Source organism: Cibotium barometz, unplaced genomic scaffold (assembly GCF_041138505.1).
Source record: "Cibotium barometz isolate CiBa-2024 unplaced genomic scaffold, ASM4113850v1 ctg255, whole genome shotgun sequence".
Taxonomy (NCBI): domain Eukaryota; kingdom Viridiplantae; phylum Streptophyta; class Polypodiopsida; order Cyatheales; family Cibotiaceae; genus Cibotium; species Cibotium barometz.
The window spans coordinates 243,459-315,547 of record NW_028229433.1 but is presented as its reverse complement, the minus strand read 5'-3'; the positions used below and the strand labels follow the sequence as shown (position 1 = coordinate 315,547).

General features: G+C 38.9%; 1 protein-coding gene across 1 annotated transcript; it reads right to left on the bottom strand.

The window, feature by feature from the left end:
• Positions 1–22,998: 22,998 nt before the first annotated feature.
• Positions 22,999–25,370, bottom strand: LOC147602629 (uncharacterized). The gene is made up of 8 exons (XM_086797799.1): positions 25,041–25,370; positions 24,680–24,959; positions 24,537–24,579; positions 24,357–24,490; positions 24,082–24,264; positions 23,830–23,955; positions 23,601–23,735; positions 22,999–23,393 (listed from the first exon to the last, which is right to left on the bottom strand). The coding sequence occupies exons 1-8, from the start codon at positions 25,368–25,370 to the stop codon at positions 22,999–23,001; spliced, it is 1,626 nt and encodes a 541-aa protein (XP_086653925.1).
• Between the last annotated feature and the right edge of the window lie 46,719 nt (positions 25,371–72,089).

Genomic DNA, 72,089 nt, shown 5'->3' with positions numbered 1-72,089 from the left:
ACGCATCTATTTATGCATAAAAATCAACGTCAGTGGGAATAAAACTTTTATAAAAATCCTTTTATGCATCTATTTATGCATATTTCAAATTTAAGGAAAATAACACTTTTGAAATTAATTTAAATCCTTTATGCATCTTTCTAGGCATAAAATCAATTTTAATGAGAATAGCACTTTTGAAATAAAAATAAATCTTTTATGCATCTTTCTATGCATAAATTCAATTTTAATGAGAATAACACTTTTGAAATAAAAATAAATCTTTTATGCATCTTTCGATGCATAAATTCAATTTTAATGAGAATAACACTTTTAAAATAAAAATAAATCTTTTATGCATAAATTTAAATTTAATTAGAATAACACTTTTGAAATAAAATTAAATCTTTTATGCATCTTTCTAGGCATAAATTCAATTTTAATGAGAATAACACTTTTGAAATAAAAATAAATCTTTTATGCATCTTTCTATACATAAATTCAATTTTAATGAGAATAACACTTTTGAAATAAAAATAAATCTTTTATGCATCTTTCTATGCATAAATTCAATTTTAATGAGAATAACACTTTTGAAATAAGAATAAATCTTTTATGCATCTTTATATGCATGAAAATTAAATTGAATGAAAACAACACTTTTATGATAAAAATTTTCATAATGCATCTTTCTATGCATAGAATTTAAATCCAATGAGAACAACACTTTTATAATAAAAATTTCCATTATGCATATTTGTATGCATAGAATTTAAATTCAATGAAAACAACACTTTTATAATTAAAATATTTCCAATATGCATCTTTCTATGCATAGAATTTAAATTCAATGTAAATAACACTTTTATAATAAAAAGATTTCCAATATGCATCTTTCTATGCATAGAAATTAATTTCAATACTTAATATCAATGATATCCATGCATATTCATAGGTGAATATGTACATGGAGTAAATAAAAATATTTCTTTTAGAATGCACAAACGGTGGGAATTAATCTTTTTTAATAGCATAAAAATAACTTTATTTTCCACAAAATTTAAGAAAATTTTTTCATAACCTCTTTTGTATGGCTGACCATTTCTCAATTTTTACATTCTAATATCAATTTAGAATTAATCCCAATTCAAAGTAAAGTACTCTAATCTACTCAATTTTCACTTTCTAAAGAGTAAACAATAAGAAAAGTTTAAATCAATTTATTTGTTACTCTTTTTAGAATAAAGAAAGGCGAAATTCTTAAGAAAGAGAAGGGGGTGGCCTTTTCATCAAGGCATAACATCAAGATTCACTTTAATCAACAAAAAAAAAATCAAAGAAATCAGAAAACCATAGATTAGAAATTAAAAGTTACAATTTTTAGCTTACATGGAGTTTTATGAGCTTTCCTTTGGCTTGAGGGATTGAGGGTTCTACTCTTGTTGGGATCAAGAGTGGCCACCAATTCTTTTGAAGAGGATTTAGTCAAAAACAATTGAATTATCAAATGAATTCAATGTAATTGGCTCTGGGAAGGAGTAGAGTAAAAGTGCATAAACACTATTAACCTTTTACAAAGGGGGAGGCTTCTATTTATAGGAAAAAATGAGCCTCTAACCAAGCAAACTGATTCTAGAATTTTCCAGATCGGTTTGGTCAATTTTTGACCATTTTTGGGTCAGTTTAGCTTACGTTTTGGATCTAGTTGAAACAGGAGAGAGGAGAGATAAAAATATCTCATTTTTTATGAGTTTAAAACTCATCCACACATGTGAATTAGGCACCTCCTTCATGAGGGGAGATCCCCACACTGAGATGTCAAAAATGCATCATTTCCTTTAAAATCTCTTCTTTTTTAACTAATAAACCTTGTCCTTAGTCAACTCTTCATCTTATTTGAGCATTTACTCATTTTTGGGGGATTTTATTTTATTCTTCAATTTATCTCCTTCCTAAATTTGGATTAATCTTATTGGTCCATAGGAACCTTAATTGGATCATAATTCAAAATTTTTTGAAAATATGGACCCTTAGGCTAAGGTCCTTTATACCTATTTTTATTTAATTCCAATTGCACATTGGAAAGTTCTTTTTGAATTTCTATTTCACTTCAGGGGAAACCATTTTAGACACTAGGAGTTCCAAAAATATCTCAATTTTGAATTACCTCCCTCTAGACATTTTCTCTCTCTAGGCCAATACAGGGTAAAACAGGATCTTTCTTTTATTTCACATTAGACCCCATCCTTTCACATTAGACCCCATCTTTTTTTTAAAATCTCGTTAATCCGCATCCTTTCACATTAGACCCCATTTTTTTAAAAAATCTTACCACAATTTTATTTTCATCGTCGATCTCTATCAAATCACATCATTCCTACATCAATTCACATCCAATTGCATCATCCACACATCAATCCACCCATCCACATCAATCGACATCATTCAAACATCCATGCACATCAATCCACATTATCCACACCTCAATCCACCTCATCCATGCATCCATCCATATCATCCACATCATTCACTCATCATACACACACCAATCCACATCAATCCACATTATCCACACATCCATCCATATCTTCCATACATCCATCCACATCAATCCATATCATTCAAACATTCATGCACATCAATCCACATTATTTCATAAGCATTCCCATTCTCATCTAATCATATCTTTTTCTATCTCATCACTTATTTTCTTCATTTTCCTCATCAAATCTCACCCACTTGCATCTACCCATGTATCTCATCACTTCACATACATTAACATCTATCTAGTTTACATCGCATCTTATCACATTCATTTCACATCATATCTCATTCATTCACATCCTGATTCACATGCTAACACATTCATTCATGTCCCTTATCATTCATTCACATTCCAATTAACATCACATCACATCCATTCACATCCCTTATCATTTATTCACATCCCGATTCACATCACATCACATCCATTCACATCCCTTATCATTCATTCACATCCTATATCATTCATTCACATCCCTATTCATAGCACATCACATCCATTCACATCCCTTAACATTCATTCACATCCTATATCATTCATTCACATCCCTTATCATCTCGGGGGGTAGAATACCCCTATCGCATGTGTTCAAGGCCTATATTTTAAATCCCTTATCTGTGAATTTTTTATCTATATAATATCTCCTTTTCTTTATGAATATGTAAAAAAAAATTAAAAAAATTTAAATCATACCCTTATGTAAATATATTTCTGTAAGTTTCATAAATTAAAAATATGCTTCTGTTGAACGCACGTGATATTCACATTTTTTTGTGAGTGACCCCCTCGAGCTTATCATTTATATCTATCCAATTTACTTCACATCTCATCGCTTCAATTCACGTTCATATCCATCATCACATCTACATCCACATATATTCTCCCACATACATCCACATCCATACACATCCACATCTATCCTTTCACATACATCCACATCCATATTTATCACATACATATCCACATCCATTCTTTAACATACATCCACTTCTATTCTTCACATACATCCACATCCATACTTATCACATACACATCCACATCTATCCTTTCACATACATCCACATCCATATTCATTACATACACATCCACATCTATCCTTTCACATACATCCACATACATACTTATCACATACACATCCACATCTATCCTTTCACATACATCCACATCCATATTTATCACAAACACATCCACATCTATCCTTTCACATACACTCATCCACATACATTCTTTAATATACATCCACTTCTATTCTTCACATACATCCACATCCATACTTATCACATACACATCCACATCTATCCTTTCACATACATCTACATCCATATTTATCACATACACATCCACATCTATCCTTTCACATACATCCACATCCATACTTATCACATACACATCCACATCTATCCTTTCACATACACTCATCCACGTCCATTCTTTAACATACATCCACTTCTATTCTTCACATACATCCTCATCCATCCATCCATTCATTCCCATCTATGTGATTTGCATCCCATCTCATCACATCTATTTACCTCTCATTCTCATCACATCTATCCATCCTTTCAATCTCATCTATTTTATTCATATCACATATCATCACATCTATCTACCTCTCATTCTCATTACTTCAATTTTCATCACATCTATTCTCTGTTCATTCTCATCTATCTCATTCACATCCCATCTCATCACATCCATTCTTAGAATGGAAGAGAATCCTTTTTTTTATATAAAGATTCTTTACACATCTATTTATGCATAATTTCAATTTTAAGGAGAATAACACTTTCGAAATATAAATAAATCTTTATGCATCTTTCTATGAATAAATTCAATTTTAATGAGAATATCTCTTTTGAAATTTAAAAAAATTCTTTATGCATTTATTTATGTATAAAATCAAAATTACAATTTTAGAATACACAAGTGATGGGGATTACTCTTTTTGGATGATAAAAGATAAAACTTATTTCACCAAATTTTAGAAAAAATTTACCATAACCTCCTTTGTATGGCTGATCATTTTTTAATTTTTCCTAACTTAAAAATTATCTGCAATTGGTTTTAAGCGCTCTAAACTAATCAAACTCACTTTTAAAAGAGAAACAATATGAAAGTTTTATTTCCCACTATTAGATCACTTAACTAGGATAAAAAAGGGCTGATTTTAAGAATGAGAGAGGGGGAAAGCCTTTCCAACAAGGCATAGCATCAAAGTTTTCAATTTAAACAAAACAAGATTAGAAAAACCATTAAATAAATAAATAAAAGGCAAAATTACTAACAAGAATTCTGGGAGCTTTCCTTTGGCTTGATGGTTTGAGGGATCTACTCTTGTTTGCAACAAGAGTGTCCACCAATTCTTTAGAAGAGGGAATGGTCAAAACTTAATGAATTATTAAGAAATCCATAGTTCTTGACTCTGGGGTGGTGGAGTAGAGTAACAGTGTGCATAAAACACTATTAAGCTTCAACAAAGGGGGAGGCTTCTATTTGTAGGAAAAAGTGAGCTCCTAACCAAGCAAACTGATTCTAGAATTTTCCAGATTAGTTTGGTCAGTTTTTGACCATTTTTAGGTCAGTTTAGCTTACTTTTTGGAACTAGACTTGAATTAGGAGAGAGGAGAGATGAAATATCTCAATTTTTGATGATTTAAAACTCCATTACACATGTGAATTAGGCGCCTCATTCATGAGGGGGGGAATTCCCATTTTGAGGTATCAAAAATCCATTTTTTCAGAATTCCTTTGGTCCTTAGTCCACTCTTCCTCTTTTTTTTTTTTGAGGAAACACAGAGCTATATTACTGAGTATGAAAAATTCCCCAAAGTGCCAGTGGTGGCCTACTGAGGGGGCATACAAACTGTGCAATGAGAGGCCTGTAGCCTGTGAGCAGTCAGTGCTACATCACGGTGGATGATGTGATGTGTGCAATATGAACCACTGTGGGGGAGTGTACTCCCATCTAGCATGTCCTCCAACAATCTTAAAGAAGAGACCCGTGCGCCCCCATCGTCGAATGAAGGCCTGGTGTTCCTGAGCTGTCTATGAGAAGGCTGACAGGAATCATCATACATGGAGCGCAGTGCACGGATAAGATCGAGCCAAATCAGGACTAGAGTATCACGTGTCGATTGCCGCGTGTGACTAAGGACAAGGAGACAACGAGCTCTCCAAATGTTCCACATCGCAATTGTTGAGATTCAAGCTCGATGTCAGTGTGAGCCAGCTATGCTATGTGCTGGCAGATTAGGTAGGAACATGTGTGAGACATAAATGACCGCGTGTCCAGCTGGTCATAGTGTGTGGACATTAGCTAGGGTTAGTAGAGTGTGGACACAACTCATTGTGTGTTGTGTGGATTATGGATTAGTGCATTATGCTTTGTGTGAGAGTGGACATGGCTTCCCTCTATGGTTAGGGTTTGCAATATATATTAGGGTTTGCTCCTGTGTGTGTGTCTCCTCCCCCTCTACCGTTCTTTTAACATGGTATCAGAGCCTTGTGCTGTTTATTAGGGTTTATGAGTGAGTGAGTGAAGAGGGAAAAGAAGCTGTGAAAAGAAGCTGTGAAGCTTGCCATTGGAGCTGTGAAGCTTGGAGCACACCAAATACTATCAGATCTGAAAGCTTGGCCTACCGGGTAAGGTCTTCTAAACATCCTTGAGCGGATTGCAGGTGAAACAGGCAAAAGCAAAGCATTTTAGAGCAAATCAAAGCAAAGCAAAATTCTGGTTTTTGAAGCTTTCCATTAAAGCTTGGGAACATTGATGTATGGTGGAAATACGTGTGATTCTGGCAAAAGACATATGCATGTGTCAAAGAGGGATGTATTGGCAACCCATGTGCAAGCCTTGAACAAAGTTTGGAGCAATTTGGATGTATTTGATTGAGTGAAAATTTTGGTTTTTTGAGCTCTCACAAAACAGTGAAAAAGAAGCCCAAAATTGAAGCATTTGGAGCATGTATTTGGCAAAAATCCAATCATTGGTGGATTACACACCTACCTAGGAGTGTTGGGCACTCAATACCATCATCAAATAGCAAGTTAATCACTCCCAAAGAGCCCTACAGCAGGCGGCGTAGCCAGCAACAGAGAAACAGAGCATATTTCTGGTTTTTTCACTACGAGGAGGTCAATTTCTCATTGGGTACTTGATATATTCCACAAATTTCTTAGCAATTGGATGATTTACATCTTGGAGAAGAGGGCTATGTGATTTGTTTGGTCAATGATGCCTAATTGAGCTGGGAATGAGCTGATTAAAACAGGCTGTCCACCACTGGTAAACAGAGCATTTTAATTGAGCAATTAATCTTTGGTGTTTTACAATTGGACAAATTCCTCTTACATGGAGTTGATGGACACTATTGCTAAGCCAATGAATGCCTGGTTGCTGAATTTGGTGAAATATTGGAGAAATTAGAGCCAAATCATTACTGGTTTTTCTGGTTTTTCTGGTTTTTTCAAAATCAGAGAAAGGGGTTTTCAAAAATTGATATGTACACATGTCAGATGGTGTTGATACTCAACATTGAGGTTCATTAGGTGTCAATGCAAGTTGCCCATACTTGATTGCACCATTACATTGCGATTTGGAGCCTTGGAAGGCGTGTCGATTCAGGGTATCCCGCACTGCGTGAGTCAGTTCATCTTGGATCATTACAGGTTGATTTTCTACATCAATTTTGGAGTTTGTTGGCTATCTTGGAGTATCTGGAACATTAATTGGAGTGTGGTTGAGCTGAGGAAGGCTCATTTACAGATTTGAAGTGTGCGGAAGGTATACGCATTGAGCAACATGTCGGACAATCCAGTTCAGATTGTTGGTGAAAAGCTGGATAGGAAGAACTTCCAGGCATGGAAGTATAGGATAAAGAGTTTCTTGAAAGGAAAAGGATTTTGGAATCTCATTATAGGTGCTGAGCTAGAGCCTGAGCTACCTCGGCAACCTACACAGCAGCAGCTTATTGCTCATAAGCAATGGTCAGAGAGAGCATTCAAAGTGCTGCATTATTTGTCTATATGCATTTCTGATGCTATGCTCATACACATTCAGGATGCTGAGAATCCCAAAGATGCATGGGATACTTTGGTCAAGATGTTTGATACAGATACGAGTGCTCGCAAGTCTCAATTGCGATAGCAGATACACAATGTAAAAAGGAATAAAAGGAGCATACATGATTATGTGCAAGAAATCAAGAAGTTTGCAGATGCATTGGCAACAATAAATGCCCCCATGCCTGATGATGATTTGGTGGATATTAACTTGCGTGGTCTTGGCAAGGAATACAAATCTTTTGATACATCTATCTCAGTGAGGAGTACAGGTCTACCCGACTTCGATGAGTTGGTTTCCCTCTTGCTGGTTGAGGAAATCAAACTCAGTGATTCATTTTTGGATGCATCTACTAGCCATGATGATGGCAGAAATCAGGCCTTCTACTCGCAGAGAGGCTTTAGAGGCAGGGGGAGATTCGCATCACGTGGACGTGGTGGTAATGGTCGTGGATGGCAGGATAGGCCTCCACAACAGAATTTTCAGCCTTCATATGGTGCTCGAGGTGGTCGTGGTTATACCCCTCAAAGAGGCAGAGGTAACCCCCGTGGAAGAGGACGTTGGCAAGGCCAACAAAATTCTATGCAAGATGTTGAATGCCATTTTTGTGGGAAATATGGACATATGGCGAGAGATTGTTTCCGCAAACAGAATGATTTGAGAGGGGGAAGAGCACAACGTGGTGGTCATTATGGTGGAAACTATGCACAACATGGTGGTAACTATGCATCAAGTAGCAATGATGGAACTGCAAATCATTTGTTTGCCATGAAGCATGTTGTGGGTTCTATGACAACAAATGCTGAGAATGATGATACATGGTATATGGACTCAGGAGCATCAAATCATATGACATGCCATGGTGAATGGTTTGAGCACATGAAGCCTATGGATGTAAAAGGCTATGTGGAAACAGGTGATGATACCCAGCATGTCATTACACATGTTGGAAGTGTACCATTGGTCATGCATAATGGTCAGACAAAGTCTATGTTAGATGTGCTGTATGTGCCTTCGATCACTAAAAGCTTGGCCTCAGTTGGTCAGATGGTGGAACAGGGATTACAGGTTAGATTCAATGAGCATGGATGCTTCGTTGAAGATTTAAACATGGATGTAGAGTGATTGCTAAAGGCAAGAAAGAAGGAAGATTGTTTAAGCTGGATGCTGGAATTCCTGAGCTAAAATCAGCCATGTTCTCAAAGAGCAGGAATGTGGTACAGGATATTGATATGTGGCATAAGAGGATTGGACATGTCAATATACAGAGATTAAAGAACATGCAAACAAGAGGCATAGTCAATGGATTGCCTAGGTTCAAATATGATGGACATATGCATGTTTGTGAAGCCTGTCAGTTTGGGAAGCAGGCAAGGTTGAGATTTCCTAGAGAAGGAAATATGAGTAACAGGCCACTTGAGATCGTACACAATGATGTATGGGGTCCTGCACAAAACCCATCTATCAAAGGCAGTTTATACTATGTTACATTCATAGATGATTTCAGCAGGATGACATGGATATACTTTCTGAAAGAGAAGAGTGAAGTGTTGGAAAAATTCATGGATTTCAAGGAGTATGGCTGTTGGATTAAATGTCTGAGGACAGATGGAGGTGGTGAATACACCTCAAAGGCTTTTGAGCATTTCTTGAGGAAACATGGAATAAGAAGACAGTTGACATGCAGGTATACACCTCAGCAGAATGGTGTGGCTGAGAGGAAGAATAGAGTCATATGTGAAGTGGCAAGGGCAATGCTTAATGAAAAGAGCATGCCAGATTACTATTGGGCAGAAGCATGTGCTACTGCAGTTTATATATTGAACAAAACACCTACAGCAGCCATTCATGGAAGCATGCCAGAGATGCGGCTCACAGGTTACAGGCCAGATGTAAGATTCCTCCCCCACCCCCTTTTTGATGTCTAGTATCTTTCCCTGTAATCAATCCCTCTTCAGAAATATAAAGACCTTGTTTCTATCTGTTTTAGCCTAGAGAGAGAAAAATATTCTAGAGAGAGAATATTCAGATTTTGAATATTTTTGGATAGAAAAATATCTCTTCTAATTCAGATGAGTTCCCTTGAAACAGAAATTCAAAAAGAATTTTCCAATGTGCAATTGGAATTAATTGAAAATAGCTATAAAGAACCTTAGCCTAAGGGTCTAGATTTTCAGAAATCTTTAGACTATGGTCCAATTAAGGTTCCTATGGACCAATAGCATCAATCCATGTGTAGGGAGGAGATAAATCCAACTTGTAAAAAGAAAATACCCAAAAATGAGTAAATGCTCACATGAGGTGAAGAGTTGAAAATGTACAAGGTTTATTAGTAAAAAACTATGAGCAATATTAAAAATATGACATATGTAAGGAAGGGGAATTCTTTAAAGGAGGTGCATATTTCACATAAGATGAAGAGTTGAAAATGTACAAGGTTTATTAGTAAAAAATTATGAGCAATATTAAAAGTATGACATATGTAAGGAAGAGGAGTTCTTTAAAGGAGGTGCATATTTCACATAAGATGAAGAGTTGAAAATGTACAAGGTTTATTAGTAAAAAAAATTATGAGCAATATTAAAAGTATGACATATGTAAGGAAGGGGAGTTCTTTAAAGGAGGTGCATATTTCACATGAGATGAAGAGTTGAAAATGTACAAGGTTTATTAGTAAAAAACTATGAGCAATATTAAAAATATGACATATGTAAGGAAGGGGAGTTCTTTAAAGGAGGTGCATATTTCACATGCTTGAATGAGTTTTAAACTCATAAAAATTGAGATATTTCATCTCTCCTCTCTCCTCATTCAAGTCTAGTTCCAAAAAGTTAGCTTAACTGATCTAAAAATGGTCAAATATTGACCAAACTGATTTAGAAAATTCTAGAATCAGTTTGTTTGGTTAGGAGCTCAATTTTTCCTATAAATAGAAGCCTCCCCCTTGTTGAAAAATATATAGTGTTTATGCATCGTTACTCTACTCCACCTAAGCCAGAAACTATGAATTCATTTAATAATTCACTAGTTTTTGGAGCTTCCCTCTTTCTTCAATCCCCATTAGTGGCTCCATCAACATACTTAACCAATTGATTGGTTGGGGGCCTCTACCGTGAACAAAGAATCAAGCAAGTTGTAAGGTAATTAGTGAATATTGATCTTTCTATAATTTCTCAATGTTTCTCTCTTCTCAACCCCTCTCAAGCTTGAGAAGTTTAATTGGTATGGTTTTTTTTAATGCTATTGAAGTTTGAATAGTAGTGAAGAGTTACATAATGCTAATGAAGTTAATTTTCATTTATGTTTAAATTCTAATGATTTTTATGTAAATTCTCTCTCTCATGCAAGAAATGGTCATACTCATGAACCGTTCTCAATCCAAATCAAGCTTTTCATAAAGCTTTTCCTTAACCCAAGATTAAGCTATGCTTGAGGCCAAATTAATTGCTTTTTCTTATGCTTTTAGTTTATGTATATTAATGATTCAATCCATTATGGATTGATAATCCAATTAGAGATTATTTTAATTATTTTCTTAATGATAAGCATTATCCCTTAGAAAAATTGAGATTTATCAGTCATAGCAGCGGAGCTATGGCAAAATTTTTATAAAAATTATGCATAAAATAATCTCATTCAAAGCATAAAAAGAGGACTTCCTACCATATTCTAGGAATCATCATCCTAGATTAATTGAAAGAATTTCATTATAATCATGGAGAAATTGAATTTTAATATTATGCATAAAGGATAAATTTTTATATCAAAAGTGTTATTTTTACCATTTTTATTTTCATGCATAGAAGTATGCATAATGGATAAATTTTTATATCAAAAGTGTTATTTTTACCATTTTTATTTTCATGCATAGAAGTATGCATAATGGATAAATTTTTATATCAAAAGTGTTACTTTTATCATTTTTATTTCATACATAAAAGTATGCATAAAAGAAAATTTTTATATCAAAAGTGTTACTTTTATCATTTTTAATTTTCATGCATAGAAGTATGCATAAAGGAAAATTTTTATATCAAAAGTGTTACTTTTATCATTTTTAATTTTCATGCATAGAAGTATGCATAAAGGAAAATTTTTATATCAAAAGTGTTACTTTTATCATTTTTAATTTTCATGCATAGAAGTATGCATAAAGGAAAAAATTTTATATCAAAAGTATTACTTTTATCATATTGGATTTCATGCATATAGGTATGCATAAAAGATATTCTTTTTATACTAAAAGTATGATTTTTCTCATAAATGGATTTTATGCTTAACTTAGATGCATAAGAGAAATTCTTTTATTCTAAAAGTATAATTCCCTACCGAATTGAAATCATGCATAAGAAGATGCATAAAAGATTGATTTTAATTTCGAAAGTGTTAGTCTCCTTAAATGGAATTTATGTATAAATAAATGTGTATAGAAATCTTATATCAAATAAAAGAATTCTCTTTTTAAAAAAAAAAAGATATGAAATGTGATAAGATGTGATAAGAGGTGTATGAGATGTGATAAGAATCGATAAGATGCGTAGGGAAAGTGATAGGATGTGATAAGAGGTGTGATAAGAGGTGATAAGATGCTTATGAAATAAGTTAGGATGTGATAAGATGAATTAAGATGTGTATGGGGGGATGAGGTAAGAAGTGTATGTGATAGGATAAGATGTATATGGGTTGTGATAGGGCGAGAATGGATGTGATGTAAAAGATTAGATGTGAAGGTATATGGGGTTATATAAATGGGAATGTGAAAATGGATGTTTGTATGTGGATGTGTGGATATGGAGATGGGAGTGTGGATGTATGAACATGAAAATGGATATATGCATGAAGATGTATATGCATAGATGTAAATGTGGATGTAGATGTGGATGTATAGATGTGAATGGATGTGGATGTATAGATGTGAATGGAAATGTGGATGTGGATGTATGTGAATGTGGATGTAGATGTGGATGTATAGATGTGAATGTGGAATGTGGATGTGGATGTATGTATGTATGTGGATGTAGATGTGGATGTATAGATGTGAATGGGAATGGGGATGTGGATGTATGTGAATGTGAATGTAGATGTGGATGTATGTGAATGTGAATGTAGATGTGGATGTATGTGAATGTGAATGTAGATGTGAATGTGGAATGTGGATGTATAGATGTGGATGTATGGGAATGTGGATGTGGATGTATGTGAACGTGAATGTAGATGTGGATGTATAGATGTGAATGTGGAATGTGGATGTGGATGTATGTGAATGTGAATGTAGATGTGGATGTATAGATGTGAATGTGGAATGTGGATGTGGATGTATGTATGTATGTGGATGTAGATGTGGATGTATGGATGTGTATGTATGAATGTGGATATGGGAGGTGGATGTATAAATGAGGATGTGAAAATGGAGGTAAGCATGTAGATGTGGATGCATGGATGTGAATGTGGATGTGGATGTGGATGTGGATATGGATGTGTATGTATGAATGTGGATATGGGATGTGGATGTATAAATGAGGATGTGAAAATGGAGATAAGCATGTAGATGTGGATGTATGGATGTGAATGTGGATGTGGATGTGGATGTATACCGCAATTATATAGAATCCTTGGCTTGCTTGAGGCCTAGACATGATGGTATTTACCTTATAATTCCAAGGGCCGTGACTATCCGTATATACCGAGAGTATAACTGCAGCTCTTTACTGACAGTATATACGAGTAAATCTAAGACTTGAAATTATAAGCGTTAATGCTATCCAGATGATGAATTTGAATGTGGTTGATATGATTTTTAATTCTGTTTGGGAACTGATGAATTGATTGGGATTCTGATTGAAAAATGATGATTTTTGAAATTTAGTTGAAATATAATAACTTGAGCAAAACCGCAATGAGGATGAATGGGACGAGTCCCTGTAATGATAAATGATGATAATGATTTCAGCAAATCACTATGAGATTAGTGGATTGTGCTGTCAGATTGCTATTATTAATACTTGACCGTTAGATCAAGTTAAGAGATGACAAATTGAGAACTTACTTGACTGAAATTCCCGTGGAGGAATGTTCAGAAGGAAATTTTTCGGTTTAATGGACCATTATCATGTTAAAGATATGAATGATATGATCTGAAATGAATTTATTTAATGATGAGTTCTATATAAGGGATATTTATCCCCGTATTCTGTTGGGTTGACCAGAATATAAGGAACCCTAGAATAAATTGGATCTTAAGAAAAAGAGTTGTCCTCTACTTGGCGAGATGAGGACATCTCGCACTTTTTTTAAGTGGGGTAGAATGTAAGATTCCTCCCCACCAGCCTTCGAGGCATACAGGAGTAAGAATCTCCCTTTTTGATCTTAAAATTATTCCCTCTCAAAAATAAAAGAAAGATTCTGTTTAAAAAAAAAAAAGAAGACCCTTTCCCTAGAATACTTCTCAGGAGTCACGCTGTTTTAAGGATTCAGAACAATGAGTTCAGAAGTGAAAATCGGTGTTTTGGATACCAAGGTTTAGGTCTTCATTCGAGTACGGCACAAAAGAAGTTCTTTATCTATTGGGGAGTTTAAGAAGTTATCCCCCAGATATTGTGAGCCTTATCCGACTTCAAAGAAAGTAACTGACTTAGCTTACGAACTTCTTTTATCTCCTCATCTCAAAGTTCTTAATGCCTTCTATAGAAAATTGTGCCAAACCCAAATCATGGAAAGACGGTAAAACTTCAGTGGCAAGCTACCGTTGGCTTCTAAGTTACGCTAGCTCCTTCCTTTATATAAGTCGTAACTTTTACTTGTCGTTCACAGTAATCTTACTCCCATCGATCTCCTTTCTTCCTAATCTTCTTCATGGCTTGGCAACAAGAATTAGTTTTATCCATAATGATTCCTCACCTTCAAGACGCAAGTGAGTCTGTGAAGAAGGATTTTATAGAACAGTATGAGCGCTCACTTTTCCCTCACTTGGGAACTTCTGTAGCGCAGACAAAATGGCGGACCTATCAAGACATAACTAGGGTAACACCCTGGGGTCAGCAGCACTTTCGTAACAATGTCCGCTTGGCCATGGTTATTGAAGCTTTGGGTTTGGTCCCCGATACTACTGCGTCATGAGATCAAGGCATCCTGGGTTTTCTGAGCGGGTCTTCTTATTGGCGTGTTTTCTTCCTCATGAGAAGATATGCCTTTACCCCGTTTTTGGCTTGCCTCTCAGAGGTCCTTTTCTTAGAACACCTCATACCACTGAGATAGGCGCAGCAATAACCCACAGAATCATTCCCATAGATGAGTTACCTTATACTTGTGCAGCTTGTAAGGACTGCTTTTGTGACCATATGATGGACGGGCTTATGGAAGTGTAAAGAGTTCCTCTATCTTTACTGTATAAGTTCCGAGAATGAATAAAGTTTAAATCTTGTTCGTATTTTGAATCTTGCTCTCTTTAAGAATTATCTTGGTGGTTAATCTTGATTAAAATTTTTCTCTAAGTCTCATATTCGTGCATCTTGCGAAATTATCCCAGTTTGCGAGATGAGGACATCTCGCATTTTTTTAAGTGGGGTAGAATGTAAGATTCCTCCCCCACCCCCTTTTTGATGTCTAGTATCTTTCCCTGTAATCAATCCCTCTTCAGAAATATAAAGACCTTGTTTCTATCTGTTTTAGCCTAGAGAGAGAAAAATATTCTAGAGAGAGAATATTTAGATTTTGAATATTTTTGGATAGAAAAATATCTCTTCTAATTCAGATGAGTTCCCTTGAAACAGAAATTCAAAAAGAATTTTCCAATGTGCAATTGGAATTAATTGAAAATAGCTATAAAGAACCTTAGCCTAAGGGTCTAGATTTTCAGAAATCTTTAGACTATGGTCCAATTAAGGTTCCTATGGACCAATAGCATCAATCCATGTGTAGGGAGGAGATAAATCCAACTTGTAAAAAGAAAATACCCAAAAATGAGTAAATGCTCACATGAGGTGAAGAGTTGAAAATGTACAAGGTTTATTAGTAAAAAACTATGAGCAATATTAAAAATATGACATATGTAAGGAAGGGGAATTCTTTAAAGGAGGTGCATATTTCACATAAGATGAAGAGTTGAAAATGTACAAGGTTTATTAGTAAAAAATTATGAGCAATATTAAAAGTATGACATATGTAAGGAAGAGGAGTTCTTTAAAGGAGGTGCATATTTCACATAAGATGAAGAGTTAAAAATGTACAAGGTTTATTAGTAAAAAAATTATGAGCAATATTAAAAGTATGACATATGTAAGGAAGGGGAGTTCTTTAAAGGAGGTGCATATTTCACATAAGATGAAGAGTTGAAAATGTACAAGGTTTATTAGTAAAAAACTATGAGCAATATTAAAAATATGACATATGTAAGGAAGGGGAGTTCTTTAAAGGAGGTGCATATTTCACATGCTTGAATGAGTTTTAAACTCATAAAAATTGAGATATTTCATCTCTCCTCTCTCCTCATTCAAGTCTAGTTCCAAAAAGTTAGCTTAACTGATCTAAAAATGGTCAAATATTGACCAAACTGATTTAGAAAATTCTAGAATCAGTTTGTTTGGTTAGGAGCTCAATTTTTCCTATAAATAGAAGCCTCCCCCTTGTTGAAAAATATATAGTGTTTATGCATCGTTACTCTACTCCACCTAAGCCAGAAACTATGAATTCATTTAATAATTCACTAGTTTTTGGAGCTTCCCTCTTTCTTCAATCCCCATTAGTGGCTCCATCAACATACTTAACCAATTGATTGGTTGGGGGCCTCTACCGTGAACAAAGAATCAAGCAAGTTGTAAGGTAATTAGTGAATATTGATCTTTCTATAATTTCTCAATGTTTCTCTCTTCTCAACCCCTCTCAAGCTTGAGAAGTTTAATTGGTATGGTTTTTTTTAATGCTATTGAAGTTTGAATAGTAGTGAAGAGTTACATAATGCTAATGAAGTTAATTTTCATTTATGTTTAAATTCTAATGATTTTTATGTAAATTCTCTCTCTCACTCAAGAAATGGTCATACTCATGAACCGTTCTCAATCCAAATCAAGCTTTTCATAAAGCTTTTCCTTAACCCAAGATTAAGCTATGCTTGAGGCCAAATTAATTGCTTTTTCTTATGCTTTTAGTTTATGTATATTAATGATTCAATCCATTATGGATTGATAATCCAATTAGAGATTATTTTAATTATTTTCTTAATGATAAGCATTATCCCTTAGAAAAATTGAGATTTATCAGTCATAGCAGCGGAGCTATGGCAAAATTTTTATAAAAATTATGCATAAAATAATCTCATTCAAAGCATAAAAAGAGGACTTCCTACCATATTCTAGGAATCATCATCCTAGATTAATTGAAAGAATTTCATTATAATCATGGAGAAATTGAATTTTAATATTATGCATAAAGGATAAATTTTTATATCAAAAGTGTTATTTTTACCATTTTTATTTTCATGCATAGAAGTATGCATAATGGATAAATTTTTATATCAAAAGTGTTATTTTTACCATTTTTATTTTCATGCATAGAAGTATGCATAATGGATAAATTTTTATATCAAAAGTGTTACTTTTATCATTTTTATTTCATACATAAAAGTATGCATAAAAGAAAATTTTTATATCAAAAGTGTTACTTTTATCATTTTTAATTTTCATGCATAGAAGTATGCATAAAGGAAAATTTTTATATCAAAAGTGTTACTTTTATCATTTTTAATTTTCATGCATAGAAGTATGCATAAAGGAAAATTTTTATATCAAAAGTGTTACTTTTATCATTTTTAATTTTCATGCATAGAAGTATGCATAAAGGAAAAAATTTTATATCAAAAGTATTACTTTTATCATATTGGATTTCATGCATATAGGTATGCATAAAAGATATTCTTTTTATACTAAAAGTATGATTTTTCTCATAAATGGATTTTATGCTTAACTTAGATGCATAAGAGAAATTCTTTTATTCTAAAAGTATAATTCCCTACCGAATTGAAATCATGCATAAGAAGATGCATAAAAGATTGATTTTAATTTCGAAAGTGTTAGTCTCCTTAAATGGAATTTATGTATAAATAAATGTGTATAGAAATCTTATATCAAATAAAAGAATTCTCTTTTTAAAAAAAAAAAGATATGAAATGTGATAAGATGTGATAAGAGGTGTATGAGATGTGATAAGAATCGATAAGATGCGTAGGGAAAGTGATAGGATGTGATAAGAGGTGTGATAAGAGGTGATAAGATGCTTATGAAATAAGTTAGGATGTGATAAGATGAATTAAGATGTGTATGGGGGGATGAGGTAAGAAGTGTATGTGATAGGATAAGATGTATATGGGTTGTGATAGGGCGAGAATGGATGTGATGTAAAAGATTAGATGTGAAGGTATATGGGGTTATATAAATGGGAATGTGAAAATGGATGTATGTATGTGGATGTGTGGATATGGAGATGGGAGTGTGGATGTATGAACATGAAAATGGATATATGCATGAAGATGTATATGCATAGATGTAAATGTGGATGTAGATGTGGATGTATAGATGTGAATGGATGTGGATGTATAGATGTGAATGGAAATGTGGATGTGGATGTATGTGAATGTGGATGTAGATGTGGATGTATAGATGTGAATGTGGAATGTGGATGTGGATGTATGTATGTATGTGGATGTAGATGTGGATGTATAGATGTGAATGGGAATGGGGATGTGGATGTATGTGAATGTGAATGTAGATGTGGATGTATGTGAATGTGAATGTAGATGTGGATGTATGTGAATGTGAATGTAGATGTGAATGTGGAATGTGGATGTATAGATGTGGATGTATGGGAATGTGGATGTGGATGTATGTGAACGTGAATGTAGATGTGGATGTATAGATGTGAATGTGGAATGTGGATGTGGATGTATGTGAATGTGAATGTAGATGTGGATGTATAGATGTGAATGTGGAATGTGGATGTGGATGTATGTATGTATGTGGATGTAGATGTGGATGTATGGATGTGTATGTATGAATGTGGATATGGGAGGTGGATGTATAAATGAGGATGTGAAAATGGAGGTAAGCATGTAGATGTGGATGCATGGATGTGAATGTGGATGTGGATGTGGATGTGGATATGGATGTGTATGTATGAATGTGGATATGGGATGTGGATGTATAAATGAGGATGTGAAAATGGAGATAAGCATGTAGATGTGGATGTATGGATGTGAATGTGGATGTGGATGTGGATGTATGGATGTGGATATGGATGTGAATATATGATATGTGATGTGAAGGAATCTGAAGTGAAGAGATGGAAAAGGAGGTGATTGGATGAGTACACATATACATGGAATGTGGAATAAGTAATGTGGATTAATGAGGGATAATGTGGAAAAATAGAGTTAATATAGAAACTGTATTTGTAAACTGTTTGTAAAAGCTGTTTGTAAATGGCTGTTTTATGTCAAGAATGCTGGGGAAGCATTTTGACCGTCTTGTGATTAAGGTCGTGGAGACCTAACTGATAAAGTTGCAACTGCTGACGGAGAGTCAATGGAGGACGTCTCGCGTAGTAAGGTCGACCGAGGTCTTGACCAGCCTCGGTTCGATTAAAATGGTGAGCTTCCGGTACGGTGGATGAGGGACCAAGGAAGCGGCCTATGAGTGAAGCGCTAGGTCACCTGCGAAGGATCCTAGAGGGTGCTGACCATACGGTGCTCGGGCTCTGGGTCGCCTAGGATACCCACGCGTGCGTCGAGGAAGATATTGGAACAAGGAGTAAGAGTTGTTTTGTGAAACCGGGCATGGATCTGGTTGACTGACCTTGCTGGTCCTCAACGGATGAGTCCATGGCTCTTTTATATGGATCTCTTGGTTGATCTTGCTGATCTTCAACGAGAGTCCATCTTGATAAGTGATTATATTGCCGAGTATTATGGGCTAGGAACTATGGAAACGGCCTCTGTGTGGACAGGTGGTGAGCGTTCTAGTTGCCAATGATGCCATAGATACTCTGATGAAGGAATGATGGGAAATTATGAATCAACTGGATAAATTGGGAGATTGTGATCAGTGGTACTATGGTTTCATTAATGGATTGTTTTAAAGTTAGCTGATGTTAAGAAAAAGGCAATTTTCATATTGGGTGTGTAAGTGGTGTGGCTAGTTTTATGTTTGCATGAAATTCCGGCTAGGGGACCTTGGAACTCTTTTCCTTGGTACCCGGGACAAAACCTAACCAAATTCCAAATTGGATCCCATCATTACAGTGGTTGGGCGGTTGGCTAACCCATGGGATCGGATGGGGTTAGGCTGGACTGATGGATCCGTAAATCGAGATTTAAATTCTATTATTACGATAGATGAAGTAAATCCCGGATAGAAATTGTTCTATGGATAGGAATCAACGGCTGTGCCTCTTGATGGGGAAAAAAGCGTTGATCCCAATGATCCAAGTGCAAGTTTCTTCCTTGATTTGACCAAGTACCGTTAAAGGTGCAGTCAGATCAGTTGATCCGTAATGATCTTGACTACGTTAGAGTAAAGAGTTATCCTGGTGGAATCGCCCATGCTTTCCGGGTAAAGGAAGTTTTTCCGATTTCGGTTTTGGACAAACCGACGGATTAGTCTCTTGTCCGGATATCCGTGGGTGAGGCCCCGAGTGTGAGACCCCTACCCACGCATGATGTGCTACTTCCGCTGCTAGTACCCCGAATCCGTTGCTCGGTGGGAACAGGGGGATCTCACACCAGACATTGGACATCTTAAAGTTTTTGGATGCATAGCTTATGTGCATGTGCCTGATGAAAGAAGAAGGAAGTTGGATCCTAAGGCAGAGAAATGTATATTTGTTGGATATGCACAGGATCGAAAGGCCTACAAGTGTTATAATCCACAAACTAGACAAGTGGTCATCTCACGTGATGTGGTGTTTGATGAGCTTGCTAGTTGGTATAAAGCAAAAGATGAGGGTGTTATTGAGTCACTTGAGGCTGATGTTCATGTGAACTTGCCATCACAAGCAAGTTCTAGTTCTACTACTATGTCTGGGCCAGCAGCAGAAGCTGAGAGTAGTAGTGTACGTCCATGGTCAAGACGTTTGAAGCATGAGAGTGTAAGCACTGGGAGTAGTGCTATGGACAAAGGCAAAAAGAAAGTCGAAGGAATTGGAATCACAGGATATGAGTCATCTAGTTCTGAGAGTTTGGATGAGGAGCTTGGCATACCTGTTTTACGCACACCTGGTGCTAGACAGGACAGATATGTGCCACCACATGCTAGAGTTACAGGTGTACAGAGTGACCCGCATGCATTGCGGAGATCCCAGAGAGTCTGATATCCTGTTGACAGATTGACATATAGAGATTTTGCTATGCACTATGCATACATGACATCTATGGTGAAGCATGTGGAACCTACATGCTATATAGAGGCTATTGTGGAGAGCATGTATGGGAGAAAGCAATGGATGTAGAGATGGATGCATTGGTCCATAATGATACATGGGACTTGGTTGCATTACCAAAGGATAAGAATGTTATTGGATGTAAATGGGTTTACAAAGTGAAGTGCAAATCTGATGGTTCTATTGAGAGACATAAAGCTAGATTGGTAGCAAAGGGTTATGCACAGACCCAAGGATTGGATTATGATGAGACGTTTAGTCCAGTGGCTAAGATGGGCACAGTGAGAGCAGTCATTGCTATGGCTGCAGCTAATGGCTGGGAAATGCATCAGATGGATGTTAAGAATGCATTTCTGAATGGAGATCTACAAGAGGAAGTATACATGGCACAGCCAGAAGGGTATGTACACCCTAGATATCCCACTCACATATGCAGGTTGAAAAAGGCATTGTATGGTCTAAAGCAAGCACCACGTGCTTGGAGTGATAAGATGAGCAGATATCTTATCTCACTTGGTTTTCAGACTTCTACAGCAGATTCTTCACTCTATGTGAAGAAGACAGAGCATGGGATTGTTTTACTAGTCATCTATGTGGATGATTTGATTATCACAGGTGATCATGGTGCAGATGTGATGCATGTCAAGAAAGCTTTAAGTGGGAAATTTGACATGAAAGATCTTGGTGAGTTGAGATATTTCCTTGGCATTGAAGTGGTGAAAGATCATGCAGGTACTTGGTTAGTACAGTGCCAATATGCATTGGATATGTTGGCAAAGTATGGCATGACAGGGTGTAAGCCTATGAGTACACCATTGGAGCAAAATGTGAAGTTGCGGGCTGATTATGGCGAGGAATTGGATGATCCTTCTATGTATATGAAGATGGTTGGTAGTCTCATATACATGACTATCACACGCCCGGATTTGAGTTATGCGGTGGGGCTAGTCAGTCAGTTTATGCAGAGCCCCAGGAAACCACATTTGGATGCAGTGAGACGCATCATGAGATATGTGAAGACCACAGCACATTATGGTTTATTTTATGAGAGTGGTAAAAGCTTGGACATACATGGCTACACAGATGCTGATTGGGCAGGTAGCGCATATGACAGGAGGTCTACTAGTGGATATGCTTTTACACTTGGAAGTGCCGTGGTGAGTTGGAGTAGCAAGAAGCAACCTACAGTTGCTTTATCCAGTACAGAGGCTGAGTACAGAGGTGCAGCCATTGCTACTTGCGAGGCTATATGGTTAAAGAGTCTCTTGGCAGATTTATGTGAGCCTATTGATGGCAAAGTTGTCATTCATTGTGACAACATGAGCAGTATACAGTTGGCAAAGAATCCAGTGTTTCATGCGAGGACCAAACACATAGAGGTCCATTATCACTTTGTCAGAGAGAAGGTGCTGGATGGTACAGTTGATCTTCACTATGTGAAGATCGACTGATGAGCAAGTGGCAGACATCTTTAGGAAGCCACTTCGCAGGGAGAAGTTTGAGTACTTCCGGACTATGTTGGGAGTACATGGGATGAGCTTGAGGGGGAGTGTTGAGAGTCTTGATATCCCAAGCTCATCTACATCTTCATCGGCAGTACATCATGAGCTTGAGAGGGGCTGTTGAGATTCAAGCTCGATGTCAGTGTGAGCCAGCTATGCCATGTGCTGGTAGATTAGGTAGGAACATGTGTGAGACATAAATGACCGCGTGTCCAGCTGGTCATAGTGTGTGGACATTAGCTAGGGTTAGTAGAGTGTGGACACAACTCATTGTGTGTTGTGTGGATTATGGATTAGTGCATTATGCTTTGTGTGAGAGTGGACATGGCTTCCCTCTATGGTTAGGGTTTGCAATATACATTAGGGTTTGCTCCTGTGTGTGTGTCTCCTCCCCCTCTACCGTTCTTTTAACAGCAATCGCAGCAATCACCAAAAAAACATCATCCCTATGCCAATGCTCCATCTGCAAGGCGTCTGGTGGAATCATACTAAGGTACCCCCGCCGATACCTCGTCGCCCGTAAGCATGAGCACAGCATCGGTGCCCTCACCCTCAAAGAACACATGTGGTCCCGGCCAAGGAAGGAGCCATAACACAGATCCCCAACTGAGGAAACCTGCATGCTGACCAGCTCTGCTGAGTAGTAGAGCCACTGCTCGCCAAACAGAGGAAGCCACTGGACATGACCAGAGGCAGTGGGCCTGAGACTCCTGAACCTGATGATCACAGCATATACATATAGGATCATGGTCCATCAAGGCACCCCAAGTGCCGACGGCAAGACCAGCATGAGCAGTCAACCAAAAAAAGAGAGTGATCCGCCGAGCAATCCTCAGCCTCCAAATAAATGCCCAGTACTGTGTCAGGAAAGCATGAGAGAGACCTGCATGTAGCCAAGTGCCGAAACGCGTAGGTCTATGTAACTGTCGTCAAAGCAAGCAGTGTCTCCCAATCCGAACAGTATACCCGAAAAAGGAAGTATGCCTAGCGCCGGTCTCCACAGCAGGCCACTCCCATTCCCCGGGGTCCCAAGTGAGCTGCGAAAGAGGCCGTCCCTCCCAGATCCATAATCACCAATGGGCAGCCATACCAATGTGAAAAGACGGGTCCACCTCCCGTCTTTTCCTGTAAGAGCCTACAACACGGATGGGAGTCCAGTCGGACTGTCGCAACTCCTCTAGGCAACCCAAACCATGAAACTCTAATCTGACGTGGCCGAAAGCATCTGGCATGCCCATAGGGATAAAAAGCACAGGCCAATAACAATGGGAGCTCCAAACAAGAGAGGGTGTACCCTCAGCACACCAAACATGCATAACCATCCCGAGTGCTCAGGCATCTCATGTAAACCCCGAATGGCACGATCCCAAAGCTCTGGAATAGCTGCATCAATCTCTGCCTATGGAGAACTCCTCCCCAATAAAATCTGCCGGAAGCTGTCGTGTCTGTGACCAAGCATGCATCGAAGCAGCCGGGTCGCTATCCCATGACACCCAGTCTATGTGTGTCCTCTGGCCAAGCTGGGCGACCCTTAGTATCCAACACATGGGGATTCCAGATCAAGGGCTGACGCTCAATCTCTGGCAGAGAGGCAGGAGGACGTCTATGCATGCCCTGTCTCATGGAGATCCATATCTGTAAAATGGAGCGCATGAAGGGTGACAAATGAGCTGTATGCAGAGGAGAATCTGAAAAAATATAGCGTATACTCGGAGCCCAAGTATGACCATCGCGAGTTCCCAACTGCGGGGTCACTGTGTGCAAAACCGATCTGAAAAGTAGCTTCCAAGTTTCATTGCTCGGAAAAACAAGGCACGGACAATGAACTTGGTAAGCAAAGCACAACATTGCATCTCTGGATCAATAATGCCAAGGCCCTCCTCTGCAATGGGCCGGATAATCGTCTCCCAACGGACTCTAGCTCTAGTGTCAACAATGCCATTGTGGCCACTCGACAGGAAGTTGAATAAGGCGGCAAACCTGTCGCATCACTCCCGTATGAAGCATCCAGCAGGAAGCAATGTACCAAACAGATGCCAACAGTACCTGATTGGCCACAAGGACCCGCCCTGCAAGAGACAAGTGCTGGGAAGACTAGTGGCAGAGCTTCTTGCGAAGCGACTGCAAAACCGGCACAAACTGCTGCTGGGGAGTGATATCTAGCCCAACCTGAAAACCCAGATAGCGACAAGACTGACCTCGCTGTAACCATGTAAACCCCTCTGCCACACCCGAAATTCAGAACATCCTCTGAGCCAACCAGCATACCATATGACTTGTGCCAGTTAATGCGAGCACCATTGGCCAAGCAATAAACATCGAGAACTGAACGCATCACATCAAGGACTGCAATGGCATAACGAACCATAAGCAAAGTATCATCAGCATACTCCTGATCATTCAGGTCTCGCTCACCTGTAAGTGGCAAGGTGACTCCCTGTATATCTCTCTGCCGGGCATGAAGAAAGTCAGAAAGTGCCTCTCCCACAAATAAGTACAAAAAGACTGCAAGGGGGCATCCCTATCTCACAGAGCGAGAGATGTCAAAAGATCGGCCAACAAAACCCCCAATAGTCACTGCACTGGCTACTGATTTGTAAAGTGCGGATACACCAGTGATCCACTGCTGCGGAAACCCCATGCGAGGAAGGGTACCCTCTAGGAAGGACCAATCCACCCTATTGTATGCTTTCTCAAAATCAAGAAAAAGCAATGCTAGGGGAGTGCCAGTAGACCGAGCCCACTCCACCGCCTGATGGTAGCAAAAGATATTATCCAAGATACATCTGTCCTGGATAAAAGCAGTCTGTGATCCATGAATGATGTCTCGAAGAAAGGGCCTCACTCGCACTGCCAGCATGGTAGCTAATATCTTATATACCGTAGGAAGGAGAGTAATGGGGAGCCACTATCGCAGCAGCGTGCCATCCCCCCTTAGGTATAAGAGATATGAGCCCAAAGCAAAGAGACTGAGGCATGGTCCCAGAATCATAAATCTCCTGAAGCCCTCTCAGCAAGGGCCCTGAAACTGCATCCCAATGAGTAATGAAGAACTGTCTAGTGAGACCATCATCCCCCGGGCAAGAAGCAGGGTCTAGAGCCTCTATTGCCTCACGTAACTCTTGGACTGTGAACAAAGAGAAAAGGGAACGAGCCATGTCAGCAATGACTGAGCGTCGCGTGTGGGACCATACTGTAGCTCTGGCCGCCTGAATGTCATCTGTCAACGGATCAGCACTGAATAGATCTGCATAATAAACTATAGCAATCTCCAGGACTCTATCTGGTTGAGTCTGTAAATGCCCATGGTCATCCAAAACTACACGTAGAGCAGTCCCACAAGGTCTCTCTCTATGTGTTGCAAAGAAGTCTTTGTTTATTCGGTCACCGAGCGCTACCCAACGAGCCGCAGTCGCGTGACCAGAGAACTCAGATCTCCTCTCTTGAATCGTCCGGATCTCATCAAGCAACTGTGCATGTATACCAGCATAATGTGCATCTCCTGGATGGGACTGCAAGAGACGCTGCACCGATGCTAATGGGGCAAGCAAAGATTGCTCACGCTGGGCCGCCTCACGAACGACAAGCGGAGGTGGTCTCCCGGCAAGAAAAATTGGACTCCCTGATACAAGTGGCAAGGAACTCAGCATGTAGGTACTGCACTACTGCAGTGGACTGCGAAGTGGGATCGGCTCCCCAGATCTGAGTAATCGAAGCAGATAGATCGCTACCAGAGAGTAGCCTGTCCAGAATGCGAGACCCCCGGCGTACTGCATGAGGCCGCTCAAAAGTAATAGTCAATGAGACAGGGCTATGATCCGACATCGAGGTGCCAGGCTAGATCCAAGTGGAACCGCCCAGGAAGGAGGCTCAATCGCCAACATAAAATCTATCCAGTCTCTCCAATAATCGGCCCTGCTGATGGCGTAGACCCCAAGAAAAGGCCAAGGAGCAGAGGCAGGTGGGCAAAAGAAGGCATATACCACGCGTCAACAGCTCGAATGCATAGTAGAAACCTCTCCCAAGCATCCTGCTCTGAAGGTGTGATAGAGGTCAACACAGGGGGCGACCTCTGCCTGGTAGTCGCGCGGGTAGACTCAATGTTGTTAAAGTCACCTCCAACAACCCATGAATCTACCAAGGAAAGCAGAGGACACAATGCATCCACTAAGAGGCTCTAGAAAGCTGAACGAGCTCTGGCAAGAGTCGGGGCATAAATCGACAAGAAGCCAATCCGAGTATCTGCAATCCTCACAATCACATACATCACCCTACCAGGTACCAGAATACCATGCCGAAGTACCGAAGCCACAAAGGATGAGCTAACAGAAATGCAAACACCACAACTGTGACCGGAGTCCCCAATGGACGGCGACCAGTAAGAGTGGGACCCAGAGCCCAAGAGGTGACCAAAGGGATGCGCCAGCTTATGCTCCTGTAGCAGCAAGATGTCTACAGATGGCAAAGTGGCGCTAGCAATCTCTCGCTTTAGTCGGGAAGCTCTGTTCCCAACTATCCTCGAAGTACATAAACCATTAACATTCCAAGAGAGGATATGCATAGCACCAAGGTGGAGGAAAAAAGCTGTATATCCAAATCAAACACCCACGAGCAAGGAACCGGCGGAGGACCCCAAACCATAGGTATAAGGCAACCACAATAGTGTACAACCAACAAGTCGACCGAAGCAATACATCCCATGAAAGAGCATGTACATCTGTAAACATAGCATCAGAAAGCATCATGTAGTATAGCCAGCAGAAACGGCTGCATCACAATCTCTGCCTCTTGGAAGAGGCTGTCTTCTCCAAAGCATCATCTTGTGGAGGTAGACAAGGAATCCTCATCCCCTCTGCAAAGAAGCGTACAACCACAGTCTGCGTACATCGCAAGGCTGAAGCCACCCTCTTGATGCCCCAAATCTGCATAGAGGATGGCATTGAGAAGGAGTCCTGTAAACATATAACCACCGGCAAGCAGAAGCAGGACTCGGCATCCAACCACTCTAACGCACCACAGCAGTGTGGGAACAGAGAAGTGAGCCAGTCAGCATCAAGACGGGCACCAAGCCAACCCTACAACTGGGACAAAGTATGGGAGCGAACAAACTGTAACACACTCTCTTCTGACCAAACCTCAGAGCCTCCGAAGGGTAAGACAAAAGAGTGCATCGGACCTGAAGTGCCCCCAACAAACTGCATGCCAGCACTTGCTCTCGCTGATGGCTGTAAGACATAGAGTCTGATCAAGAAAGGGCCTAAGCCATGGCCGCTGCATTCTGCACGCGGTGCACCCCAAGCTTGGCGGACTGAAGTCTAGAAATGCTCGAGACACTCTAGAAGGTAGTGGAGGAGGCGGTGGAGGTGGAAGAGGAAGCGATGGGGGCAGAATGGAAACCGAGGGCGCACGAAGAGCCAGAGGAGCAGGGGGTGGGGCATCAACCTGCATGGCAGCCGGCTGGGCCCACCGCTGGTGGGAAGCCCGTGGTGGCAAAGGTAGCGGAGGGAAGTGAGAGGTCTGAAGACCTGCAGGTGGAGTCTACTGACCCTGCTCTACAGAAAACTGAGTGCCCTGGACTGAAGAGAGTGCCGGTGAAAGAGGTCTAGCCGGAGGGATCTGCCGAGCAAGCGGAACTGGAGGAACACGCCGCTCCCTCTGCTCGAAACTATGACGGCGCTGAACGGGCCTCCACTCCTCAACTGGAGGAGCAGGAGCAGAAAGGGGTGGTGGACGACTCGATGAAGGAGCATCTGGCTGCACTGGAGTCTTCCCCTTATGCTCCGGCTAGGCATGATGCTGATCAGTGGTAGGACGCTGCTGACATGGCGACGGGAGAGTGGGACACTGCCTAGCCAGATGCCCCATCTCATGGCACCAAAGACACTGACCAGGTTTGCCAGTGAGACGAGGAGGCGCTCTGTAAAACGACAAGATCCTCTGCCTGTAACAAGTATAGAGTCCGGAATGTCAGAAGAAGCAAAAAGCTGTACTCGAGGAGGACCTGCTGATAAATGGACGGAACCAGGTACAACTATCCCCAAGTCAGAGGCTAAGGCAATGACAAAGTCCTCCTGTACGAACTGACGGGGCAAAGAAGGTAGAGAGAGTGTGAGCGGAAAGCGAGAATGTAAGATTCCTCTCCAAACCCCTTTTTGATGTCTAGTATCTTCCCCTATAATCAATCCCTCTTCAAAAATATAAAGACATTGTTTCTAACTATTTTAGCCTAGAGAGAGAAAATATTCTAGAGAGAGAATATTCAGATTTTGAATATTTTTGGATAGAAAAATATCTCTTATAATTCAGATGAGTTCCCCTGAAACAGAAATTCAAAAAGAATTTTCCAATGTGCAATTGGAATTAATTGGAAATAGGTATAAAGAACCTTAGTCTAAGGGTCTAGATTTTCAGAAATCTTTAGACTATGGTCCAATTAAGGTTCCTATGGGCCAATAGCATCAATCCATGTGTAGGGAAGAGATAAATCCAAATTTGTAAAAAGAAGATACCCAAAAATGAGTAAATGCTCACATAAGGTGAAGAGTTGAAAATGTACAAGGTTTATTAGTAAAAAAACTATGAGCAATATTAAAATGATGCCATTATGACACATATGTAAGGAAGGGGAATTCTTTAAAGGAGGTGCATATTTCACATAAGATGAACAGTTGAAAATGTACAAGGTTTATTAGTAAAAAAACTATGAGCAATATTAAAATGATTCCATTATGACACATATGTAAGAAAGGGGAATTCTTTAAAGGAGGTGCATATTTCACATAAGATGAAGAGTTGAAAATGTACAAGGTTTATTAGTAAAAAACTATGAGCAATATTAAAATGATTCCATTATGACACATATGTAAGGAAGGGGAATTCTTTAAAGGAGGTGCATATTTCACATAAGATGAAGAGTTGAAAATGTACAAGGTTTATTAGTAAAAAAAACTATGAGCAATATTAAAATGATTCCATTATGACACATATGTAAGGAAGGGGAGTTCTTTAAAGGAGGTGCATATTTCACATGCTTGAATGAGTTTTAAACTCATAAAAATTGAGATATTTCATCTCTCCTCTCTCCTCATTCAAGTCTAGTTCCAAAAAGTTAGCTTAACTGACCTAAAAATGGTCAAATATTGACCAAACTGATTTAGAAAATTCTAGAATCAGTTTGTTTGGTTAGGAGCTCAATTTTTCCTATAAATAGAAGCCTTCCCCTTGTTGAAAAATAGATAGTGTTTATGCATCGTTACTCTACTCCACCTAAGCCAAGAACTGTGAATTCATTTAATAATTCACTAGTTTTTGGAGCTTCCCTCTTTCTTCAATCCCCATTAGTGGCTCCATCAACATACTTAACCAATTGATTGGTTGGGGGCCTCTACCGTGAACAAAGAATCAAGCAAGTTGTAAGGTAATTAGTGAATATTGATCTTTCTATAATTTCTCAATGTTTCTCTCTTCTCAACCCCTCTCAAGCTTGAGAAGTTTAATTGGTATGGTTTTTTTTAAATGCTATTGAAGTTTGAATAGTAGTGAAGAGTTACATAATTTAATAAATGCTATTAAAGTTAATTTTCATTTATGTTTAAATTCTAATGATTTTTATGTAAATTCTCTCTCTCACTCAAGAAAAGGTCATACTCATGACCCGTTCTCAATCCAAATCAAGCTTTTCATAAAGCTTTTCCTTAACCCAAGACTAAGCTATGCTTGAGGTCAAATTAATGGCTTTTTTCTATGCTTTTAGTTTATGTATATTGATGATTCAATCCATTATGGATTGATAATCCAATTAGAGATCATTTTAATTATTTCCTTAATGATAAGCATTATCCCTTAGAAAAATTGAGATTTATCAGTCATAGCAGCGGAGCTATGGCAAAATTTTTATAAAAATTATGCATAAAACAAATTCTTTCAAAGCATAAAAAGAGGACTTCCTACCATATTCTAGGAATTATCATCCTAGATTAATTGAAAGAATTTCATTACAATCATGGAGAAATTGAATTTTAATATCATGCATAAAGGATAAGTTTTTATATCAAAAGTGTTATTTTTACCATTTTTATTTCATGCACAGAAGTATGCATAGTGGATAAATTTTTATATCAAAAGTGTTATTTTTATCATTTTTAATTTTCATGCATAGAAGTATGCATAAAGGAAAAATTTTTATATCAAAAGTGTTATTTTTATCATTTTAAATTTTCATGCATAAAAGTATGCATAAAAGAAAAATTTTTATATCAAAAGTGTTACTTTTATCATTTTAATTTTCATGCATAGAAGTATGCATAAAAGAAAATTTTTATATCAGAAGTGTTACTTTTATCATTTTTAATTTTCATGCATAAAAGTATGCATAAAAGAAAATTTTTATATCAAAAGTGTTACTTTTATCATTTTTAATTTTCATGCATAGAAGTATGCATAAAGGAAAAATTTTTATATCAAAAGTGTTACTTTTATCATATTGGATTTCATGCATATAGGTATACATAAAAGATATTCTTTTTATACTAAAAGTGTGATTTTTCTCATAAATGGATTTTATGCTTAACTTAGATGCATAAGAGAAATTCTTTTATTCTAAAAGTATAATTCCCTACCAAATTGAAATTATGCATAAGAAGATGCATAAAAGATTGATTTTAATTTTGAAAGTGTTAGTCTCCTTAAATGGAATTTATGTATAAATAAATGTGTAGAGAAATCTTATATCAAATATAAGAATTCTCTTTTAAAAAAAAAGATATGAAATGTGATAAGATGTGATAAGAGGTGTATGAGATGTGATAAGAATTGATAAGATGCGTATGGGAAGTGATAGGATGTGATAAGAGGTGTATGAGATGTGATAAGATTTGATAAGATGCGTATGGAATGTGATAGGATGTGGTAAGAGGTGTATAAGAGGTGATAAGAGGTGATAAGATGAATTAAGATGTGATAAGATGTGTATGGGATGAGGTAAGAAGTGTATGTGATAGGATAAGATGTATATGGGTTGTGATAGGGCAAGAATGGATGTGATGTAAAAGATTAGATGTGAAGGCATATGGGGTTATATGAATGGGAATGTGAAAATGGATGTATGTATGTGGATGTGTGGATGTGGAGATGGGAGTATGGATGTATGAATGTGAAAATGGATGTATGCATGAAGATGTATATGCATAGATGTGAATGTGGATGTAGATGTGGATGTATAGATGTGAATGGGAATGTGGATGTGAATGTGGATGTAGATGTGGATGTATAGATGTGAACGGGAATGTGGATGTGGATGTATGTATGTATGTATGTGGATGTATGTATGTATGTGGATGTAGATGTGGATGTATAGATGTGAATGGGAACGTGGATGTGGATGTATAGATGTGAATGGGAACGTGGAACGTGGATGTGGATGTATAGATGTGAATGGGAACGTGGATGTGGATGTATGTGAATGTGGATGTAGATATGGATGTATAGATGTGAATGGGAATGTGGATGTGGATGTATGGATGTATGAATGTGGATGTATGGATGTATGAATGTGGATGTATGGATGTGAATGAGGATGTAGATGTGGATGTGGATGTATGGATGTATGCATGTAGATGTGGATACATGAATGTGGATGTATGGATGTGAATGAGCATATAGATGTGGATGTATGGATGTGAATGTGCATGTAGATATGGATGTATATATGTGAATGGAAATGTGGATGTGGATGTATGTATGCATGTGGATGTGGATATGGATGTGTATGTATGAATGTGGATATGGGATGTGGATGTATAAATGAGGATGTGAAAATGGAGATAAGCATGTAGATGTGGATGTATGGATGTGAATGTGGATGTGGATGTGGATGTATGAATGTGGATGTATGGATGTGAATGAGGATGTGGATGTGGATGCATGGATGTAAATGTGGATGTGTATGTATGGATGTATGCATGTAGATGTGGATGCATGAATGTGGATGTATGGATGTGAATGAGGATATAGATGTGGAAGTATGGATGTGAATGTGCATGTAGATATGGATGTATATATGTGAATGGAAATGTGGATGTGGATGTATGTATGCATGTGGATGTGGATATGGATGTGTATGTATGAATGTGGATATGGGATGTGGATGTATAAATGAGGATGTGAAAATGGAGATAAGCATGTAGATGTGGATGTATGGATGTGAATGTGGATGTGGATGTATAAATGAGGATGTGAAAATGGAGATAAGCATGTAGATGTGGATGTATGGATGTGAAAATGGAGATAAGCATGTAGATGTGGATGTATAAATGAGGATGTGAAAATGGAGATAAGCATGTAGATGTGGATGTATGGATGTGAATGTGGATGTGGATGTGGATGTATGAATGTGGATGTATGGATGTGAATGAGGATGTGGATGTGGATGTATGGATGTGAATGAGGATATAGATGTGGAAGTATGGATGTGAATGTGCATGTAGATAGGGATGTATAGATGTGAATGGGAATGTGGATGTGGATGTATGTATGTATGTGGATGTGGATGTATAAATGAGGATGTGAAAATGGAGATAAGCATGTAGATGTGGATGTATGGATGTGAATGTGGATGTGGATGTGGATGTATGGATGTGAATATGGATGTGAATATATGATATGTGATGTGAAGGAATCTGAAGTGAAGAGATGGAAAATGATATGATTGGATGAGTACACATATAAATGAAATGTGGAATAAGTAATGTGGATTGTGTGAGGGATAATGTGGAAAAATGAGAGTTAATATAGAAATTGTATTTGTAAACTGTTTGTAAATGCTGTTTGTAAATGGCTGTTTTATGTCAAGAATGCTGGGAAAGCATTTTGACCGTCTTGTGATTAAGGTCGTGGAGACCTAACTGATAAAGTTGCAACTGCTGACGGAGAGTCAATGGAGGACGTCTCGCGTAGCAAGGTCGGCCGAGGTCTTGACCAGCCTCGGTTCGATTAAAATGGTGAGCTTCCGGTACGGTGGATGAGGGACCAAGGAAGCGGCCTATGAGTGAAGCGCTAGGTCACCTGCGAAGGATCCTAGAGGGTGCTGACCATACGGTGCTCGGGCTCTGGGTCGCCCAGGATACCCACGCGTGCGTCGAGGAAGATATTGGAACAAGGAGTAAGAGTTGTTTTTGTGAAACCGGGCATGGATCTGGTTGATCGACCTTGCTGGTCTTCAATGGATGAGTCCATGGCTCTTTATATGGATCTGTTGGTTGATCTTGCTGATCTTCAACGAGAGTCCATCTTGAATTTTTATAAGTGATTATTTTGCCGAGTATTATGGGCTAGGAACTATTGAAAAGGCCCCTGTGTGGACAGGTGGTGAGCGTTCTAGTTGCCAATGATGCCATAGATACTCTGATGAAGGAATGCTGGGAAATTATGAATCAACCGGATAAATTGGAAGATTGTGATCAGTGGTACTATGGTTTCATTAAAGGATTGTTTTAAAGTTAGTTGATGCTAAGAAAAAGGCAATTTCATATTGGGTGTGTAAGTGGTGTGGCTAGTTTTATGTTTGCATGAACTTCCGGCTAGGGGGCCTTGGAACTCTTTTCCTTGGTACCCGGGACAAAACCTAACCAAATTCCAAATTGGATCCCATCACTACAGTGGTTGGGCGGTTGGCTAACCCATGGGATCGGATGGGGTTAGGCTGGACTGATGGATCCGTAAATCGAGATTTAACTTCTATTATTACGATAGATGAAGTAAATCCCGGATAGAAATTGTTCTATGGATAGGAATCAACGGCTGTGCCTCTTGATGGGGAAAAAAGCGTTGATCCCAATGATCCAAGTGCAAGTTTCTTCTTTGATTTGACCAAGTACCGTTAAAGGTGCAGTCAGATCAGTTGATCCGTAATGATCTTGACTACGTTAGAGTAAAGAGTTATCCTGGTGGAATCGCCCATGCTTTCCGGGTAAAGGAAGTTTTTCCGGTTTCGGTTTTGGACAAACCGACGGATTAGTCTCTTGTCCGGATATCCGTGGGCGAGGCTCCGAGTGTGGGACCCCTGTCCCGCGCGAGAAGTGCTACTTCCGCTGCTAGTACCCCGAATCCGTTGCTTGGTGGGAACAGGGATCTCACAGTTGGTATCAGAGCAGCTTTTGAAAGCTAATAAAGATAATTAAATCCTTATCTGAAATTGGTAATAAGAATTCAGAAACAGCATTTTCATAATGTATTTTCATCCCGTAAGCTTCTTTAATGAAGAAATTTTAATCAAAGAAATTGTTTTTATAGATGGAAGTTCCACATTTATCTGGTATTTCCGACCTCACCCAGTCTCAAGATATGATTGCATTTGCCTTCGAGCATCTCATCTCTTCCGCTTCAACTCAAACAAGCCGAGCAAGACTCGCACGCCATTTCGCGGATTTATATTTTCCTACCCCAGCGGAGAGAATACAACATAAGTGGTTTGCAGGGCAATATGTCCACGCCCATTGCAACCGCCGTACAATGCCGTGGCAGAATCTCTCATTGACTATGATCCTGTTAAAGCTGAAAATGGTGCGTGGTGTCATTCTATATCATTCGACACCTCGAAATTTCAGACTTTCATGTCGAATTTATAGACTCCTTAGTCGATTTATCCCTAAGGAGAAAATAATAACTCCCTTCGCAGTTAGAGAACTTATGTAACAGGGCATGACTATGGCCCAGTACCGTCGTCTTATGCGTCTCTCGAAGAGATTTTGAATTTTGGAGCCGAGCCACTCTATGTAATTATTGCAACTTGTATATAAATATACAAATGTTTTTTTTAACGGACGATCGGATAAAGAAAAATCTATTTATCAGACTTAAGTCATAGATCTCCAATAAGATCAACTGAGGAGCAAATTATGTCAAATGTTTATCAAGACGCACAAAAAGGTTGTAATTGTTTGATATAATTCATACAAATTGTTAATTCAAATTGAAATTCGTAAATTAGTAATTGGGTCTTCAATTGGAAGTACCGCAATTGTATGGAACCCTGACTTGCTTGAGACCTAGACATGATGGTATTTACCTTATAGTTTCGAGTATCATGACTATCCGTATATACCGAGGGTATAACTGCAGCTCTTTACCGACAGTATATACGAGTAAATCTAAGACTTGAAATTATAAGCGTCAATGCTATCCAGATGATGAATTCGAATGTGGTTGATATGATTTTTAATTCTGTTTGAGAATTGATGAATTGATTTGGATTCTGATTGAAAAATGATGATCCCTCAAAATTGGTTGAAGTGTAATAAGCTGAGCGAAACCTCAATGAGGATGAATGGGACGAGTCCCTGTGATGATATTCATAACTGGAATGATGATAGTGATTTCAGCAAATCACTATGAGATTAGTGGATTGTGCTGTCAAAGTGCTACTGTTAACACTTGACTTGGTATATCAAGTTTGTTGAGATATCGAGCTCTAGTGAGGCGGTGGACACTGATGACCCGCCTGGGGGATAGGCCCCGCACTTACACCACTGGCATGGTTGGTGAGATCTTGGGTGATATGCGGCCAGTGGGATGACAGGCTGTGTGACAGCCACTCTAGAGACTGGCATAGTTATAGCGCCAGCTCATTTAGTCGGGTTCACACTATAGAGAACCCGTGTATGTATTTGGTTGAGTACCTTTCATATTGTGTGTACTCTTATTCTTGTATATGGTGTGTTGAGTGTTGAGTAGAGAAGAAGAAGATTTTCAGCCTCTCACCTTGTGTGTTCTCTATTAGGGTTTTGTGAGTGTGTGTGTGTGCTTGCAAGAGCTCAAGCTCTCTTCCCCCCTGCATCTTTTCATGGTATCAGAGCTTGGTTCGTGCTAAGGGCTGAGCTGCAAGCAAGAGAACCACAGGAAGCGGTACGAGGGTAAGAGCTGCAACTACTCTTCCCTATTGTGTTGGTGACTACACCCTTGTCGGGAGCTCTACGGGAGGCACCGGCAAACGATCTCCGATTGAGGAGCTTTCTTCGCGGGAGTGAAGCTACAGGGCAACTATATAGTCCTTTGGACTGAAATTTTCGGGCCGAAAACGCGTTTCGGGGGCCTCTGGACCTCCGTTTTTCAGAAAGCAGGCGATTTCGAGCACTGCGGGTAAGTCATCGATTCTCTGCAGAACTCTGTTTTACGAACTGCAGGAAGACAGATTGACTGTGCAGACACTATGGGTGCTGCAAAGAGGTCTACAGTTGCCATTGGGTGTATGTATGCACATTGAAGTCACTGATTGTGACATTTGAGTACTCCAGTACCGCTGTGCAGAAAATACTGCTAGTTGTGCAGAAAAACCAGAGTGCAGTTTCTGGTAAAATTGTGTGTTTGGCAAGATGTCTAATGATGGCATAACACAGATTGTGGCTGAGAAGCTGGACAAGAATAACTTCCATGCTTGGAGGTTCAGGTTAACGAATTTCCTGATGGGAAAAGGTTATTGGGACTACATAGAAGGTGAGCATGAAGAGGCACCGGAGATACCGGATATAAATCCGACTGCTGCAGATGTGAAAGAGTTTAAAGATTGGAACCAAGGAGCCAGGAAAGTAATGTATTGGCTTTCCATTAGTATACAGGACACCATGATTGGGCACATTCAGGATGCCAAGTCCCCCAAGGAGGCGTGGGACACCTTGGTAAAGCTTTATGAAACAAATACCAAGGCACGTAAGATACAGTTGAAGAATGAACTTCATACTGTGGAGAAAAAGAGCATGTCTGTGAATGACTATGCGTTGAAGATAAAGGGCATTGTGGAATCCCTTGCATCTATTGGTGTGTCAGTAGATGATGATGACAAGGTGGAAGTCTGTTTACGTGGTCTCGGGCCACAATACAAGGCGTTTAAGACGTCTATTCAGACTCGGGAAAACATTCCCAACTTTACAGATTTGGTGTCTATGCTGATTATCGAAGAGAAGAGCTTGGGTGAAGACCAACAGTCTTCACAAAGCAAGAACAGTTCAGAGCAACAGGCCTTCTACACGAGTTCAGGAAGAGGACGAGGTAGAGGAGGCCGTGGACGCGGTCAAGGAGGTGGCCGAACAGGTAATCAGAATTATGGTCAGCAGCAGCAGCAACAACAACAGTCCCAGAATCAACAACAACAACAACAACACGCAGGTGGAAGAGGCAAATTCAGAGGCAGGGGGAGTCAAAGAGGCCGTGGAAATTGGCAAAGGCAATATAATGATGCACGTGAATGCTACTATTGTGGTAAGCCAGGACATGTGCAGTCAGAATGTTATAAGAAGCAGGCTGACATGCAAAATGGGAAAGTACAGCAAAACAACTATGCATCCTCAAGCAGAAATAATGAGGACAATGAAAGGTTGTTTGTTATGCAGCATGTTGTGAATGCCATGTCTGAAAATGCTGATGCAGCACAAAAAGATAATGTATGGTATGTGGATTCAGGCGCTTCGAACCACATGACGAGTCATGGGGAGTGGTTCAAGGAGATGAAGAACCCGGAAAGACCAGGTTTTGTGGAAACAGGGGATGACACTGCTCATCCGATTGCCCACGTTGGAGATGTGCCATTATCTATGCAGGATGGCAAAGTGAAGTACCTTGCAGATGTACTTCATGTACCGAACATAACAAAGAATCTGGTTTCAGTTGGCCAGATGATTGAGCAGGGGTTGCAGGTTCGGTTTAACCCTGATGGGTGTTATGTTGAAGATTTCAAAGACAAGTGCAGGTTGGTTGCAAAAGGCAACAGAGTGGGCAGAATGTTTACGTTGGATGTAGACATGCCTGAAATGAGTGCTGCGATGTTTGCAAATGGTTCAGGAGTTGTTGCAGACACAGACATATGGCATAAAAGAATTGGACATGTAAATGTGCAGAGATTGAAGTCTATGCAGACAAAAGGAATTGTGACAGGGCTGCCAAAATTTAAAGTGGAAGGTATGCAGAAAATATGTGAAGCATGCCAATTTGGGAAGCAAACAAAGCATGTGTTTCCACGTAATAGATATGTGAGCAGAAATGCACTAGATGTTGTGCATTCAGATGTATGGGGTCCTACGAAGACCGTGTCTATGGGAGGCTGCAGGTACTATGTCACTTTCATTGATGACCACACAAGGAAAGTGTGGGTATATTTCATGAAGGAGAAGAGTGAGGTTTTCACTCACTTTCAGAATTTCAGAGTTTTGGTTGAAAAGCAAATAGGAAAATATGTCAAGTGCCTAAGGTCAGATGGAGGGGGAGAATACTTCTCCAATGAGTTCTCTGAATTTCTGAAGAAGAATGGAATTCGGAGACAGTATACATGCAGATACACTCCGCAGCAAAATGGAGTTGCTGAGCGGAAAAACAGGCACATTGCTGAGATTGCGCGGGCATTGATGGAAGAGAAAAATATGCCGCATTGCTATTGGGCTGAGGCTGTTTCTACAGCAGTATACATCATGAACAGGACTCCAACTGCAGCCATACATGATGTAACTCCAGAGGAGAGGTTTATTGGCAGAAAACCAGATTTATCTCATCTGAAAGTTTTTGGATGCATTGCATATGTGCATGTGCCAGATGAGTTGAGAACCAAGCTGGATCCGAAAGCTGAAAAATGTGTGTTTATTGGATATTCCCTTGAGCAAAAGGGATACAGGTGTTATAACCCTGCTACACGTGAGTTGAGGGTAAGCAGGGATGTTGTCTTTGATGAGATGAGCAGCTGGTATGCTGCTGAAAAAGAAGCTGTTGGGGCTGATTTGAGTGGAAGTGTGGTTGCACAGAATGCAGGTCAGCAATCACAGTCTTTGAGTGGACCAGGAGAGTCCTCATCTAGTGGGTCTGTTGATAGACCATGGAGTGGCAGGCTGCGTCATAATACCAGCCCTGCAAATGTGATTAGTACATCACGTAAAGGAAAAGAGAAAGTGGTTGAGCCCCTTGGTATGCCTGACATTTCTGCAGGGCATTCTCATGTTGATGGAGAGTCCAGTGGCTCAGATATGAGCCTTGATGAGGAGCTTGGGATCCCAGCTATGAGAACACCTGGTGTAAAGAAGGCTATGGAAGCCATGAATGAAAAGCTGCAAAGATCAGGGAGAGTGAAGAACCCTGTGCAGAGATTTACATATGATGGTTATGTGGCACATCACTATGCATATATGGCAAAGGTTGTGCAGGTTGTTGAGCCCACATGCATTGATGAGGCTGTTGGAAATGTGCATTGGGAGAAAGCTATGGATGAGGAGATGGATGCACTATATGGAAATGAAACTTGGGATTTAGTGCAATTGCCTGAAGGCAAGAAAGCCATTGGATGCAAGTGGGTGTACAAAGTCAAACATAACAGTGATGGAAGCATAAACAGGTACAAGGCTAGATTGGTAGCCAAAGGATATGCGCAGACATATGGCATTGATTATGAAGAAACTTTCAGCCCAGTTGCCAAGATGGCAACGGTGAGAGTTGTGATAGCAGTGGCTGCGTCAAAGCAATGGTCTTTACATCAGATGGATGTAAAGAATGCATTCTTGCATGGGGATTTGCAAGAAGAGGTGTATATGTTGCAGCCACCTGGTTATGAGGATGTGGGTCACCCCGAGCATGTTTGCAGGTTGAAGAAAGCCTTGTATGGCTTAAAGCAAGCACCAAGAGCATGGTCTGACAAGATTTCTGAATATCTTGTCACTATTGGCTTTCATGTAGCCAATGCAGATTTCTCATTGTACGTGAGACATGGTGATAGAGGAGTTGTGCTTGTTGTCATCTATGTAGATGACTTGATCATTACGGGGGACCATGATGCAGAGATCTTTGATGTAAAGATTCTGCTAAGACAGAAGTTTGAGATGAAGGATCTGGGGGAGCTCAGATATTTCTTGGGCATTGAGGTGATTAAGTCACCACATGGTATTGGATTACTGCAGAGACAGTATGGCTTGGACATGTTGTCCAAGTATGGTATGACAGGCTGTAAGCCTATTTCTGTGCCATTGGATCAGAATGGCAAGTTGAGTGCAGATTCAGGAGAGATCTTGGAGGATCCTACTATGTACAGGAGCATAGTAGGAAGTTTGATCTACATGACGATCACCAGACCAGATTTGAGCTATGCTGTTGGGTTGGTGAGTCAGTTTATGCAGGTTCCACGGAAACCGCATTTGGATGCAGTGAGACGCATACTGAGGTATGTGAGGTCTACTTTGCATTGTGGACTATTTTATGAGACTGGGACAGAGATATGTGTACATGGGTACACAGATGCTGATTGGGCTGGTAGTATCTCAGATAGAAGATCTACCAGTGGATTCATGTTTTCTTTGGGGAGTGCTGCTGTGACTTGGAGCAGCAAGAAGCAACCTACGGTTGCTCTATCGAGTACAGAGGCCGAGTACAGAGGAGCTGCTATGGCAGCATGTGAGGTAGCTTGGTTGAGAAAGCTACTTGCAGATTTGGGTCTATCAGTGGATAGACAAGTTGTCATTTTCTGTGACAACATTAGTAGTATACAGTTGGCCAGGAACCCAGTCTTTCATGCTCGTACGAAGCACATAGAGGTCCACTACCACTTCGTCAGAGAGAAGGTCTTGGCAGGAGACCTTGACCTTGTTTATGTCAGCACAGAGGATCAGGTAGCTGACATCTTCACCAAAGCATTGGGTACAGAGAAGCTCCGCAGATTCAGGGCTTCACTTGGTGTACATGAGATGGAGTTGAGCTCGAGGGGGAGTGTTGAGATATCGAGCTCTAGTGAGGCGGTGGACACTGATGACCCGCCTGGGGGATAGGCCCCGCACTTACACCACTGGCATGGTTGGTGAGATCTTGGGTGATATGCGGCCAGTGGGATGACAGGCTGTGTGACAGCCACTCTAGAGACTGGCATAGTTATAGCGCCAGCTCATTTAGTCGGGTTCACACTATAGAGAACCCGTGTGTGTATTTGGTTGAGTACCTTTCATATTGTGTGTACTCTTATTCTTGTATATGGTGTGTTGAGTGTTGAGTAGAGAAGAAGAAGATTTTCAGCCTCTCACCTTGTGTGTTCTCTATTAGGGTTTTGTGAGTGTGTGTGTGTGCTTGCAAGAGCTCAAGCTCTCTTCCCCCCTGCATCTTTTCAAAGTTAAGGGATGACAAATTGAAAACTTGCTTGACTGAAATTCCCGTGGAGGAATGTTCAGAAAGAAAAATTTTCGATCTGATGGACCATTATGGTGTTAAAGATATGAATGATATGATCTGAAATGAATTGTTATTTAATGATGAGTTCTATATAAGGGATATTTATCCCCGTATTCTGTTGGGTTGACCAGAATATAAGGAACCCTAGAATAAATTGGATCTTAAGAAAAAGAGTTGTCCTCTACTTGGCGAGATGAGGACATCTCGCACTTTTTTAAGCGGGGTAGAATGTAAGATTCCTCCCCTGCCTTTGAGGTATACAGGAGTAAGAATCTCCCTTTTTGATCTTATAATTATTCCCTCTCTAAAATAAAAGAAAGATTCTGTTTTAAAAAAAAGGAAGACCCTTTTCCTGAATTCTACTCAAGAGCCCCACCTGTTTTAAGGATTCAGAACAACGAGTTCAGAAGTGAGAATCGATGTTTTGGATATCAAGGTTTTGGTCTCGAGTACGGCCCAAAAGAAGTTCCTTATCTCTTGGGAAGTATAAGAAGTTATCTCCCAGATATTGTGGACCAAAGAAAGTAGGTGATTTAGTTTACGAACTTCTTTTATCTCCTCATCTCAAAGTTCTAAATGCCTTCTATAGAAAAATATGCCAAACCCAAATCATGGAAAGACGGTAAAACTTCAGTGGCAAGTTACCGTTGGCTTCTAAGTTACGCTAGCTCCTTCCTTTATATAAGTCGTAACTTTTACTTGTCGTTCACAGTAATCTTACTCCCATCGATCTCCTTTCTTTCTTAATCTCCTTCATGGCTTGGCAACAAGAATTAGTTTTATCCATAATGATTCCTCACCTTCAAGACGCAAGTGAGTCTGTGAAGAAGGATTTTATAGAACAGTATGAGCGCTCACTTTTTCCTCACCTAGGAACTTCTGTAGCGCAGACCAAATGGCGGACCTATCAAGACATAACTAGGGTAACACCCTGGGGTCAGCAGCACTTTCGTAACAATGTCCGTTTGGCCATGGTTATCGAAGCCTTGGGTTTGGGTCCTCGATACTACTGCGTCATGAGATCAAGACATCTTGGGTTTTCTGAGCGGGTCTTCTTACTGGCGTGTTTTCTTCCTCATGAGAAGATATGCCTTTACCCCGTTTTTGGCTTGCCTCTCAGAGGTCCTTTTGTTAGAACACCTCATACCACTGAGATAGGCGCAGCAATAACCCACAGAATCATTCCCATAGATGAGTTGCCTTATACTTGTGCAGCTTGTGAGGACTGCTTTTGTGACCATATGATGGACGGGCTTATGGAAGTGTAAAGAGTTCCTCTATCTTTACTGTATAAGTTCCGAGAATGAATAAAGTTTAAATCTTGTTCGTATTTTGAATCTTGCTCTCTTTAAGACTTATCTTGGTGGTTAATCTTGATTAAAATTTTTCTCTAAGTCTCATATTCGTGAATCTTGCGAAATTACCCCCAGTTTGCGAGATGAGGGCATCTCGCGTTTTTTAAGTGGGGTAGAATGTAAGATTCCTCTCCCAACCCCTTTTTGATGTCTAGTATCTTCCCCTGTAATCAATCCCTCTTCAAAAATATAAAGACATTGTTTCTAACTATTTTAGCCTAGAGAGAGAAAATATTCTAGAGAGAGAATATTCAGATTTTGAATATTTTTGGATAGAAAAATATCTCTTATAATTCAGATGAGTTCCCCTGAAACAGAAATTCAAAAAGAATTTTCCAATGTGCAATTGGAATTAATTGGAAATAGGTATAAAGAACCTTAGTCTAAGGGTCTAGATTTTCAGAAATCTTTAGACTATGGTCCAATTAAGGTTCCTATGGGCCAATAGCATCAATCCATGTGTAGGGAAGAGATAAATCCAAATTTGTAAAAAGAAGATACCCAAAAATGAGTAAATGCTCACATAAGGTGAAGAGTTGAAAATGTACAAGGTTTATTAGTAAAAAAACTATGAGCAATATTAAAATGATGCCATTATGACACATATGTAAGGAAGGGGAATTCTTTAAAGGAGGTGCATATTTCACATAAGATGAAGAGTTGAAAATGTACAAGGTTTATTAGTAAAAAAACTATGAGCAATATTAAAATGATTCCATTATGACACATATGTAAGAAAGGGGAATTCTTTAAAGGAGGTGCATATTTCACATAAGATGAAGAGTTGAAAATGTACAAGGTTTATTAGTAAAAAACTATGAGCAATATTAAAATGATTCCATTATGACACATATGTAAGGAAGGGGAATTCTTTAAAGGAGGTGCATATTTCACATAAGATGAAGAGTTGAAAATGTACAAGGTTTATTAGTAAAAAAAACTATGAGCAATATTAAAATGATTCCATTATGACACATATGTAAGGAAGGGGAGTTCTTTAAAGGAGGTGCATATTTCACATGCTTGAATGAGTTTTAAACTCATAAAAATTGAGATATTTCATCTCTCCTCTCTCCTCATTCAAGTCTAGTTCCAAAAAGTTAGCTTAACTGACCTAAAAATGGTCAAATATTGACCAAACTGATTTAGAAAATTCTAGAATCAGTTTGTTTGGTTAGGAGCTCAATTTTTCCTATAAATAGAAGCCTTCCCCTTGTTGAAAAATAGATAGTGTTTATGCATCGTTACTCTACTCCACCTAAGCCAAGAACTGTGAATTCATTTAATAATTCACTAGTTTTTGGAGCTTCCCTCTTTCTTCAATCCCCATTAGTGGCTCCATCAACATACTTAACCAATTGATTGGTTGGGGGCCTCTACCGTGAACAAAGAATCAAGCAAGTTGTAAGGTAATTAGTGAATATTGATCTTTCTATAATTTCTCAATGTTTCTCTCTTCTCAACCCCTCTCAAGCTTGAGAAGTTTAATTGGTATGGTTTTTTTTAAATGCTATTGAAGTTTGAATAGTAGTGAAGAGTTACATAATTTAATAAATGCTATTGAAGTTAATTTTGATTTATGTTTAAATTCTAATGATTTTTATGTAAATTCTCTCTCTCACTCAAGAAAAGGTCATACTCATGACCCGTTCTCAATCCAAATCAAGCTTTTCATAAAGCTTTTCCTTAACCCAAGACTAAGCTATGCTTGAGGTCAAATTAATGGCTTTTTTCTATGCTTTTAGTTTATGTATATTGATGATTCAATCCATTATGGATTGATAATCCAATTAGAGATCATTTTAATTATTTCCTTAATGATAAGCATTATCCCTTAGAAAAATTGAGATTTATCAGTCATAGCAGCGGAGCTATGGCAAAATTTTTATAAAAATTATGCATAAAACAAATTCTTTCAAAGCATAAAAAGAGGACTTCCTACCATATTCTAGGAATTATCATCCTAGATTAATTGAAAGAATTTCATTACAATCATGGAGAAATTGAATTTTAATATCATGCATAAAGGATAAGTTTTTATATCAAAAGTGTTATTTTTACCATTTTTATTTCATGCATAGAAGTATGCATAGTAAATAAATTTTTATATCAAAAGTGTTATTTTTATCATTTTTAATTTTCATGCATAGAAGTATGCATAAAGGAAAATTTTTTATATCAAAAGTGTTATTTTTATCATTTTAAATTTTCATGCATAAAAGTATGCATAAAAGAAAAATTTTTATATCAAAAGTGTTACTTTTATCATTTTAATTTTCATGCATAGAAGTATGCATAAAAGAAAATTTTTATATCAGAAGTGTTACTTTTATCATTTTTAATTTTCATGCATAAAAGTATGCATAAAAGAAAATTTTTATATCAAAAGTGTTACTTTTATCATTTTTAATTTTCATGCATAGAAGTATGCATAAAGGAAAAATTTTTATATCAAAAGTGTTACTTTTATCATATTGGATTTCATGCATATAGGTATGCATAAAAGATATTCTTTTTATACTAAAAGTGTGATTTTTCTCATAAATGGATTTTATGCTTAACTTAGATGCATAAGAGAAATTCTTTTATTCTAAAAGTATAATATCCTACCAAATTGAAATTATGCATAAGAAGATGCATAAAAGATTGATTTTAATTTCGAAAGTGTTAGTCTCCTTAAATGGAATTTATATATAAATAAATGTGTAGAGAAATCTTATATCAAATATAAGAATTCTCTTTAAAAAAAAAAGATATGAAATGTGATAAGATGTGATAAGAGGTGTATGAGATGTGATAAGAATTGATAAGATGCGTATGGGAAGTGATAGGATGTGATAAGAGGTGTATGAGATGTGATAAGATTTGATAAGATGCGTATGGAATGTGATAGGATGTGGTAAGAGGTGTATAAGAGGTGATAAGAGGTGATAAGATGAATTAAGATGTGATAAGATGTATATGGGATGAGGTAAGAAGTGTATGTGATAGGATAAGATGTATATGGGTTGTGATAGGGCAAGAATGGATGTGATGTAAAAGATTAGATGTGAAGGCATATGGGGTTATATGAATGGGAATGTGAAAATGGATGTATGTATGTGGATGTGTGGATGTGGAGATGGGAGTATGGATGTATGAATGTGAAAATGGATGTATGCATGAAGATGTATATGCATAGATGTGAATGTGGATGTAGATGTGGATGTATAGATGTGAATGGGAATGTGGATGTGAATGTGGATGTAGATGTGGATGTATAGATGTGAACGGGAATGTGGATGTGGATGTATGTATGTATGTATGTGGATGTATGTATGTATGTGGATGTAGATGTGGATGTATAGATGTGAATGGGAACGTGGATGTGGATGTATAGATGTGAATGGGAACGTGGAACGTGGATGTGGATGTATAGATGTGAATGGGAACGTGGATGTGGATGTATGTGAATGTGGATGTAGATATGGATGTATAGATGTGAATGGGAATGTGGATGTGGATGTATGGATGTATGAATGTGGATGTATGGATGTATGAATGTGGATGTATGGATGTGAATGAGGATGTAGATGTGGATGTGGATGTATGGATGTATGCATGTAGATGTGGATACATGAATGTGGATGTATGGATGTGAATGAGCATATAGATGTGGATGTATGGATGTGAATGTGCATGTAGATATGGATGTATATATGTGAATGGAAATGTGGATGTGGATGTATGTATGCATGTGGATGTGGATATGGATGTGTATGTATGAATGTGGATATGGGATGTGGATGTATAAATGAGGATGTGAAAATGGAGATAAGCATGTAGATGTGGATGTATGGATGTGAATGTGGATGTGGATGTGGATGTATGAATGTGGATGTATGGATGTGAATGAGGATGTGGATGTGGATGCATGGATGTAAATGTGGATGTGTATGTATGGATGTATGCATGTAGATGTGGATGCATGAATGTGGATGTATGGATGTGAATGAGGATATAGATGTGGAAGTATGGATGTGAATGTGCATGTAGATATGGATGTATATATGTGAATGGAAATGTGGATGTGGATGTATGTATGTATGTGGATGTGGATATGGATGTGTATGTATGAATGTGGATATGGGATGTGGATGTATAAATGAGGATGTGAAAATGGAGATAAGCATGTAGATGTGGATGTATGGATGTGAATGTGGATGTGGATGTATAAATGAGGATGTGAAAATGGAGATAAGCATGTAGATGTGGATGTATGGATGTGAAAATGGAGATAAGCATGTAGATGTGGATGTATAAATGAGGATGTGAAAATGGAGATAAGCATGTAGATGTGGATGTATGGATGTGAATGTGGATGTGGATGTGGATGTATGAATGTGGATGTATGGATGTGAATGAGGATGTGGATGTGGATGTATGGATGTGAATGAGGATATAGATGTGGAAGTATGGATGTGAATGTGCATGTAGATAGGGATGTATAGATGTGAATGGGAATGTGGATGTGGATGTATGTATGTATGTGGATGTGGATGTATAAATGAGGATGTGAAAATGGAGATAAGCATGTAGATGTGGATGTATGGATGTGAATGTGGATGTGGATGTGGATGTATGGATGTGAATATGGATGTGAATATATGATATGTGATGTGAAGGAATCTGAAGTGAAGAGATGGAAAATGATATGATTGGATGAGTACACATATAAATGAAATGTGGAATAAGTAATGTGGATTGTGTGAGGGATAATGTGGAAAAATGAGAGTTAATATAGAAATTGTATTTGTAAACTGTTTTTAAATGCTGTTTGTAAATGGCTGTTTTATGTCAAGAATGCTGGGAAAGCATTTTGACCGTCTTGTGATTAAGGTCGTGGAGACCTAACTGATAAAGTTGCAACTGCTGACGGAGAGTCAATGGAGGACGTCTCGTGTAGCAAGGTCGGCCGAGGTCTTAACCAGCCTCGGTTCGATTAAAATGGTGAGCTTCCGGTACGGTGGATGAGGGACCAAGGAAGCGGCCTATGAGTGAAGCGCTAGGTCACCTGCGAAGGATCCTAGAGGGTGCTGACCATACGGTGCTCGGGCTCTGGGTCGCCCAGGATACCCACGCGTGCGTCGAGGAAGATATTGGAACAAGGAGTAAGAGTTGTTTTTGTGAAACCGGGCATGGATCTGGTTGATCGACCTTGCTGGTCTTCAATGGATGAGTCCATGGCTCTTTATATGGATCTGTTGGTTGATCTTGCTGATCTTCAACGAGAGTCCATCTTGAATTTTTATAAGTGATTATTTTGCCGAGTATTATGGGCTAGGAACTATTGAAAAGGCCCCTGTGTGGACAGGTGGTGAGCGTTCTAGTTGCCAATGATGCCATAGATATTCTGATGAAGGAATGCTGGGAAATTATGAATCAACCGGATAAATTGGAAGATTGTGATCAGTGGTACTATGGTTTCATTAAAGGATTGTTTTAAAGTTAGTTGATGCTAAGAAAAAGGCAATTTCATATTGGGTGTGTAAGTGGTGTGGCTAGTTTTATGTTTGCATGAACTTCCGGCTAGGGGGCCTTGGAACTCTTTTCCTTGGTACCCGGGACAAAACCTAACCAAATTCCAAATTGGATCCCATCACTACAGTGGTTGGGCGGTTGGCTAACCCATGGGATCGGATGGGGTTAGGCTGGACTGATGGATCCGTAAATCGAGATTTAACTTCTATTATTACGATAGATGAAGTAAATCCCGGATAGAAATTGTTCTATGGATAGGAATCAACGGCTGTGCCTCTTGATGGGGAAAAAAGCGTTGATCCCAATGATCCAAGTGCAAGTTTCTTCTTTGATTTGACCAAGTACCGTTAAAGGTGCAGTCAGATCAGTTGATCCGTAATGATCTTGACTACGTTAGAGTAAAGAGTTATCCTGGTGGAATCGCCCATGCTTTCCGGGTAAAGGAAGTTTTTCCGGTTTCGATTTTGGACAAACCGACGGATTAGTCTCTTGTCCGGATATCCGTGGGCGAGGCTCCGAGTGTGGGACCCCTGTCCCGCGCGAGAAGTGCTACTTCCGCTGCTAGTACCCCGAATCCGTTGCTCGGTGGGAACAGGGATCTCACAGTTGGTATCAGAGCAGCTTTTGAAAGCTAATAAAGATAATTAAATCCTTATCTGAAATTGGTAATAAGAATTCAGAAACAGCATTTTCATAATGTATTTTCATCTCGTAAGCTTCTTTAATGAAGAAATTTTAATCAAAGAAATTGTTTTTATAGATGGAAGTTCCACATTTATCTGGTATTTCCGACCTCACCCAGTCTCAAGATATGATTGCATTTGCCTTCGAGCATCTCATCTCTTCCGCTTCAACTCAAACAAGCCGAGCAAGACTCGCACGCCATTTCGCGGATTTATATTTTCCTACCCCAGCGGAGAGAATACAACATAAGTGGTTTGCAGGGCAATATGTCCACGCCCATTGCAACCGCCGTACAATGCCGTGGCAGAATCTCTCATTGACTATGATCCTGTTAAAGCTGAAAATGGTGCGTGGTGTCATTCTATATCATTCGACACCTCGAAATTTCAGACTTTCATGTCGAATTTATAGACTCCTTAGTCGATTTATCCCTAAGGAGAAAATAATAACTCCCTTCGCAGTTAGAGAACTTATGTAACAGGGCATGACTATGGCCCAGTACCGTCGTCTTATGCGTCTCTCGAAGAGATTTTGAATTTTGGAGCCGAGCCACTCTATGTAATTATTGCAACTTGTATATAAATATACAAATATTTTTTTTAACGGACGATCGGATAAAGAAAAATCTATTTATCAGACTTAAGTCATAGATCTCCAATAAGATCAACTGAGGAGCAAATTATGTCAAATGTTTATCAAGACGCACAAAAAGGTTGTAATTGTTTGATATAATTCATACAAATTGTTAATTCAAATTGAAATTCGTAAATTAGTAATTGGGTCTTCAATTGGAAGTACCGCAATTGTATGGAACCCTGACTTGCTTGAGACCTAGACATGATGGTATTTACCTTATAGTTTCGAGTATCATGACTATCCGTATATACCGAGGGTATAACTGCAGCTCTTTACCGACAGTATATACGAGTAAATCTAAGACTTGAAATTATAAGCGTCAATGCTATCCAGATGATGAATTCGAATGTGGTTGATATGATTTTTAATTCTGTTTGAGAATTGATGAATTGATTTGGATTCTGATTGAAAAATGATGATCCCTCAAAATTGGTTGAAGTGTAATAAGCTGAGCGAAACCTCAATGAGGATGAATGGGACGAGTCCCTGTGATGATATTCATAACTGGAATGATGATAGTGATTTCAGCAAATCACTATGAGATTAGTGGATTGTGCTGTCAAAGTGCTAGTGTTAACACTTGACTTGGTATATCAAGTTAAGGGATGACAAATTGAAAACTTGCTTGACTGAAATTCCCGTGAAGGAATGTTCAGAAAGAAAAATTTTCGATCTGATGGACCATTATCGTGTTAAAGATATGAATGATATGATCTGAAATGAATTGTTATTTAATGATGAGTTCTATATAAGGGATATTTATCCCCGTATTCTGTTGGGTTGACCAGAATATAAGGAACCCTAGAATAAATTGGATCTTAAGAAAAAGAGTTGTCCTCTACTTGGCGAGATGAGGACATCTCGCACTTTTTTAAGCGGGGTAGAATGTAAGATTCCTCCCCTGCCTTTGAGGTATACAGGAGTAAGAATCTCCCTTTTTGATCTTATAATTATTCCCTCTCTAAAATAAAAGAAAGATTCTGTTTTAAAAAAAAGGAAGACCCTTTTCCTGAATTCTTCTCAAGAGCCCCACGTGTTTTAAGGATTCAGAACAACGAGTTCAGAAGTGAGAATCGATGTTTTGGATATCAAGGTTTTGGTCTCGAGTACGGCCCAAAAGAAGTTCCTTATCTCTTGGGAAGTATAAGAAGTTATTCCCCAGATATTGTGGACCAAAGAAAGTAGGTGATTTAGTTTACGAACTTCTTTTATCTCCTCATCTCAAAGTTCTAAATGCCTTCTATAGAAAAATATGCCAAACCCAAATCATGGAAAGACGGTAAAACTTCAGTGACAAGTTACCGTTGGCTTCTAAGTTATGCTAGCTCCTTCCTTTATATAAGTCGTAACTTTTACTTGTCGTTCACAGGAATCTTACTCCCATCGATCTCCTTTCTTTCTTAATCTCCTTCATGGCTTGGCAACAAGAATTAGTTTTATCCATAATGATTCCTCACCTTCAAGACGCAAGTGAGTCTGTGAAGAAGGATTTTATAGAACAGTATGAGCGCTCACTTTTTCCTCACCTAGGAACTTCTGTAGCGCAGACCAAATGGCGGACCTATCAAGACATAACTAGGGTAACACCCTGGGGTCAGCAGCACTTTCGTAACAATGTCCGCTTGGCCATGGTTATCGAAGCCTTGGGTTTGGGTCCTCGATACTACTGCGTCATGAGATCAAGACATCTTGGGTTTTCTGAGCGGGTCTTCTTGCTGGCGTGTTTTCTTCCTCATGAGAAGATATGCCTTTACCCCGTTTTTGGCTTGCCTCTCAGAGGTCCTTTTGTTAGAACACCTCATACCACTGAGATAGGCGCAGCAATAACCCACAGAATCATTCCCATAGATGAGTTGCCTTATACTTGTGAGGACTGCTTTTGTGACCATATGATGGACGGGCTTATGGAAGTGTAAAGAGTTCCTCTATCTTTACTGTATAAGTTCCGAGAATGAATAAAGTTTAAATCTTGTTCGTATTTTGAATCTTGCTCTCTTTAAGACTTATCTTGGTGGTTAATCTTGATTAAAATTTTTCTCTAAGTCTCATATTCGTGAATCTTGCGAAATTACCCCCAGTTTGCGAGATGAGGGCATCTCGCGTTTTTTAAGTGGGGTAGAATGTAAGATTCCTCTCCCAACCCCTTTTTGATGTCTAGTATCTTCCCCTGTAATCAATCCCTCTTCAAAAATATAAAGACATTGTTTCTAACTATTTTAGCCTAGAGAGAGAAAATATTCTAGAGAGAGAATATTCAGATTTTGAATATTTTTGGATAGAAAAATATCTCTTATAATTCAGATGAGTTCCCCTGAAACAGAAATTCAAAAAGAATTTTCCAATGTGCAATTGGAATTAATTGGAAATAGGTATAAAGAACCTTAGTCTAAGGGTCTAGATTTTCAGAAATCTTTAGACTATGGTCCAATTAAGGTTCCTATGGGCCAATAGCATCAATCCATGTGTAGGGAAGAGATAAATCCAAATTTGTAAAAAGAAGATACCCAAAAATGAGTAAATGCTCACATAAGGTGAAGAGTTGAAAATGTACAAGGTTTATTAGTAAAAAAACTATGAGCAATATTAAAATGATGCCATTATGACACATATGTAAGGAAGGGGAATTCTTTAAAGGAGGTGCATATTTCACATAAGATGAAGAGTTGAAAATGTACAAGGTTTATTAGTAAAAAAACTATGAGCAATATTAAAATGATTCCATTATGACACATATGTAAGAAAGGGGAATTCTTTAAAGGAGGTGCATATTTCACATAAGATGAAGAGTTGAAAATGTACAAGGTTTATTAGTAAAAAACTATGAGCAATATTAAAATGATTCCATTATGACACATATGTAAGGAAGGGGAATTCTTTAAAGGAGGTGCATATTTCACATAAGATGAAGAGTTGAAAATGTACAAGGTTTATTAGTAAAAAAAACTATGAGCAATATTAAAATGATTCCATTATGACACATATGTAAGGAAGGGGAGTTCTTTAAAGGAGGTGCATATTTCACATGCTTGAATGAGTTTTAAACTCATAAAAATTGAGATATTTCATCTCTCCTCTCTCCTCATTCAAGTCTAGTTCCAAAAAGTTAGCTTACCTGACCTAAAAATGGTCAAATATTGACCAAACTGATTTAGAAAATTCTAGAATCAGTTTGTTTGGTTAGGAGCTCAATTTTTCCTATAAATAGAAGCCTTCCCCTTGTTGAAAAATAGATAGTGTTTATGCATCGTTACTCTACTCCACCTAAGCCAAGAACTGTGAATTCATTTAATAATTCACTAGTTTTTGGAGCTTCCCTCTTTCTTCAATCCCCATTAGTGGCTCCATCAACATACTTAACCAATTGATTGGTTGGGGGCCTCTACCGTGAACAAAGAATCAAGCAAGTTGTAAGGTAATTAGTGAATATTGATCTTTCTATAATTTCTCAATGTTTCTCTCTTCTCAACCCCTCTCAAGCTTGAGAAGTTTAATTGGTATGGTTTTTTTTAAATGCTATTGAAGTTTGAATAGTAGTGAAGAGTTACATAATTTAATAAATGCTATTGAAGTTAATTTTTATTTATGTTTAAATTCTAATGATTTTTATGTAAATTCTCTCTCTCACTCAAGAAAAGGTCATACTCATGACCCGTTCTCAATCCAAATCAAGCTTTTCATAAAGCTTTTCCTTAACCCAAGACTAAGCTATGCTTGAGGTCAAATTAATGGCTTTTTTCTATGCTTTTAGTTTATGTATATTGATGATTCAATCCATTATGGATTGATAATCCAATTAGAGATCATTTTAATTATTTCCTTAATGATAAGCATTATCCCTTAGAAAAATTGAGATTTATCAGTCATAGCAGCGGAGCTATGGCAAAATTTTTATAAAAATTATGCATAAAACAAATTCTTTCAAAGCATAAAAAGAGGACTTCCTACCATATTCTAGGAATTATCATCCTAGATTAATTGAAAGAATTTCATTACAATCATGGAGAAATTGAATTTTAATATCATGCATAAAGGGTAAGTTTTTATATCAAAAGTGTTATTTTTACCATTTTTATTTCATGCACAGAAGTATGCATAGTGGATAAATTTTTATATCAAAAGTGTTATTTTTATCATTTTTAATTTTCATGCATAGAAGTATGCATAAAGGAAAAATTTTTATATCAAAAGTGTTATTTTTATCATTTTAAATTTTCATGCATAAAAGTATGCATAAAAGAAAATTTTTTATATCAAAAGTGTTACTTTTATCATTTTAATTTTCATGCATAGAAGTATGCATAAAAGAAAATTTTTATATCAAAAGTGTTACTTTTATCATTTTTAATTTTCATGCATAAAAGTATGCATAAAAGAAAATTTTTATATCAAAAGTGTTACTTTTATTATTTTTAATTTTCATGCATAGAAGTATGCATAAAGGAAAAATTTTTATATCAAAAGTGTTACTTTTATCATATTGGATTTCATGCATATAGGTATGCATAAAAGATATTCTTTTTATACTAAAAGTGTGATTTTTCTCATAAATGGATTTTATGCTTAACTTAGATGCATAAGAGAAATTCTTTTATTCTAAAAGTATAATTCCCTACCAAATTGAAATTATGCATAAGAAGATGCATAAAAGATTGATTTTAATTTCGAAAGTGTTAGTCTCCTTAAATGGAATTTATGTATAAATAAATGTGTAGAGAAATCTTATATCAAATATAAGAATTCTCTTTTAAAAAAAAAGATATGAAATGTGGTAAGATGTGATAAGAGGTGTATGAGATGTGATAAGAATTGATAAGATGCGTATGGGAAGTGATAGGATGTGATAAGAGGTGTATGAGATGTGATAAGATTTGATAAGATGCGTATGGAATGTGATAGGATGTGGTAAGAGGTGTATAAGAGGTGATAAGAGGTGATAAGATGAATTAAGATGTGATAAGATGTGTATGGGATGAGGTAAGAAGTGTATGTGATAGGATAAGATGTATATGGGTTGTGATAGGGCAAGAATGGATGTGATGTAAAAGATTAGATGTGAAGGCATATGGGGTTATATGAATGGGAATGTGAAAATGGATGTATGTATGTGGATGTGTGGATGTGGAGATGGGAGTATGGATGTATGAATGTGAAAATGGATGTATGCATGAAGATGTATATGCATAGATGTGAATGTGGATGTAGATGTGGATGTATAGATGTGAATGGGAATGTGGATGTGAATGTGGATGTAGATGTGGATGTATAGATGTGAACGGGAATGTGGATGTGGATGTATGTATGTATGTATGTGGATGTATGTATGTATGTGGATGTAGATGTGGATGTATAGATGTGAATGGGAACGTGGATGTGGATGTATGTGAATGTGGATGTAGATATGGATGTATAGATGTGAATGGGAATGTGGATGTGGATGTATGGATGTATGAATGTGGATGTATGGATGTATGAATGTGGATGTATGGATGTGAATGAGGATGTAGATGTGGATGTGGATGTATGGATGTATGCATGTAGATGTGGATGCATGAATGTGGATGTATGGATGTGAATGAGCATATAGATGTGGATGTATGGATGTGAATGTGCATGTAGATATGGATGTATATATGTGAATGGAAATGTGGATGTGGATGTATGTATGCATGTGGATGTGGATATGGATGTGTATGTATGAATGTGGATATGGGATGTGGATGTATAAATGAGGATGTGAAAATGGAGATAAGCATGTAGATGTGGATGTATGGATGTGAATGTGGATGTGGATGTGGATGTATGAATGTGGATGTATGGATGTGAATGAGGATGTGGATGTGGATGCATGGATGTAAATGTGGATGTGTATGTATGGATGTATGCATGTAGATGTGGATGCATGAATGTGGATGTATGGATGTGAATGAGGATATAGATGTGGAAGTATGGATGTGAATGTGCATGTAGATATGGATGTATATATGTGAATGGAAATGTGGATGTGGATGTATGTATGTATGTGGATGTGGATATGGATGTGTATGTATGAATGTGGATATGGGATGTGGATGTATAAATGAGGATGTGAAAATGGAGATAAGCATGTAGATGTGGATGTATGGATGTGAATGTGGATGTGGATGTATAAATGAGGATGTGAAAATGGAGATAAGCATGTAGATGTGGATGTATGGATGTGAAAATGGAGATAAGCATGTAGATGTGGATGTATAAATGAGGATGTGAAAATGGAGATAAGCATGTAGATGTGGATGTATGGATGTGAATGTGGATGTGGATGTGGATGTATGAATGTGGATGTATGGATGTGAATGAGGATGTGGATGTGGATGTATGGATGTGAATGAGGATATAGATGTGGAAGTATGGATGTGAATGTGCATGTAGATAGGGATGTATAGATGTGAATGGGAATGTGGATGTGGATGTATGTATGTATGTGGATGTGGATGTATAAATGAGGATGTGAAAATGGAGATAAGCATGTAGATGTGGATGTATGGATGTGAATGTGGATGTGGATGTGGATGTATGGATGTGAATATGGATGTGAATATATGATATGTGATGTGAAGGAATCTGAAGTGAAGAGATGGAAAATGATATGATTGGATGAGTACACATATAAATGGAATGTGGAATAAGTAATGTGGATTGTGTGAGGGATAATGTGGAAAAATGAGAGTTAATATAGAAATTGTATTTGTAAACTGTTTGTAAATGCTGTTTGTAAATGGCTGTTTTATGTCAAGAATGCTGGGAAAGCATTTTGACCGTCTTGTGATTAAGGTCGTGGAGACCTAACTGATAAAGTTGCAACTGCTGACGGAGAGTCAATGGAGGACGTCTCGCATAGCAAGGTCGGCCGAGGTCTTGACCAGCCTCGGTTCGATTAAAATGGTGAGCTTCTGGTACGGTGGATGAGGGACCAAGGAAGCGGCCTATGAGTGAAGCGCTAGGTCACCTGCGAAGGATCCTAGAGGGTGCTGACCATACGGTGCTCGGGCTCTAGGTCGCCCAGGATATCCACGCGTGCGTCGAGGAAGATATTGGAACAAGGAGTAAGAGTTGTTTTTGTGAAACCGGGCATGGATCTGGTTGATCGACCTTGCTGGTCTTCAATGGATGAGTCCATGGCTCTTTATATGGATCTGTTGGTTGATCTTGCTGATCTTCAACGAGAGTCCATCTTGAATTTTTATAAGTGATTATTTTGCCGAGTATTATGGGCTAGGAACTATTGAAAAGGCCCCTGTGTGGACAGGTGGTGAGCGTTCTAGTTGCCAATGATGCCATAGATACTCTGATGAAGGAATGCTGGGAAATTATGAATCAACCGGATAAATTGGAAGATTGTGATCAGTGGTACTATGGTTTCATTAAAGGATTGTTTTAAAGTTAGTTGATGCTAAGAAAAAGGCAATTTCATATTGGGTGTGTAAGTGGTGTGGCTAGTTTTATGTTTGCATGAACTTCTGGCTAGGGGGCCTTGGAACTCTTTTCCTTGGTACCCGGGACAAAACCTAACCAAATTCCAAATTGGATCCCATCACTACAGTGGTTGGGCGGTTGGCTAACCCATGGGATCGGATGGGGTTAGGCTGGACTGATGGATCCGTAAATCGAGATTTAACTTCTATTATTACGATAGATGAAGTAAATCCTGGATAGAAATTGTTCTATGGATAGGAATCAACGGCTATGCCTCTTGATGGGGAAAAAAGCGTTGATCCCAATGATCCAAGTGCAAGTTTCTTCTTTGATTTGACCAAGTACCGTTAAAGGTGCAGTCAGATCAGTTGATCCGTAATGATCTTGACTACGTTAGAGTAAAGAGTTATCCTGGTGGAATCGCCCATGCTTTCCGGGTAAAGGAAGTTTTTCCGGTTTCGGTTTTGGACAAACTGACGGATTAGTCTCTTGTCCGGATATCCGTGGGCGAGGCTCCGAGTGTGGGACCCCTGTGCCGCGCGAGAAGTGCTACTTCCGCTGCTAGTACCCCGAATCCGTTGCTCAGTGGGAACAGGGATCTCACAGAGAAGCAATCTGTCGGGAAAACTCGTCCTTTGTGAAAGAAGGGTACCAAGGCAAGATATACAAAGCACGCCCTCCTGCGAGAATAGGGACCACTGCGCAAATGGCAGCCACTGAGGCTGCATCAAAGAGTAAGGCCATGAAGATCCCACGTCCGAGACAAGAGACCTCCACCACACGACCCTGGAGGGTACCCATAGCAGTCTGCAAATGATCACGCAAAGGAGCACGGGTGATGGAGCGACCTATGATGCGTCCAACAACTGCTCTTTCCCTGAAAACACAGCTCGTGGCATCCGCTCCATCCATAACTTGGTCAGGAATCACAAACTGGCGAAGAGGTGGTGGGGGAGCCTCCTGGTGGAAACTCGAAACCGGCGTAGACGCCATGCCAGCAGGGGATCCACAGAAACGAGCTTGATGGTGGAAGGCCTCTCTCTCTCTCTCTCTCTCTCTCTCTCTCTCTCTCTCTCTCTCTCTCTCTCTCTTTGACTTTTCCTCTTCTCCACACATTTGGATGAATCTGATTGGCCCCTCAAAACCTTAATTTAATTTTTTTTGAAAATCTGGACCGCTAGGATGAGGCCTCTTGAACAGATTATACTTGATTTCTAATGCACCTTCTGAAAATCTTTTTGAACTTCTGTTTCGGAGGAACTGTTTTTTAATAAGAAGAGATATTTTTCCATCCAAAAATATCCAAAATCTGAATAATCTCTCTCTAGAATATTTTCTCTCTCTAGGCCAAAACAGGTAGAAACAAGATCTTTTATATTTCTGAAGAGGGATTTGGTTACACGGGAAGATGCTGGACATCTTGAGAGGCTGGGGAGGAATCTTACATTCTACCACACTTAAAAAACGCGAGATGTCCTCATCTCGCAAAGCTAGAGAAGAATTCTTTTCTTTAAGATCCAACTGATTCTCGGTTCCTAATTATAGTCTAGAGAACCCAACAGAATCCTCGGATAAAGATCTCGTATCATATAAAACTCATCACATCAGATAATAATTCACTCACATTGTAACATTCATTCCTTATCACAAATAATGGTCCATTAGACTGAGATTTCTATCTGAACAGTCCGCGAGTGAAATTTTCAATTTTATAGAGTTTTAATTTGACACCCCTTAACTTGATCCACTGGGTCAAGTGTTAACGGCAGCAATTTGCCAACACAATCTACTAATCTCATAGTGATTTGCTGAAGTCATTAACGTCATTCCAGCTACGAACATTATCACAGGGACTCGTCCCATTCATCCTTATTGTGGTTTTGCTTAGTTATTACAATTCAGCCAGAATTTAGAAATCTTCATTTTTCAATCAGAATCCAATTCAACTCATCAGTTCTCAATCAAAATTTAAAATCATATCAACCACATTCAAATTCATCATCTAGATAGTATTAATGCTTACAATTTCAAGTCTTAGATTTACTCATATATATTGCCAGTAAAGAGTTGCAGTTATACCCTTGGTATATACGGGTAGTCACGGTCCTTGGAACTATAAGGTAAATACCATCATGTCAAGGCCTCAAGCAAGTCAGGGATTCCATACAATTGTGGTACTTCCATCTGAAGACCCAATTACCAATTTACAAATTTCAGTTTGAATATTAATTTGTATGAATTCTATCACACAATTACAACCTTTTACTGCTTCTTCATAAATTTTTGACATTTTTGGCTTCTCAATTGATCCTCATTAACCAATTTTGCTCTGATACCAGCTGTAGGATCCCAGATCCCACTACGCAATGAATTTGGGGGTACTAGAAGTAGCACTTCTTGCATGGGGTAGGGTCCCACACTCGGGGCCTCGCCCAGGGATATCCAGACAAGAGACTAATCTATCGGTTCTTCCAAAACCAAACTTGGAAAAACTTCGCTTACACCAGAAAGCACGGGCGATTCCTCCAGGATAACTTTTCTCTATCATAGTCAAAAGCCTTAACAAACTGAACTCATATGACCGAACTTAGAAGTCCCATAGTCAGATGAGGGAAAAAGACTGTACTTGGATCATAGAGACCGCCGTTGATTCTTTTCCATAGAACAATTTTTTATCCAGGATTTACCTCATCTATCATACTATACAGAAATTGAGTCTCGATTTACGAATCCATGAGTCCAGCAATCCCATGGGTTAGCCAACCACCCAACCAATGTAGTGATGGGATCCAATTAGGAATTTTGGTTAGGTTTTGTCCCGGGTACCAGGGAAAAGAGTTCCCAAGCTGCCTAGCCAGATATTCATGCAAACATAAAACTAGTCACACCACTTACACACCCAATATGAACTTGCCTTTTTCACAGATTCTTAAAACAATCATTTAATGAAACCATAGTGTTACTGATCATAATCCTCAAATTATCGAGTTGAATCCTAATTTCCAATTCCTTCCTTCATCGATGTACCTATGGCATCATTGGCAACCAGAACGCTCACCACCTGTTTACTCAGGGGCCTTTTCAATAGTTCCTAGCTCATAGTACCCGACAATATAATCACATAAAACTATCCAGATGGAATCTCTGTTGAAGATCAGCAAGATCAACCAACAGATCCATATAAAAGATCAACCAACAGATCAAAGATCAGCCAGATCAACCAACAGATCCATATAAAAGAGCCATGGACTCATCCGTTTTGAGGACCAGCAAGGTCAATCAACCAGATCCATGCCCGAATTAAGAAAACAACTCTTACTCCTTGTTCCAATATCTTACCCGACGTACTCGTGAGTATCTTCGGCGACCCAGAGCCTAAGCACCGTATGGTCAGCACCCTCTAGGATCCTTCGCAGGGTCACCTAGTGCTTCACTCTCATAGGCCGCTTCCTTGGTGCCTCATCCATTGTACCGGAAGCTCACCATTTAATCAAACCGAGGCTGGTCAAGACTCAGCCGACCTTGCTACGCGAGACATCCTCCGATGACTCTCTGTCGCGGTAGTTGCAACTTAAACAAATAGGTCTCTACGACCTCATTCACAAGACAGTCAAAAAGCTTCATCAGCATTCTTGACATAAAAGAGTCATTTAAAAAACAAATTTCACAAACAAATGCAGTTCCAACAATATTTCTATCTTTTCTCATTACTCCACATCCTTTCACATTAGACCCCATCTTTTTTTTTCATCTTACCACAATTTATTTTCATCATCGATCCCTATCACATCACATCATTCCTACATCAATTCACATCCAATCACATCATCCACACATCAATCCACATCATCTATACATCCATCCACATCAATCCACATGTCAATCCACATCATTCAAACATCCATGCACATCAATCCACATTATCCACACATCAATCCACCTCATCCATACATCCATCCACATCATTCACTCATTATACACACACCAATCCACATCATCCACATCAATCCACATTATCCACACATCCATCCATATCTTCCATACATCCATCCACATCAATCCACACGTCAATCCACATCATTCAAACATTCATGCACATCAATCCACATTATTTCATAAGCATTCCCATTCTCATCTAATCACATCTTTTTCTATCTCATCACTTATTTCCTCATTTTCCTCATCAGATCTCACCCACTTGCATCTACCCATATATCTCATCACTTCACATACATTAACATCTATCCAGTTTACATCGCATCTTATCACATTCATTTCACATCACATCTCATTCATTCACATCATCCTGATTCACATGCTAACACATTCATTAATGTTCCTTATCATTCATTCACATTTCAATTCACATCCATTCACATCCCTTATCATTCATTCACATCTCGATTCACATCACATCACATCCATTCACATCCCTTATCATTCATTCAAATCCTATATCATTCATTCACATCCCTTATCATTCATATCTATCCAATTTACTTCACATCTCATCGCTTCAATTCGCGTTCATATCCATCACATCTACATCCACATATATTCTCCCACATACATCCACATCCATACTTATCACATACACATCCGCATCTATCCTTTCACATACATCCACATCCATATTTATCACATACACATCCACATTTATCCTTTCACATACACTCATCCACATCCATTCTTTAACATACATCCACTTCTATTCTTCACATACATCCACATCCATACTTATCACATACACATCCACATCTATCCTTTCACATACATCCATATCCATATTTATCACATACACGTCCACCTATCCTTTCACATACATCCACATCCATACTTATCACATACACATCCACATCTATCATTTCACATACATCCACATCCATATTTATCACATACATATCCACATCTATCCTTTCACATACACTCATCCACATCCATTCTTTAACATACATCCACTTCTATTCTTCACATACATCCACATCTATCCTTTCACATCCATACACTCATCCACATCCATACTTATCACATACACATCCACATCTATCCTTTCACATACATCCACATCCATATTTATCACATACACATCCACATCTATCCTTTCACATACATCCACATCCATACTTATCACATACACATCCACATCTATCCTTTCACATACATCCACATCCATATTTATCACATACACATACACTCATCCACATCCATTCTTTAACCTACATCCACTTCTATTCTTCACATACATCCACATCCATACTTATCACATACACATCCACATCTATCCTTTCACATACATCCACATCCATATTTATCACATACACATCCACATCTATCCTTTCACATACATCCACATCCATACTTATCACGTACACATCCACATCTATCTCTTCACATACACTCATCCATGTCCATTCTTTAACATACATCCACTTCTATTCTTCACATACATCCTCATCCATCCATCCATTCATTCCCATCTATCAGATTCGCATCCCATCTCATCACATCTATTTACCTCTCATTCACATCACATCTATTCTCATCACATCTATCCATCCTTTCATTCTCATCTATTTGATTCATATCACATATCATCACATCTATCTACCTCTCATTCTCATTACTTCAATTTTCATCACATCTATTCTCTATTCATTCTCATCTATCTGATTCACATCCCATCTCATCACATCCATTCTTAGAATGCAAGAGAATCCTTATTTTTTTATATATAAAGATTCTTTACACATCTATTTATGCATAATTTCAATTTTAAGGAGAATAACACTTTCAAAATAAAAAAAATATTTTATGCATCTTTCTATGCATAAATTCAATTTTAATGAGAATATCTCTTTTGAAATAAAAATAATGTTCTTTATGCATTTATTTATGTACAGAAGGCCTCATCAGAGACGCTTTACAGTTCCCCACGGCAATCAAGGCCCACACAGACACACAATAGATACAATGCCCATCAAGGAGATGCTAAAGAAAGATTCTTATAACTCCAATGGGGCAGAGTACGAGAACATCAAGGATGAAGCCACGGAGAAAGCTTGCAAGGCAATGTCCTTGATGATACAAATCAAACCAGTTAACATGTATAACAGGGTCAGCCTTAACAGGATTGCCAAAGCACAAGAAGAAAAGGAGGATGATTGGGCCTTTTTTATGCATAAAAGAAGTGGAAAATTATCTCAAGGCACATCAGTCCAAGGTCAGTAACCCATACCTATTAACACGAATACTTAACCATGTGGCACAGCGGCCAGTGAAAGATGAACCAGAGGAAAACCTGTCATTAGCCCTAATCCCCAGTTAACCTACAAGCTATTGGAAGGGTGGATGAAGGACAAGCAGTGTTAATGGAGACAGAACAGCTCATAAAGTCAATCAAGAGAACGATCGAAGAAGAAGACTGATAAAAGGATGCAAGGGCTACTAGTGGATGTCACCACATAATCTCAACAATTGGAAGCGGCTATGGCATTAAAGATCAAGATATACCAAGAGGCTCTCCAAGAAAAACTACAAAGCCCTACTATGCGAGAACAACACCAATAGCTCTCCCCTCCAATGAGCCCTGCACAACTAATATTCAAAGACCTCTCCCCACTCAAGGATTCACAACTAGCAGAGATACACACAAAGGAAGCTGGAGAACAAACACATAAAGATCATACCTTGGAAGGACCAGCACACGAGGAGGCATGAGCTGCACAACAACAATTAGAGAAGCTAGCAGAATCTAGTAAGAGGCCACACTCCCCAGAGACGTCCATGCTAAACAAACAAAGAAGATTGGATCAAGATGAGCCACTACAGCATCTTGGTTCTTTCAAACATGTGGATTCTCAACAATTCATCTCCAGGATACCTTGGAAGGCCTCTTCGATCCACTCCTCAATGATCCCCTTACAAAAATAATTGCGGCCACTAGTACCAACTAGGAACATGAACAGAAGGTATGGCATTGCCATTTGTTGACAACACACATGCTGCACGACAGGAACGCCAGCCTATGGAATCGGCTAGAAGAGGCCAATGCCCAAACACAAAGTGTGAAAGATACCTTGGTGGCAGGAGAGGAAACATATAAAGAAGTAATCATAAAGAGTTTACAGGCTGCAAAACAATAGGAAACAAGATATAGTGCATTGGAGAGCAATAACTTGGTTTTGAGTCACACAATTGTACAAAAAATAAATGAGAATACTGACTTGAATATGCAAGGCTGGAGCAAGAAAAGGAGCAGATACAAAAGGAGGTAGCTCACACACAAAGAGCCTAACAACTAGGCATGCCAAGGAAATGCAAGAGTACCAAGAGAGCGCAAAGCATACTGAGGATATATTTCGACAACAAATAGAGCTCCTCTCATAGCCAACCTCAAAGAAGAACAAGAAAGAGTACAAGGACTGCAACAAGAATGAGAGGAGGTTAGCAAAGCACATGTAGAAAAACTAAAGGCTCTCAATGAAATAATCATAGAGCGATGCAAAGAAGCTAAGAAACAATATCACAACTAGAAAACCAATTAGAGGATGCACAAATATTAGCAACACAATAGGTATTTCAAATTACTGAAGCCAATCAAAGAGAAGCTACTGTCCTGCCACAAGAGCACAAGAAGTGGCAATACGAAGATTCGAAGCGCTGGATGCTGAATGGATGATCAGAGAAATAGCCATTTCTACAGGGCTCAGCAACGCTGATATCCACATGCAAGAACTGGCCTGCCAACTAACCACACAGGAAAGGAGTAAAAGGCCGAAGACCACAGATGACTTACGTACCCTCCTTGAGTGCACAGTGGAATTAGACAATTGCTAGTAACTCCTCGGGCCCCTTCTCAAACTCTTACTTTGTTTTTGTCTACACTAACACTCATTAAACACCATATTGGGGAATATGGGAATTTCCCATAAGTTTAGGACACGTGGTCAAAACTTTGGATTTGCCATAACTTGAACACCATTACTCCAAATTGTGCGCTTTAAAGCTTAATAGATCCCTCTTTTCAAGCGCTTTCCAATGATAGGTCACATGATAGGGTTTTGAGAAACTTAAAGACATGTTAATCGGGTCCCACCTTTTTAGTATTACAAAGATGGGACTTGGGAGATTCCCAAACTCACGAATATGGTGTTATTACTTTAATATGACATTAACTTAGCTGAAGATATAGGTTTAGGAGAATTAACCCCCTTATTAAAAAAAATACCGAGCGTGCGATGCTGACCCAACCATCATTATGGGCATTTTGAGGGGGGATCTAATATTAACTAACCCACAAGATATCTTCTTTTATCCTTTGCATCTAATAGCCCTCAGCCTCTGTAGTTGGTGTCGTGTCTTACAGAATTCAGAAATTCTGGACAACAGGGTCGACAAACTCCACCTATTTGTTCCAGATGACATACTAGCAACACTAGCCAACTACGAGGTTGTGGCTAATACTTATCAATGATACCCACCAGCATTTAAATCTTTATGGGTCTACCTTATATCACCCAGTGGGCATCCTTAAGCTATATACTAATATCCATAAGAATTTAGAAGCTTTTCTTACCAATGTAAGCAATAATTTTGATGCAACTCACATAAATTACCTAGATGTGGATAACAAAGAAATCCTTGAAATAAGCTCATAAACCTAGCCACCTACCCCCTAGTTCGGGTCACGGTGAGGAGGAGGGTCCATCTTCTTTTTTCAAAAACACCTACCCTGTGTATACTAATATCGCCAGTAGGCTTCTTGATCCCTATCTAAGTAGGCCTCCTACTACTTCTTCACAAGCTAGATGCATCTACTCTTTCTTCTTCCCACCACCAGAATTAGAATTTCCCACTAACACTCTCACCCTCGTCGAGGAGATATTGACACCTGTTCCATCTCCACCAAGGCAACTTCAGGAGGTATGTAATCTGCCTCCAGTTGATAATGTTACACCTTACAGTGATAATAATGTTTTGGATTCCATGACAGCTGCAGAATATGAAGAGTTCATACAACAAGACAATCCACTGTTAAAGCCAGAACTTATGTTCAATGCCGTGATGCACATTACCCCGTTCAATCCTACAAGAAAGATTCTCCCAGAGACATATTTTGAAGTCACCTCCACATGGTAGCATTATGTGCCATACCCTCTTCAGGCCACTCGTCCAAAATTACAGGAATTACTGCCATTGGCTGGAGAGGGAACATTATGGGCCAATGTAGCAAAACACATGAAGCTGGCAAACCCCCATCTCTCAGACTTGTTGGAAATTTGCCTGGTCACTTTTGTGATCAGTTATTCTTACAAAAGATGGAGGAGGAAACATCCAATGCACACCAAAGTGGATACACTACCATCCACACAAATGAAGAGGCACCACAACTGCTGGATTTTGGAGTGCAACCTTCAGGATGTATGGATGTAGATATGGATACATGAATGTGGATGTGGAAATGGATGTATGGATGTGGATGTGGAAATGGATGTATGGATGTGGATGTGGATGTGGATGTGGAGGTGGATGTGGATGTATGAATGTGGATGTGGATGTATGGATGTGGATATGGATGTGTATATATGAATGCGGATGTGGATGTGGAATTGGATGTATGGATGTGGATGTACGAATGTGGATGTGTATGTGGAATAATGAATGCGAATGTGTATGTGAAATGATGTGACATCGATATGAGTGTGAAAGAAAGTAACAGGGGTGGGTTAGTCCCTCACCAAGGGAGTGGCTCATGAAGGAGTCACCACTTAGCATCTCACGGGAGAAGCTCACCATTGATTCTTGGAATAGATAACATTATCATGAATGAGCCATAATCCCATTTACATTGGTATTTATACTCCACCCAAGAGTTCACACCTACTTACTAGTTGTCCATGGCCTTGGGCCCATAATGCTTTCTTACAAACCATCCCTTCCCCAATGGTTTCGTCCTCGAAACCTCAAATGAATACCCCAAATTCGGAGAAGAATGTTCCATGTGGCTGAATTTACACCAACCCATATTGCTCTATCAATGCTTCATATCTTCAAAGCTTTTGTTGGCAATGGCATCCCAAAAGAAGGTTTCCTTCTTCAATTTATCCGTCATTGGGGCTGCAATTTCTGCATAGTGGGCAATAAAGCGCCTATAGAATGAAGATAACCCCAAAAATCCCCTCAATTGAGTAGTGTTTGAAGGAACCGGCCAATTCCTAATACATTCCACTTTCTTTGGATCCACACAAATGCCATCCTTGCTCACAATGTGACCCAAATATTCCACCTCATGTGCCATGAAGGTACATTTTGTCTCCTTAACATACAACTTGTTTTGCCTCAAGACCTCCAAAACCTCTTTCACGTGCTTCAAATGCACTTCCTCATCTTTGCTATAGATAAGTATGTCGTCGAAAAAGACCAATACAAACTTGTAGAGGAAAGGTTGAAGCACTTTGTTCATCAATGCTTGAAAAGTTGCCGGTGCATTGCATAATCCAAACGGCATAACCATGAATTGGTAAAGACCCCTTTCTGTACGAAATGCTGTTTTGAACTCATCACCACTTTTCATCCTTATTTGATGGTATCCGGAACGCAAATCAATTTTTGAAAAGCATGTGGCACCCTTCAACTCATCCAAAAGATCATCCACCCTTGGTATTGGAAATCGATTTTTGATGGTGATCTTATTCAAATCACGGTAATCAATGCACATGCAAAAAGTACCATCCTTTTTCTTCACAAGTAGCACCGGAGAAGCAAAAGGAGATTGACTTGGTTCAACCCATCCCATGTCAATGAGTTCTTTTACTTGCTTTGCCACCTCTTCCTTTTCAACCTTTGACAAACGATAGGGAGGCTTGTTGATTGGTTTGGCATTTGGTTCCAAATCAATAGCATGATCAACACTCCTCTTTGGCGGCATTGATTTTGGCATGGTAAACACATCTTCATAATCCTTGAGTAGCTTAACCATGTCCACATTTTCGATGCAATCCTTTTTGCTATTATCTTCCTCTTTGCAAAGCTGTAGTACATAAACATAGCCCTCTTTCTTGAACTCTTTCTTCATTTGAGTAGCATTGATCATGAAGAGCTTGGACCCTTGCATTCCATTCAATGTAATAACCCTTCCATGATGCACAAAACTCATGAAACTTTTCTGTAAGTTCATGGTAAAAGAGTTCAAAGTGGACATCCAATCACATCCAAGTACTATGTCAATTGGTCCCAACTCAATCACCAAAAGATCAACTTTGCAAGAGTAGTTCTTGGACAACTCCAATTCTGTATTTTGACACTTCATATTGCAACTCATTGAATCACCATTGGCCACTTGCACCATGTGCTTGTTTGGTAAAGAAGTTGGTTGCATTTTGAGAGTGTTCAAAGACCTTTTATTGACAAAACTATGCGTGCTTCCAGTATCAATGAGTGCATATGCTGTTCTCCCATTCACCTTGATCTTCAATCTCAATGTGTTGGCACCCTTACTTCCCGCATAAGCATCATGAGAGATTGTACACAAGGTAGTATGTGCACTATTGTCTTCATCCCACACGCATAGAGGCATCCCATCATCCATTTTGTCATGAGCAAACTTTAGTTTCCCACCCGGATCAAAAGGAAACTCGGGATTTTCTTCATCAAAACCATCATCATGAGAACCTCCACCCTCATGAGGATCTCCCCATCCTACGGCATCATTGCATTCAAGGAATTCCTCCTCCTCATGATTAGCATTGTCCTCAGTGATAATGTAGCTTATGGACATATCCTTGGATTTGCATACTTTGAAGTGATCCTTGTTCCATTTTTCTCCACATTTGAAACATAGACCTTTGAGCCTCATTTCATGCAAACGGTCCTCCTTGATAACCTTGCTTTTTGAACCCCCATTTGCTGGCTTGGACTCATTGTATGTAGCTTTGTTGGACATAAATGGTGGTTTAAATGGAAGTCTATTAGACCCTCTACCATACACGGTAGGAAACCTTGGAAGGTTAGGCCTTGCATTTGCATTTGCATGAGAACTCAAATCCGTTCTTGTAACCACTTCTCCCTTGGTGTTGCCTTTGTTAGCCCACTTTGACATATATTTTTCCTCATGAATTTCTGCAAGCATCATTGCTTTCTTCAAAGTTGCGGGCTCTTGAGCTTTGACATCACCACCAATAGGAGTCTTCAAACCCCTTATATACTTGACGACTAGATAATGCTCATCAAAATCATCCAAGTATAATAGAAGTTTTAGAAACTTTTGAGAATAGGCCTTCACCGTTGTGACTTGTTCAATCTTGTCCCATTCTACAATGTGGTTATCCCTTTGCATTCGAGAAGTAAACTCCTCTGCCATGTCATTCTTGAATGCTTCCCAAGTAGAAATAACATAACCATGTGATTGCTTCCTTCTCCACCAAGTATGAGCAAAGCCTTCCAAATGCAATGAAGCAAAGTAAACCTTTGACATTTCACTTCTCGGGCTGATCTCGAAGTAGAGGTCCATTTTGTTTGCCCATTCTTCAAAGTCTTCGATAGAGTTTGACTCTCCCTTGAACTTTGTGAATGTGATTTTGTCCTTCACTGTCTTATCCATGTCATTCTGCATTCTTGGCCCTCTTTGCCGTGTTCTAGGATCATCAAATCCTCTTCCTTCACCCAAGTGTCTTTGCATTTGCTCATCTTCCCAATCCCAATCACATGCATCCTTTAGCCCTCTGTGCTCATAACTTCTTCTGGCATCCTGCATAAAGGACGTAGCTTTTGGAACATTGGCATTTGACTTCTCATGATAAGCATCACCCATAGGCCTTTTTCCTTTATCCACTTGAGAAGAGTGTGACATCATCTGTCTCCCATGGTTTACCTCATGCATAGGCGGCAATCTTTCATGTCGGAACTCATGGTGTGCACTATTTATTACATTGTCATCCACTTCTTGATTAGACTTGGAAGAAGCCAACCCACTGATAGCATTACCCAAGTCTCTAAATCCCGTCTGCATCATATCACCAAGATAGTGTTGGCGCTTGTCAAAGCGTTCCATGAGTTGCTCACCAAACTGTTGTTGCCGACTAGCTAGGTTACCTTCAACCCGTTGGAACATACTCTCCATGGCTTTAAGCATCATGTCCATCGTGATCGGAGTAGTCCCCACCATGGGTTGAGAAGTCTCCAATGGCTGTGAATCACTAGTGGCATTTGAAGTCGAATCCTCCCCAACTCTTGTAGAAGATCCACTAGCCATTAATGGTTCGGGTTGCTTAGCATCTTGCTCACTCCGAACTCCTTTGTTTTGTCCCCCTCTAGTCATTTCCATGCATGAAATTTGGTCCCACTTGCAAACTAGCTCACTGTTTTGCTCCAAAATGTGACCAAATCACCAAATATGCCAAAACTCTTTGGAGACAAGTCCGATTTTGCTTCTCTTTAGCTCGATAGATCCGTAATGATAAGATCTTGGAGCTGAATGCCTGGGGCAAGAAAAATCTGGTGTGCAAGTACTCTCTGTTTTAGGGTTTGCGATAGAGGCCCAACTTTTAGTTCACTATCCAAACGATATCGGATTTTGATGATCTTTATATCGTTGGAAAGCTCTCGATGAGACTAATAAGGATCCCCAAAAACAGATTTGAAAAAGTCAACTGTCTTTGACCAGTCAACTGTCCCGGCTGAAAGTCAAACTTTGACTTTGACCGCTCCAAACTTCTCCGATTTCAGAGATCTTCAGCTTGTTAGAAAGGTCTTGATGTGTAGATTAAGAATCATCAAGGACAGATTTGGAATAATCTTTGTAAACCCTAAAATTTAGGGTTCTGCCCTGACTGCAACTAGGCAAGTTTTTGCAAAAATTTTGCCATAACTTCCCCGCTTTTGCTTGCAAATCTCAATCTACCCATGCATTTGTATCATCATTAACCACTTGACCATTGCAAGGTATCAATCCACAAAGCATTTTGACCATTGCAAGGCATCAACCACAAAGCATTTTTGCATGCAAATCCATATGGCATCACCCCTTTGTCATGATGCAACTTGAGTCGATGTAGAGGTTTGTTGCTTTGCTTTGCTTTGCTTTGGCTCAAGTATGGCTTTGATGTCGATGAAGCGCGTTGATGCTTGCCGATCTCCCGGCCAAGCACTTCTCACCCCTTCACCAAGTTTTCCTCCAAGGTGAAGGTTGAGGCCATGTCTTCACCACCAATGTACCTAATCCTCCACCATACCGCTTTTCCAAGGCAATCACGGCATGGTAGATTCATGACATGCTCCCCTTGGCCTCTCCAACCCATGCCAAGGTACCCTCACACATTGCTAGATTCACTAGGAAATGAAAGTGAATGCAATGGTGAGTGTATGTGATTGGAATTCACAAATGGGATGAGGGTAAGATCACTTACATGTGTAAGCATGACTCATGCTTTTATCATTTTACAAATCATAATGGCATCATGACCATGCCCTTTCATAGCTCCATTACAATCCCATCATCAACAACATCCAACAACACATCCAACAACACATTGCCACTTGTGAAATATGAGTTCAATCCCCCAAAATTGACCCAAGAGCAATGCTTCCTTATGCCAAAATGCAAGTCATAGCATTGAATGGCTATGTAAATGATTCAAGGCATCAATATAGCATAAAGGCAAGCATGAATGGCTCCCAAAAGCATTGTGTAAGCTTCATAATCCATGAATAGCATACCAAATGCATCAAAGTGAGAGAGAATCTCCAAAAATATGGTCCAA

Coding starts and splice junctions, on each gene's coding strand:
- LOC147602629 (XM_086797799.1), bottom strand. CDS start 25,370: ATGCTGGCAGTGCGAGTGAGGCCCTTTCTTCGAGACATCATTCATGGA. Junction 24,960..25,040: donor CTTTTGACATCTCTCGCTCT/GTGAGATAGGGA, acceptor CATGCCCGGCAG/AGAGATATACAGGGAGTCAC. Junction 24,491..24,536: donor GTACTGTTGGCATCTGTTTG/GTACATTGCTTC, acceptor GTGATGCGACAG/GTTTGCCGCCTTATTCAACT.